This window comes from Convolutriloba macropyga, chromosome 15 (genome assembly GCF_964194025.1).
Source record: "Convolutriloba macropyga chromosome 15, txConMacr16.3, whole genome shotgun sequence".
NCBI classification, from domain to species: domain Eukaryota; kingdom Metazoa; phylum Xenacoelomorpha; order Acoela; family Convolutidae; genus Convolutriloba; species Convolutriloba macropyga.
In genome coordinates this window covers 6,630,617-6,702,705 of record NC_134482.1, presented here as the reverse complement: position 1 = coordinate 6,702,705, position 72,089 = coordinate 6,630,617, and the positions used below count along the sequence as shown (strand labels likewise).

Here is a 72,089-nt window from a genome sequence, read left to right as displayed (position 1 = left end):
CCCTCAGACTGTACTCGGACAGTGACACTCCTCCTTAGACCCTCAATTCATTTGAATAAGTCCTTGACTAGGTTCAAAAGCGATTTATGTTGAAACACCATATAGCTAGTTTTTGAGCGCGATATTTGACAACGTATAGAGTACTTTTTTCGTATACCACCTAGGTCAAAAATTCTTTGCCCCTCAGACTGTACTCGGACAGTGACACTCCTCCTTAGACCCTCAATTCATTTGAATAAGTCCTTGACTAGGTTCAAAAGCGATTTATGTTGAAACACCATATAGCTAGTTTTTGAGCGCGAAATTTGACAACGTATAGAGTACTTTTTTCGTATACCACCTAGGTCAAAAATTCTTTGCCCCTCAGACTGTACTCGGACAGTGACACTCCTCCTTAGACCCTCAATTCATTTGAATAAGTCCTTGACTAGGTTCAAAAGCGATTTATGTTGAAACACCATATAGCTAGTTTTTGAGCGCGATATTTGACAACGTATAGAGTACTTTTTTCGTATACCACCTAGGTCAAAAATTCTTTGCCCCTCAGACTGTACTCGGACAGTGACACTCCTCCTTAGACCCTCAATTCATTTGAATAAGTCCTTGACTAGGTTCAAAAGCGATTTATGTTGAAACACCATATAGCTAGTTTTTGAGCGCGAAATTTGACAATGTATAGAGTACTTTTTTCGTATACCACCTAGGTCAAAAATTCTTTGCCCCTCAGACTGTACTCGGACAGTGACACTCCTCCTTAGACCCTCAATTCATTTGAATAAGTCCTTGACTAGGTTCAAAAGCGATTTATGTTGAAACACCATATAGCTAACTTTTGAGCGCGAAATTTGACAACGTATAGAGTACTTTTTTCGTATACCACCTAGGTCAAAAATTCTTTGCCCCTCAGACTGTAATCGGACAGTGACACTCCTCCTTAGACCCTCAATTCATTTGAATAAGTCCTTGACTAGGTTCAAAAGCGATTTATGTTGAAACACCATATAGCTAGTTTTTGAGCGCGAAATTTGACAACGTATAGAGTACTTTTTTCGTATACCACCTAGGTCAAAAGTTCTTTGCCCCTCAGACTGTACTCGGACAGTGACACTCCTCCTTAGACCCTCAATTCATTTGAATAAGTCCTTGACTAGGTTCAAAAGCGATTGATGTTGAAACACCATATAGCTAGTTTTTGAGCGCGAAATTTGACAACGTATAGAGTACTTTTTTCGTATACCACCTAGGTCAAAAATTCTTTGCCCCTCAGACTGTACTCGGACAGTGACACTCCTCCTTAGACCCTCAATTCATTTGAATAAGTGCTTGACTAGGTTCAAAAGTGATTTATGTTGAAACACCATATAGCTAGTTTTTGAGCGCGAAATTTGACAACGTATAGAGTACTTTTTTCGTATACCACCTAGGTCAAAAATTCTTTGCCCCTCAGACTGTACTCGGACAGTTACACTCCTCCTTAGACCCTCAATTCATTTGAATAAGTCCTTGACTAGGTTCAAAAGCGATTTATGTTGAAACACCATATAGCTAGTTTTTGAGCGCGAAATTTGACAACGTATAGAGTACTTTTTTCGTATACCACCTAGGTCAAAAATTCTTTGCCCCTCAGACTGTACTCGGACAGTGACACTCCTCCTTAGACCCTCAATTCATTTGAATAAGTGCTTGACTAGGTTCAAAAGCGATTTATGTTGAAACACCATATAGCTAGTTTTTGAGCGCGAAATTTGACAACGTATAGAGTACTTTTTTCGTATACCACCTAGGTCAAAAAATCTTTGCCCCTCAGACTGTACTCGGACAGTGACACTCCTCCTTAGACCCTCAATTCATTTGAATAAGTCCTTGACTAGGTTCAAAAGCGATTTATGTTAAAACAACATATAGCTAGTTTTTGAGCGCGAAATTTGACAACGTATAGAGTACTTTTTTCGTATACCACCTAGGTCAAAAATTCTTTGCCCCTCAGACTGTACTCGGACAGTGACACTCCTCCTTAGACCCTCAATTCATTTGAATAAGTGCTTGACTAGGTTCAAAAGCGATTTATGTTGAAACACCATATAGCTAGTTTTTGAGCGCGAAATTTGACAACGTATAGAGTACTTTTTTCGTATACCACCTAGGTCAAAAATTCTTTGCCCCTCAGACTGTACTCGGACAGTGACACTCCTCCTTAGACCCTCAATTCATTTGAATAAGTCCTTGACTAGGTTCAAAAGCGATTTATGTTGAAACACCATATAGCTAGTTTTTGAGCGCGAAATTTGACAACGTATAGAGTACTTTTTTCGTATACCACCTAGGTCAAAAATTCTTTGCCCCTCAGACTGTACTCGGACAGTGACACTCCTCCTTAGACCCTCAATTCATTTGAATAAGTCATTGACTAGGTTCAAAAGCGATTTATGTTGAAACACCATATAGCTAGTTTTTGAGCGCGAAATTTGACAACGTATAGAGTACTTTTTTCGTATACCACCTAGGTCAAAAAATTCTTGGCCCTCAGACTGTACTCGGACAGTGACACTCCTCCTTAGACCCTCAATTCATTTGAATAAGTCCTTGACTAGGTTCAAAAGCGATTTATGTTGAAACACCATATAGCTAGTTTTTGAGCGCGAAATTTGACAACGTATAGAGTACTTTTTTCGTATACCACCTAGGTCAAAAATTCTTTGCCCCTCAGACTGTACTCGGACAGTGACACTCCTCCTTAGACCCTCAATTCATTTGAATAAGTCCTTGACTAGGTTCAAAAGCGATTTATGTTGAAACACCATATAGCTAGTTATTGAGCGCGAAATTTGACAACGTATAGAGTACTTTTTTCGTATACCACCTAGGTCAAAAGTTCTTTGCCCCTCAGACTGTACTCGGACAGTGACACTCCTCCTTAGACCCTCAATTCATTTGAATAAGTCCTTGACTAGGTTCAAAAGCGATTTATGTTGAAACACGATATAGCTAGTTTTTGAGCGCGAAATTTGACAACGTATAGAGTACTTTTTTCGTATACCACCTAGGTCAAAAATTCTTTGCCCCTCAGACTGTACTCGGACAGTGACACTCCTCCTTAGACCCTCAATTCATTTGAATAAGTCCTTGACTAGGTTCAAAAGCGATTTATGTTGAAACACCATATAGCTGGTTTTTGAGCGCGAAATTTGACAACGTATAGAGTACTTTTTTCGTATACCACCTAGGTCAAAAATTCTTTGCCCCTCAGACTGTACTCGGACAGTGACACTCCTCCTTAGACCCTCAATTCATTTGAATAAGTCCTTGACTAGGTTCAAAAGCGATTTATGTTGAAACACCATATAGCTAGTTTTTGAGCGCGAAATTTGACAACGTATAGAGTACTTTTTTCGTATACCACCTAGGTCAAAAATTCTTTGCCCCTCAGACTGTACTCGGACAGTGACACTCCTCCTTAGACCCTCAATTCATTTGAATAAGTCCTTGACTAGGTTCAAAAGCGATTTATGTTGAAACACCATATAGCTAGTTTTTGAGCGCGAAATTTGACAACGTATAGAGTACTTTTTTCGTATACCACCTAGGTCAAAAATTCTTTGCCCCTCAGACTGTACTCGGACAGTGACACTCCTCCTTAGACCCTCAATTCATTTGAATAAGTCCTTGACTAGGTTCAAAAGCGATTTATGTTGAAACACCATATAGCTAGTTTTTGAGCGCGAAATTTGACAACGTATAGAGTACTTTTTTCGTATACCACCTAGGTCAAAAATTCTTTGCCCCTCAGACTGTACTCGGACAGTGACACTCCTCCTTAGACCCTCAATTCATTTGAATAAGTCCTTGACTAGGTTCAAAAGCGATTTATGTTGAAACACCATATAGCTAGTTTTTGAGCGCGAAATTTGACAACGTATAGAGTACTTTTTTCGTATACCACCTAGGTCAAAAATTCTTTGCCCCTCAGACTGTACTCGGACAGTGACACTCCTCCTTAGACCCTCAATTCATTTGAATAAGTCCTTGACTAGGTTCAAAAGCGATTTATGTTGAAACACCATATAGCTAGTTTTTGAGCGCGAAATTTGACAACGTATAGAGTACCTTTTTCGTATACCACCTAGGTCAAAAATTCTTTGCCCCTCAGACTGTACTCGGACAGTGACACTCCTCCTTAGACCCTCAATTCATTTGAATAAGTCCTTGACTAGGTTCAAAAGCGATTTATGTTGAAACACCATATAGCTAGTTTTTGAGCGCGAAATTTGACAACGTATAGAGTACTTTTTTCGTATACCACCTAGGTCAAAAATTCTTTGCCCCTCAGACTGTACTCGGACAGTGACACTCCTCCTTAGACCCTCAATTCATTTGAATAAGTCCTTGACTAGGTTCAAAAGCGATTTATGTTGAAACACCATATAGCTAGTTTTTGAGCGCGAAATTTGACAACGTATAGAGTACTTTTTTCGTATACCACCTAGGTCAAAAATTCTTTGCCCCTCAGACTGTACTCGGACAGTGACACTCCTCCTTAGACCCTCAATTCATTTGAATAAGTGCTTGACTAGGTTCAAAAGCGATTTATGTTGAAACACCATATAGCTAGTTTTTGAGCGCGAAATTTGACAACGTATAGAGCACTTTTTTCGTATACCACCTAGGTCAAAAATTCTTTGCCCCTCAGACTGTACTCGGACAGTGACACTCCTCCTTAGACCCTCAATTCATTTGAATAAGTCCTTGACTAGGTTCAAAAGCCATTTATGTTGAAACACCATATAGCTAGTTTTTGAGCGCGAAATTTGACAACGTATAGAGTACTTTTTTCGTATACCACCTAGGTCAAAAATTCTTTGCCCCTCAGACTGTACTCGGACAGTGACACTCCTCCTTAGACCCTCAATTCATTTGAATAAGTCCTTGACTAGGTTCAAAAGCGATTTATGTTGAAACACCATATAGCTAGTTTTTGAGCGCGAAATTTGACAACGTATAGAGTACTTTTTTCGTATACCACCTAGGTCAAAAATTCTTTGCCCCTCAGACTGTACTCGGACAGTGACACTCCTCCTTAGACCCTCAATTCATTTGAATAAGTCCTTGACTAGGTTCAAAAGCGATTTATGTTGAAACGCCATATAGCTAGTTTTTGAGCGCGAAATTTGACAACCTATAGAGTACTTTTTTCGTATACCACCTAGGTCAAAAATTCTTTGCCCCTCAGACTGTACTCGGACAGTGACACTCCTCCTTAGACCCTCAATTCATTTGAATAAGTCCTTGACTAGGTTCAAAAGCGATTTAAGTTGAAACACCATATAGCTAGTTTTTCAGCGCGAAAATTTGACAACGTATAGAGTACTTTTTTCGTATACCACCTAGGTCAAAAATTCTTTGCCCCTCAGACTGTACTCGGACAGTGACACTCCTCCTTAGACCCTCAATTCATTTGAATAAGTCGTTGACTAGGTTCAAAAGCGATTTATGTTGAAACACCATATAGCTATTTTTTGAGCGCGAAATTTGACAACGTATAGAGTACTTTTTTCGTATACCACCTAGGTCAAAAATTCTTTGCCCCTCAGACTGTACTCGGACAGTGACACTCCTCCTTAGACCCTCAATTCATTTGAATAAGTCCTTGACTAGGTTCAAAAGCGATTTATGTTGAAACACCATATAGCTATTTTTTGAGCGCGAAATTTGACAACGTATAGAGTACTTTTTTCGTATACCACCTAGGTCAAAAATTCTTTGCCCCTCAGACTGTACTCGGACAGTGACACTCCTCCTTAGACCCTCAATTCATTTGAATAAGTCCTTGACTAGGTTCAAAAGCGATTTATGTTGAAACACCATATAGCTAGTTTTTGAGCGCGAAATTTGACAACGTATTGAGTACTTTTTTGTAGGCCACCTAGATCAAAAATTATCTCTCTGTTAGAACCTACCTGGGTTATGACACTCCTACATAGACCCTCAATTGATTTGAACAAGTCCTTGACTACATTGAAAATCACTTTTTATGAAACTGTTACCACTACACCAGACCGAGCACGACAGCACGAGTAGTGGTTCGCTCCTTCACATTTTTTTTAGTACAAAGCCAAAATAAGCGCGAAGAACATTCTGTCCTCAGCACACTGCAGTGTGAGCTCAACTACTGAAGAACTTTTTTTTGCTATCATCTGAGTGCAACACTTTGCACTCCAACTCAACATAAAAATAGGATTCGAAGCTAAACCATAAAAATAGAGGATTCAAAGATTCGAGGTTTTAACTCACGTTTCACAATCCTTTCGTGTTTCGTGTTGTAATCTGTCACGATGTGAATTAATTTACTTTACAATCAATCTGAAATGAAAATCTGATGAAAGTTGCGAATAGAAACGTGAAACGGACCGGTCACTAAGAAGTCAAAACGACCGTATGTTTCGGGGCCAATTTCTCAAAAACGGCTGAAAGAAAAAATACGCCCATCACAGGAATTAAAGTACGGCTTAAGCCGAGTTGAATTGAACACACAGATTCGAAATCGGTTAACTCTACGACGAGTAATTAGCAAAACTAAGTACGGTACCAAAGTCCCAAATTGACCCAAAACGACTGACGTTTCGCTAAAATACACAATAATTTCTCAATAACGGCTGAACGAAATTACATGAAATTTACAGGAATTAAAGTACGGCTCATGGTGAGTTCAAATCAACAAACAGATCCAAAATCGGTTCATTCTACGAGGAGATATTTCAAAATTAAGGTACCGTACCGATGACCAATATGGGACCCGGTCCGACTGCTGTTTCGCTAAATAAATCATGATTATTTGGGAATGATATACATAAAATATATATGGACACACTCCCTACTAACACAGCAATCTGACACACTAAAATTTACCGTTCAATTCGAACAAATCAAGGTTTAATATAGTACTCAAGGTAGTGTTTCTCTCCTCAGGAGGTCAAACTGGGGCCAAGTTTACTGGCCAATTTCTCGAAAACGGCTGAACAAAAAAAACCCCCTTAATACAGTTTGTAGCACGGCTTGAGATACGCATCATATTAAAAAATGAGCCCAATCGGTGCATTTTTCAAGGAGTTATAGCAAATATAAGGCACCGTACCAAATCGACCTAGAGGAGAGATACACCACCTTCAGAGCTAAAATTGAACACCTAAACTTCAGAAAACGCTATATAAAGTATAAATATTCGGAAACTACATTAGACAGGCAATTTAAGACAGTAATTTTCATACCCGAACTGATAAAATTCAAAGCTTCAAGAAGTGACCGGATGCTGTCAACCGCTTCTAGGGGTAAAATCAAGGGCAACTTTACTGGCCAATTTCTCTGAAACGGCGAACCAAAAATAAACGCCCTTAATACAGTTTGTAGCACTGCTTGAGATACGCATCATATTAAAAAATGAGCCCAATCGGTACATTTTTCAAGGAGTTATAGCAATAATAAGGTACCGTACCAAATGCCCAAAAAAGCGAAGTGACACCTGTTCAGAGCCAAAATTGACTATCTCAACTACATAATATAATATATAAAATATATATGGGGATACTCCCCACTAACTGAGGATTCTAAAACACTAACATTTGTTTGGTAAATCCCGCGTTTTGTTGTACAGAAATTTGGGTCACCCAGAATAGCCCGAAAATTCGACCTATTTCAAATTTGAACATTAATAACTTTTTGATTAGGCCGATTTGTGAAACCAACCAAATACTGCAAGCAAGAGGGGTTCAGTGCCAACAAAATGCGACCACTCCCGTTTGATTTCGTTCAGTACTTTAGAAGATATTAACAAAATACTGTTCTGTACCCCATTTTTTGGGCTAAAATCGAAGCCCAAGATCTCCGGAACCGACGTAAAACAACGTGAAACAGCGTTCCCGGAGCATTTGTGGGTGTAATTCTGGTCCACTTCCACGTTCTAGGTCACGGCAAACCTTCATCGTGAGGTGGGAAAAAATTTCCCACCTCACCATGAAGGTTATGGTGTTTTGTGTGTTTTGACATAAAACAACATCCACAGAAATTTGATGAAATCGTGAAAAAAGAAAAATTGTTGAATTAACCCCTTTATTTGATTTCATTAGCTTCAACAACTTAAATAGTGTCTAGAAAACACAAAACGCAAGCCGAAAAACTTGTTTAATTGCGCAAAACACCACTCAGACATGAAAATTGAGAAGAGATTGGCCAAAATCGAGGTTCGGCGCATACAGGGCTAAAGTTGACCTTCTCAACTCAAAAAAACCATATAAAAATATATATGGAAACACTCCCCACTATCTGAGGAAACTAACGAACCCATATATGTATGGTTACTCGGGTATTGTGGGGTACAGAAACTTGTGTGGACATCAAGATGACACAAAAATGCTTCTTTTCGCAAATTTGTCCTTGAATAACTTCTAGACCAGGGCGTGCAAGAGTAATTACTACTCATCAAAAGCAAAAGGGGTCTGGTACAGACAAAATGAGCCGTTATAGGTACAATATCGTCAATGCACGACGATACAGTTGTTCAATTAAGCAAAACACCACTCAGCCCAAAATTTGAGTACGGATTCGTTTTTCCGCAATCATCATTGAATAACAGTTCTAAAGAATATTTTTCAGGACTGTCACTAGCCATTTCAGAGAAGACCGTCTTAATAGCAACAGATCAAGCCAATAATCACTCGATTTGGCCAAAAATTCAATGAGAAATTCGAAAAAATACAAACCATTAAGTTCCTTTCTCAATGTGATAAAAACAAGTTCTTTCCTCCAGTTTTCTGATTAAGCCGACGTAAGGAATCTATCAACCCTGCATACAAGGAGAGTTCAGGAACAACAAAATGCGCAAATGGCCGTCCCATTTAGTACTGTACTTTTGGAGAAATCGTCAAACACATGAAGCGTACCTCCGTCTTCTAGACCCCAAATTCTCGCAAAATTATGCAAAACGACTAAAAACGGTACCAATCGGACACTTCAGAACCTAATTAAAGTCCACTGAGTAGTTATTGAACACCCAAGACATCCACTGCGAAGTGGGAAAAAATTCTAGAGGCCAGGTTATTTTGTGTGTTTTGATAAAAAAAAGACAGAAGACCTCTAACTAGAAATTTTGATTTCGCAAAGAATGAAAAATTGATGATTTCCCAAAAGCTAAGTTTTGGAAAACTTCTGGGACTAAAACAAAGCCAAAACAACACAATTTGCAAGCAACAATAACCAATTTAGATGAAGAACTATATCAGAACTGAAAAACAATTAAAAAATATATTTTTTTTAATTTTTAAGGTTTACATCTTAAAAGCTTTCTGTGCAGGCCAATTTGGACACAAATTCAAGACCGCAGACATTTGATAAACTTACAGTAGAAAATGCGACTATGTTTGGCCAATTTGGCAAAGTAGTTCAGGAAAAATTGTCAGAAACAATAAGCGTGCCCTTAAATATGTAATTTTTTTTTCATTTTTCCAAAATTAAACATTAATATCTTTTTGATTAGGGCAACTTGAGAAACCAATGAACACTGAAAGCAATGAAAATTTAGGGTGAGCAAAATGCAACAATGCCCGTACTATTTGATACAGTAGTTTCGAAGAAATCATAAAACACATGAAGCGAACCCCGATTTCTGGGCTATTAGGAGACCCCCAAATTCTCGCAAAATTATGCAAAACGACTAATAACTGTGCCACTCGGACACTTCTGAACGCAATTCCAGTCAACTTTGTAATTACTGAACACCCAAGATCTCCCCTAAGGAGTGGGAAAAAATTCCCACCTCGCCCTAAAGGCCAGGTTGTTTTGTGTGTTTTGATAAAAAAGACCTCTAACAAGAGTTTCATGATTTCGCAAAGAATGAAAAATTGATGATTTCCCAAAAACTAACTTTCGAAAAACGTAAGAACCCGAAACAAAGTTTAAATAACACAATTTGTTAGCAACAATAACCAATTAAGAAGAAAAACTACATCAGAACTGAAAAACAATTAAAATATATATATTTTTTAATTTTTAAGATTTACAGCTTACTAACGTCCTGAGCAGGCCAATTTAGATACCAAATGAAGACAGCAAACGCCGGAAAAACCTACATTTAACAAAACGACACTATGCTTGGCCAAACTGGCAGAGTAGATCAAGAAAAATCGTCAGAAACAATAAGCGAGCCCCAAAAAAATTAAGGTTTACTTCAACTTTTTCAAGTTTAAACTTTAGTAACTGGTTTTTTAGGCCGAGTTGGGAAACCAACTAAACACTGCAAACAAAGTCATTCAGTTTTCATCAAAAAAGACAATGGCCGTTCAATTTGGTACAGTAGTTTTGGAGAAATCGTCAAACACATGAAGCGTAACCGCGAATTTTGGGCTAATGGGAGACACCAACTTCTCAAACAATTGAGCAGAACGGCTAAAAACAGTGCAACGTGGACAATTCTGAACGTAATTCAAGTTCACTTAGTAGTTATGAACACCCAAGACCACTACTGTGAACTGGGAGAAAATTCCCACCTCGCCCTTGAGGCCGGCGTCTTTTGTGTGATTTGACAAAAAAAGATTTGGAACAAGAGTTATTAAAAGCACCATAGAACTGAAATGCCATATTTTTGAAACAGTTTTTTTCTTTCTATGAGATGACTTTAAGATTGGTTGAACGAACTAATATATCATTTTTACAATTAGTTTGTTGCGGTACATTGCAAAATATCAGAAATAAAAAACTCCGACTGTTGCTTTCTCTTTGTCCCAAAAAGAAGCATTACCTAGCATAAGATCAAAAACGAAGTTAATGTTTGATTTACCAGAAAGCCAAGGTTGTCTTTCTGACATGAAGATTGAACAATAAATCGAATGAAAGAAGAACAAAAGATGAATTTTCAAAAACACATCGATTTTTTTTAATGAAAACACTTCAAGGACATTAACACTAATAGCTATCAACTGAAGGCATCATGGGTTAATTTAAATCTCCTTAGGAAGATAATTAGACTTCAAATTGATTGGATTTTTTTTACTACAACAAAAACATGCTAAATTACGGACAGGATCAGTAACAAAAAGTCCCAACTGTTTGTTTCTCTAAAAATAATTTGTTGTAATGAAAGATAAGAGAAATATTGAAATAATTCTGTTTTTATTGGGTAAATTGAACTTTAAAAAGACGGATTTGATTGCCTCGAGTAATTTCTATTTATTTGCCGGAAAGTTGTATGTGAATTCAAAATCTTGCAAGAATCTTGCAAGATTCTTGCAAGATTTCACATTCAAAAGGCGTTGACGAAAAAAGTCATTTATTTTCAGTTTTGCTGATCAAGAATTCTGATATAAGTCATGATATTTGGTTTTCAGTTAGTTTTAGCTACCAAAAACACATAAATATTTTTTGCGGAATTCAAAGTCTTGCAAGATTCTTGCAAGATTCTTGCAAGATTTTGAATCCTGGCTATTTTTTTTTCATTGAATTAGGCTTCGTAACTTGTTCAGTAAACAAAAACTTGCTTCAAAGATGTTTCCTAAAACACTTGTACCCAGATTTATTTTTTGGCCTTGATTGATATCTTGCAAGATTCTTGCAAGAATCTTGCAAGTTTTGAATCATCTTGCAAGATTCTTGCAAGATTTGAATCCGCTCATCACTAGGGCACCGAGAACATGTGAGCGCTCGAAAATGGTCTGATCAGAGCTCAATTCGGTCTAGCCATTTTGACCTGGGATAATATCAGGCTGTTGGTCTTGGTAAGATCCCTGAGTTAAAAAGGTTTGGTTGCAGACCAGCAGACCAGTTTTCATTTGTGATCCTGGGCACCGCTGTCTTTTTTCAGAGAAAATTAACCGAACAGGGTACTTTCACTCACATGTCTTGTCACGAATGCTTGTTCGAGAAACACGAAAAAACCTTGGAGGCTTTTTTCATGGGCGCCCTAGTGCCAGTGATTGTCTTAAATCTTGTCCTTTACGCTCTCTTTTCTCGCAAACTTCGAAATCGCAAAGTGGACGCAACCAAAAGACGTGATAAAATTCTGTCAAAAACGGTTCTACTCCTATCAGCATTCTGGATGATTCTCTGGTTTCCGATAATAATATTCCGGATTGCCTATGGATTTATGGAAACTCCTAATTTGGGAAAGCTGTTCGCGTACTTTTCACCAGGAGATTACATTCCTCTTAAAAGATACTACTTGACAGAGTTTGTTTTGGTGCAGATCTCAATTTTGTTCAGCTCCGTTAATTCACTCGTTCTTATTGTCCTCCTCAGTCCGTTTCATGAACCCTTGCTGAAACTGCGGAGGTTTATATTCATCTCTCAATGATTATCTCCTATAATACTTCCTAATGTCATTCTATGATGTCAGAAAACCGTGAATGAAAATAAAATAATAATCTTTTTCTATTTTTGGAAGCATAAATACTGTATTCTTTTCGAGCAGGCAAGCTCATATTTATTAGTTTATGCAACTTTTAGATAAAGTTTTGTTAGATTGAGTTCGGATGTATAAGTTGATCTGATCATGCTGACTAACTGCTATCTTTTTATTTTGCTGTTGGTTTTGCTCCATCATTTTTCGCCTCTTTGGAAAGAAACAAACTTTTGAAGAACTGCGAACTGTGAATGGGTCGACCTATTCAAAATAACTAGTTGTGTAATTTTTATATAATTTATTATTAATGCTTATTCAAAGACACGAAAACTCCATTCTCGCTACTTTTCTGATGCATAAATTTACTCCACATTTTCCCTTAAAATACAGTTTATTTTATTTGTTGACATGGTTAGCTTTTCCTAACCTTCCGCCATAACCTCAGTTTGAATGAAATTCTTTTTGAATGCACAGCAATTCCCCGATCATATTCGCAAATTTTCGTTTGGTATTGACTAGACCGAACAACCCAAAGTTGCTATATTGGCCATATTGCCATAAGGCGCGACCCAATTTCTTCCAGACCCTTGGGGGCGGTTGCAGCGGACCTCTTGTCCGCGACCCAAGTCGGTCTGGTCAATACCTGTCTTGGGTTGCGGACTTCATCCTAGGTATGCACCTGCCCTTTTGAGTAGCATAGGCGATCATCTGTTACTTTGACAAATTATCCGGCTTTTAAAAGTGCTTTCAACGCTCCAAATTTGAAAGATATTATGACCTAAAAAGAACGAGAATACTTTGCCGGTGCGCTTTGTCAAATAAACAATACAATTTCAAAGGTTTTCTGTTTTGAGGCTGAAGAAATTTGCCTTAAGTCTCTCTCAAAAACTTTGAATGATTTTTTTAACAAGCAGCTCAATGCTAGCCTTTGTATAAAAAGTTTTGAAAATCTATCTTGGCTGTCGTGGCTTATAGGTTTCTCCTTGAAAAATTTTGTTGTATAAGAAGCGGTTTTTATTTGGAGATTTTAAAAAAAAATATTGGTTAAACTGTCAAAGTTAAAAAAACTTATACAACAATTTGAACTATTCGTTTCATAAATAGCCTTTCAAAAAATTCTGTAGAGTTTTTCTTCATTTTCAATTTGACAATTAATTTAAGATTTTGGAGAGAAAACTTAAGTATTCGTTGAGCTGTCTTGTCCAGTAGTGATTGTCCTTTGTGGGCTCCTTTTAGAGCCTTGAAGTATAATGAGCTTGGACTACTTATTTCTGCGCGCGAAGTAGGCTTACCTATATCTCTCAGACTAGCCGACTCTGTGAAACACTGAAGGTATACTTCAATTATAACGATGTATAAAAGCGTTAACACCGGAGTCAGAGTTATACACATCGTGCAACTACTCTAATAGACTGACTACACTCAGTGGTGTTAAGGCTATATAAAAGAAAATAGTGTCTTCTCAGTCTCTGATTGGCTGGAAGAGTGCATCTAGTATTTCTACTGCTACATCCGTCCCGGGGTTACGAGTTTTAAATCTGGATCTGTGAGTTGTAGCAGAAATACGTCGGATGAGTGGTCCTCGTTGGAGAAGGAGGTTGGAGAGTGGCGTCTGTCGTCGAAGTGAACTTGTGACTTGTGCCATCGTATGGGAGTCCCTGTCAGTAGAGTGCTGACTAGTGTCGTCAGTAAGCAATCCGCTTCAAGTGTTGAGCCAGAAAGGGTCCCCGTTACAGGGTGTGCTGGCCAGTAACGTCTGTCCTATTAGAAAACCTAACTGTTTCTCACTGTTCCATAGTGAGGATTTGATCCCCGTTGGAGGATCGCTTGTAGTCTGTAGTCTCTGTCAGGCTGTACAAGGATATTTCTGTTTATCTCCATCTGGTACAGTGTTTTACCTGTCGGATTTACCAGCTTACTTTCTGGTTGTAATCCATCTTATAGCTACTGTGTGAGCTACTTGATCCCTTATACTCTTTGTGAGGTTTAATGCCTGCTGAGTATGCTCCGACAGGAGAATAGAAGGAAAGAATTGATCCTGATCTTGAATTGTTGCAAAGAAGAAAGGTATATGGAAAATTAACGAATAAAAAAATAAAAAGAGACATAGAAAGAAAAGAAAAGCTAAATAATTTAAAGTGAGTTGTTTTGAGAACTGTGAGTCTTAGAGTCTTTGTGAGTCAGTGGGCCCGATGTTGTAGGGCTCTGGCCTACTTTCTGAACTCGAAATGAGGGGTCCGATTATCAGGATTTCTGAGAAACTCGAGAAGATCGATGAATTCAATGGGGACAAGGATCGGGCGATGCGTTTGGCGTAAGGTTGTGCGAATAAGAAGTAGTTCTTAATGGGGTCGAAATTGCCCTGTGTTCCTTCGCAAAAGGTGTGGTTATTTACCTAACTCTAATTTAAATAGTAGGGTGACGTAAGGTTAGTGTTTGCGTACTGGAGATGTGAATTCATGTGTACAAGAGGAATAGTCCGATGAAAGAGAGGTTGTAAGAAAAGATATTTTTGTATTGTGTGTAGCATTTTTGTCCTATAGACTTTTTGAGTCTGGTTGTTTACATCCAGCTGCTTGGGATACAAAAAAATCAAACTGAACATAAAAAGGATTGCACTTCTGATACATGCGATAGGGGGCGACATCTCGTGTGAAGAGTGTGTTCAGATATTCTGCAAGGGCAAAGAATTACTTTGAGAAGAGCCGAAACTTTTTGTGGAGCTTAGATTAATCGGCAAGTGGAGGCACTCTAATGGGAGTTCCTTATCTCTACATTCATCTACATACTCATTTTCCAACTGTCCTAATGAGCATGAACTTGACGTCGGCTATAACGTGTAGAGTGGTAGAGTGGCAATGTAATCTATCCTCTCGGGGACATAAATACCTTGCTCCGTATTGATGCCCAGAGGGTTGGTGAGTTGCTGGAACTTAAAATTTGGCTTTCTACTCTGTGAAGTACTCCTTGCGTAGGAGCAACGTGGCTTACCCTAACCTTCGAAGACGAGGCTGTGGTCCTCTGGGATGGCTAGCGGTTGGCCGTGCAGGCGAATGTGGGGAGCGTACCTGGTAGATCTCGTGTTTCATAGCCTTGGGGCGTCTTCATGGGGAAAAATCAGTGCAGGAATAGTTATCGGTTGATGTTGGCCGATCATAAGGAGGAGGTTGAGGTAAAGTTGTTAGGGATTGAGGTTGAGGGATTGCCGGTCCGTTTCTGTGCCGGTCCGTTTCTGTGCGGAGGCTCGCGACAAATTAAAGTGGTGTGGGCATTACTGGTGGAGAGTAGATAAGCGGTTCTCTTCGTGGACGTGGGCAACGAATTCGGCCGGAGTCGTAGTAGGCCCAGTTGGGGACCACTGTTTCGGGTGTTCAGCGGACCGATTGTTCCGCAGCAACTTCATCAGCCCAAGAAGAGCTGTGAGGGAGTTGGGTTGGTGGCGGTGGCACCAATAATGGCGGTTGTGAAGACAAGGAGAACAATTGCGGTAACTGTGGCACCGGCTGAGAGCTTTGAAGCAGAAGTTCTTGTGACGAACTTATGGGTCCCATCTTTGTTGGAGGGCTTGTGTCGCTCTCAATATACAGACGTAATTCCCTGAAGACGAAGAGGAGGTTGCGGGAGAAGGCACTGGTTCACCCTCGCCTGAGTTGCTGAGTCTACAGAGTGTGTTTGTGGGGAGGCTTGGGCGATCATGACGAGGGCCGGCGTTTGTATCTCACACACAGGCTCGGGTACTGGGGGAAGCAGCACCAACGGCGTAAGAGGTGAGTGTAAGGTGTCACCGACATCCAGCTTAATAAGATCATATGCCGAGGGGTCGACATTGGGCTGAATAGGTGAACCTCTTTCCTGTGCGTTAGGAGTGACTGTCGTGTTGTCTCTAAAACAAATAAATGTATTAAATGCGAGTACTAGGTAGATTTAAGATTAATTCTTCGGGGATTTCCTGAAAAATAGGATCATCATCAAAAGAGTCTTTAGAAAGTGATAAAGCACGTGAGCGTTTCCGTTTACTAGAGTGGAAAGTGTGTAAATGTAGTGATTGAAAGTCAGGTTACTTATGTGATTCTAATGGTAATTCATAATATTCAAAAATAGATTTGGGGAGAGCAGAGGATCTAGGCTTGAATTAGTAGTAAAATTGTTGTGCACATGAGAGGAACATTTCGTATAGAAATTTTGAAATTTTCTTTGTAATAGATTCAATTCATTTTGAGAGTTTGTTGTTACTATCAATGGAGTGTTTCGTCTTTTTTTTAGGTTATGGTGGTTTATATTGTCTTGAATCAGATAGCAATACATCAAGATTGTTTTTGAGAATACTCCAAAAAATCCAGAGGTGATAATATTAGCTAATGTGATATTAGGGCTTAAAAATGATTTTAAATTGTACGCGTTAAATGCGCTACAATATAGTCCATAGAGGCACTGCCAAAAATTTAATACAATCCATATTATGGCTATTTCTTTTAATACGTACCCAGGTTATCAAAGCTGCCTAGGAGGGGTCCTTTTAAATAGTTGCGTTGACTAAATCACGCCAATCGAACGGCGAAGTGTGAATTTTTTTCCGTTGATATTTTTTTCCGAGTTTATTGAAATAGTTGTTGTATCGGCCTTGTAGTTGTGAAAATTGTGCTTGTAATTGTGCTTCATTTGCAAGGTATGCAAAATTGACAGCTTGTGCTACTTCAAATTTTTCGGCGGCGTCATCTACTAATTGGTTAAATTTCATTCTAACTATCGAGTTTGCCCAATCTCTTTGACTATATATGCCAAGTTGTTGTGCAGTGAATTCCACGTGGGTAAAACGGCTTTGAATTTCGTCTGTTGTGAAATTTTTAACATGATTTTGCGCTTTAATTGGGTAAGGCGTTAGACGGTATTACTCATCGTCATCGAGATTGTGTAAAATTTGATGATCAGAATTTTCGGCTTTTCATGGTGCTTTAAAATTTCAAGGAAAAGTGTTGCGTGTAAACTGATCTACAAATTGCAGTTCGTTTTGATAAAATACAGGAATTCGTTCAAAGATTAGTTTTCCAGAACATACACTGGTGATGAAACGGTTTTGGCATGGAAAAGTGAGATAAGATTAGAACTTTTAAGTGTAGCGACTGTGTTTCTCTGTCCTGAGATAACATATCCAACAAATGGAAATTGTTGTGTTAATAAAATAAAACCGCTCTGTTTTAAATCGCGGTCAAGATCGCAGAGTTTTGTTATAATTTGAGAAACTTGTGTGGTCCATCTCAAGTAATATTCTGCTAATCTTGTAAGCAAGTTCAGCATCTATTTGTACATTACGAAAATAGATTTGGGGAGAGCAGAGGATCTAAGCTTGAATTAGTATTAAAATTGTTGTGCACAGGAGAGGAACATTTCTTAAAGAAATTTTCAAATTTTCTTTGTAATAGATTCAATTCAACGTTAGAGTTGTTGTATTACTATCAATGGAGTGTTTTCGTCTTTTTTTAGGTTATGGTGGTTTATATTGTCTAGAATCAGAGTGCAATGCATGAAAGATTGTTTTTGAGAGTACTCCAAAAATTCAGAGGTGATAATCTTAGCTAATGTGATATTAGGGCTCAAAAGTGATTTTAAATTGTACGCGTTAAATGCTCAACAAAATAGTCCATAGAGGCACTGCCAAAAATTTAATACAATCCATATTATGGCTATTTCTTTTAATACGTACCCAGGTTATCAAAGCTGCCTAGGAGGGGTCCTTTTAAATAGTTGCGTTGACTAAATCACGCCAATCGAACGGCGAAGTGTGAATTTTTTTCCGTTAATAATTTTTTCCGAGTTTATTGAAATAGTTGTTGTATCGGCCTTGTAGTTGTGAAAATTGTGCTTGTAATTGTGCTTCATTTGCAAGGTATGCAAAGTTGACAGCTTGTGCTACTTCAAACTTTTCGGCGGCGTCATCTACTAATTGGTTAAATTTCATTCCAGCTATCGAGTTTGCCCAATCTCTTGGACTATATATGCCAAGTTGTTGTGCAGTGAATTCCACGTGGGTAAAACGGCTTTGAATTTCCTCTGTTGTGAAATTTTTAACATGATTTTGCGCTGTAATTGGGTAAGGCGTTAGACGGTATGACTCATCGTCATCGAGATTGAGTGAAATTTGATGATCAGAATTTTCGGCTTTTCATGGTGCTTTAATATATCAAGGAAAAGTGTTGCGTGTAAACTGATCTACAAATTTGAGATCGTTTTGATAAAACACAGGAATTCGTTCAAAGATTAGTTTTCCAGAACATACACTGGTGATGAAACGGTTTTGGCTTGGAAAAGTGAGATAAGATTAGAACTTTTAAGTGTAGCGACTGTGTTTCTCTGTCCTGAGATAACATATCCAACAAATGGAAATTGTTGTGTTAATAAAATAAAACCGCTCTGTTTTAATTCGCGGTCAAGATCGCAGAGTTTTGTTATAAATTGAGAAACTTGTGTGGTCCATCTCAAGTAATATTCTGCTAACCTTGTAAGCAAGTTCAGCATCTATTTGTACATTACGAAAATAGATTTGGGGAGAGCAGAGGATCTATGCTTGAATTAGTATTAAAATTGTTGTGCACAGGAGAGGAACATTTCTTAAAGAAATTTTCAAATTTTCTTTGTAATAGATTCAATTCAACGTTAGAGTTGTTGTATTACTATCAATGGAGTGTTTTCGTCTTTTTTTTAGGTTATGGTGGTTTATATTGTCTAGAATCAGAGTGCAATACATGAAAGATTGTTTTTGAGAGTACTCCAAAAATTCAGAGGTGATAATCTTAGCTAATGTGATATTAGGGCTTAAAAGTGATTTTAAATTGTACGCGTTAAATGCTCAAAAAAATAGTCCATAGAGGCAGTGCCAAAAATTTAATACAATCCATATTATGGCTATTTCTTTTAATACGTACCCAGGTCATCAAATCTGCCTAGGAGGGGTCCTTTTAAATAGTTGCGTTGACTAAATCACGCCAATCGAACGGCGAAGTGTGAATTTTTTTCCGTTAATAATTTTTTCCGAGTTTATTGAAATAGTTGTTGTATCGGCCTTGTAGTTGTGAAAATTGTGCTTGTAATTGTGCTTCATTTGCAAGGTATGCAAAAATGACAGCTTGTGCTACTTCAAATTTTTCGGCGGCGTCATCTACTAATTGGTTAAATTTCATTCTAACTATTGAGTTTGCCCAATCTCTTTGACTATATATGCCAAGTTGTTGTGCAGTGAATTCCACGTGGGTAAAACGGCTTTGAATTTCGTCTGTTGTAAAATTTTTAACATGATTTTGCGCTGTAATTGGGTAAGGCGTTAGACGGTATGACTCATCGTCATCGAGATTGGGTGAAATTTGATGATCAAAATTTTCGGCCTTTCATGGTGCTTTAATATATCAAGGAAAAGTGTTGCGTGTAAACTGATCTACAAATTGGAGATCGTTTTGATAAAATACAGGAATTCGTTCAAAGATTAGTTTTCCAGAACATACACTGGTGATGAAACGGTTTTGGCTTGGAAAAGTGAGATAAGATTAGAACTTTTAAGTGTAGCGACTGTGTTTCTCTGTCCTGAGATAACATATCCAACAAATGGAAATTGTTGTGTTAATAAAATAAAACCGCTCTGTTTTAAATCGCGGTCAAGATCGCAGAGTTTTGTTATAAATTGAGAAACTTGTGTGGTCCATCTCAAGTAATATTCTGCTAACCTTGTAAGCAAGTTCAGCATCTATTTGTACATTACGAAAATAGATTTGGGGAGAGCAGAGGATCTATGCTTGAATTAGTATTAAAATTGTTGTGCACAGGAGAGGAACATTTCTTAAAGAAATTTTCAAATTTTCTTTGTAATAGATTCAATTCAACGTTAGAGTTGTTGTATTACTATCAATGGAGTGTTTTCGTCTTTTTTTAGGTTATGGTGGTTTATATTGTCTAGAATCAGAGTGCAATACATGAAAGATTGTTTTTGAGAGTACTCCAAAAATTCAGAGGTGATAATCTTAGCTAATGTGATATTACGGCTTAAAAGTGATTTTAAATTGTACGCGTTAAATGCTCAACAAAATAGTCCATAGAGGCACTGCCAAAAATTTAAAAAAATCCATATTATGGCTATTTCTTTTGATACGTACCAAAATTATCCAAAGATGTCGATGAGGGGTCCTTTTAAATAGTTGCGTTGATTAAATCACTCCAATCGAGACACGAAGTGTGAATTCTTTTCCGTTAACAAAGAGTTTATTGAAATAATTGTTGTATCGGCTTTGTAGTTGTGAAAATTGTGCTTGTAATTTTGCTTCATTTGCATGGTATGCAAAGTTGACAGCTTGTGCTACTTCAAATTTTTTAGCGGCGTCATCTACTAGCTGGTTAAATTTCACTCTAACTATCGAGTTTGTCCAATCTCTTTGACTATATATGCCAAGTTGTTGTGCAATGAATTCCACCTGGGTAAAACGGCTTTGAATTTCGTCTGTTGTGAAATTTTTAACAAGATTTCGCGCTGTAATTCGGTAAGGCTTTAGACTGTATGACTCATCGTCATCGAGATTGAGTGAAATTTGTTGATCAGATTTTTCGGCTTTACATGGTGCTTTAATATACCAAGGAAAAGTCTTGCGTGTAAACTGATCTACAAATTGGAGTTTGTTTTGATAAAATATAGGAAATCGTTCAAAATTAGTTTTCCAGAACATACACTGGTGATGGAACGGTTCTGCCTTGGAAAATTGAGAAAAGATTAGAACTTTTAAGTGTAGCGACTGTGTTTCGCTGTCCTGAGATAACATTTCCAACAAGTGATATTTTTGTGTTAATAAAATAAAACCGCTCTGTTTTAAATCGCGGTCAAGATCGCAGAGTTTTGTTGTAAATTGAGAAACTTGTGTGGTCCATCTCAAGTAATATTTTGCTAATCTTTAAAGCAAGTTCAGCATCTATCTGTACATTACGATGTACAGCACCAAACCAGTTTTGTTTACGAAAGAGTTGTTATTAATCAGGTTTACGATAAACTGGCGATTCTTGTGGAATTCCATATCCGTAACGAATATCTGCTTTAGTATGTGGTGTGATAGAGGGTGATTTATCTGGTATAGTGAGGGGTTAATCTTTAAATTCGGGTGATGTTTTGCCTGTGACAAAATTAAAACCTTCGTCATTTTGCACAAAAATATCTTGATATTGTGTCAGGTAATAAGGGCGGTTGATTGTGTTGATGTCAAATGTTGATTTTGTTATCGGGAAGCGTTTCAATAAAATAGCGTTTTTGAATTTTAATCATTCGTGCATGAGATCTACAAACATCAAAAATTTTGCAGTGAGTATTAGAATCCCAAATAACTGCTTTTATAGCGTGATTAGGAAGGCAATAGCTTCTCTCAAGACCAAATTTAATGCGTGTTTTTGCCATAATAAATGCTTTCTGATTTTACGTCAAAACTAAGCGTGATGTTAGTTGTTTGAAGTGACCATCCTAGAATGTGAATGATATGACATTCGTGTTGTGGTTTGTTTCGGGGACAGTTAGCCCAGGCATGGTCTCTGTCATTAGGGATCCATTCATGAACCCCTGGCTCATTTACCATGTTTCCGTGTTGGAAAGCAAATGGTTGGAAACAATCAAAATGAAAACGGCCTTGTTTGGCTTCAATATTTGCTTGCCAGCGCTGATCATTTAGTACATCAAACTGTATCATTTGTGGGTGAAAGTGATGTTTGCTCACGAGACCAACGCGTGCAAGTTCTCAAGGAGCTTCAAGTTCTGTGGGAAAAAAAGATCTTTTCATATTGTTATCACACCAATTATCTTGATCAAACCGGAAGCCTCTCTTAAGTGAGATTTTGTGGCAAAAACTTCCTTTGTCGCTAAACTTTGCATATATGCGCGTACGTGAAGTGTTCGAATTTCTGAAAAGATGGATACTTGGGCAGGGAGGATTTGAAAATCTGCTTGCGTGATTTTGCATTCGCTAGTCTTATTGAGCTTATAATACTGCAAGTTTGTGATATGATGTGGGGAGCAATTATACTGAGTGACTATTGGATCTTGTAGTCCTCAATCCGGATTGGAAATATAGCGATTGTCAACCTGAATTGGTTGTTTTATGGGAAGTGGAATTGAAAATAATAAATTAGCAAGGAAGATGATCAAACTTGTAGTGGACATGAGTAGAAGAGTCCGGAGTGGGGGTTGTGAAAAACAAAACATCCTGCAGTGGTTCTTGTGAATCTATCAAATTTATAGTGAATTTCTTGAAAAATAAAAGGCTATAGGTTTGTTTCAGCTCTCAAGATAGGTGGAGCATCTGCTTGGGGATGAAAGATTAGTTTATCTTGTTCAACTACTATCTCTACAGAGACAGTGATTATAGATTGTTTTAATAAGTCGTGCGCTCTTTTTTTGTACTAGTGTGATTTTATATGCTAGTATTTGTTTGTTTCGCCCAATTATGCCTTTGTTCTCCGTTTTTATGATCTCCAAAAAAGCGGGTGGGGGGACGACAATTTCTGGATAGAATTTTAATGGTAAAGTAGGAAAACTTCTAGTAGTGTCTGGTCGTTTTCCGAGGCAATGGTGAAAATGTTGATCAGTGTCTGGAGTAGGGGAATTTGAACTAAGAGTGATTACAGATGCGGTTCCTTGAAAACTGAGTGATAGTGAACTTCGAAAAGAAGGAGATGAATTGACTAAATTGAATGAGTGGTTCCAGTGAGCTTGTGAAAGCAAACAATCAATATTAGTTATTGGCCCTTGTGGCGAAAAAAAGAGGATTATTTTCAATTTGTGATGGAGTAGGGAAAGAAATATGAGAGCTGAAAGTGGATCAGAGTTAGAAGTGTCAGAAATTAGGCTAATATCTTGTGGTGTAACCTCTTTTCAGAAACAGTGTGAATTGGCTGTGATTTGTTTTATTTGAGTTTGCAAAATTAATTGGTTGAGTGGAAAATTGTGGAGTATTCGCGTAATTTTATAATTCAGGTTGTGGTGCTGGTGGTGGAGCAGGTATAAGTGGTGTTTTTTGTTGTAAGGTAGCGTATGCAAGGAAGTCTGAATATGGCATTAGTTATTTGTGTTTATTTGTTGCTGTTGTTTTTGTTGTTGTGTTTGCGCATGGCGTATTTGCGCTTGAATTTGATAGGGGGTTATGGGATTACTGATTGAGGGGTAAAGAGGGCGAGAGTGTCCAGTAGAACGAGGTCTATCTGCAATTTTGGACAGTGGTTATGACTGAGCATGGGTGTTCTTCGGTTTCGTGTGCTTGTGATTTTGTATTAAAGAGTTTAAACGATGACTTTTTGGGGGTGGATTTTTCAGTAGCGTCACTCTATGAGCAACTTGGTTATTCTGGGGCGGGGGAGCAATTGGGTTTGTGTTGGCTTGCTGATTAGTGCACGCAATTGTGACAATATTCGTTAGCCCAATGTGTGGGAATTATCACAATAAAGTACTTTATAGTGAAAGAAAGATGGAATAACAACTGTTGATAAATTTAAAGTGGGTGTACTAACTCGGATTGCTGCGAAGGGTGATTCTGGTGGGAGGACATGGTGTTGATAGATGAAATCTAAAAAAAGGCAGAGTAAACTGTTAGCAACTCTTCAACTGTGTATTTTTTTTGTGCGGAAGAAAAAAATCAAAAGAAAAAAAGTTATTAACACTATTCAACAAAGTTTTGTGAGTTGTTGTTTGGCAAGTTGTTGGTATTGCTCATCTAATTTAAGAAGTTCTTTTATGTTTTTTATGTCGTAAGAAGCTGGGATAGCATCTATGTTCAAGTCTAGGTTTAAGTAAAAACTATATCGTTATAGAAAAATTCAAAAACCTTTGGTGTTGATTGTGGTGGAAAGGTTGGTATATAAAAAAAAGATCGTTGTTAAAGTTCCTAATATAAAAAAGCAATTCACAACAAGTGTGAATATAGTATGTGGTCTGAATTACAAAAGATAACGTGGAAACGTATCTGTTTTGCTTTAAAACTCTTAATATGTCTGAAAGTGTCTGCGTATAGGGTTATACGAAACAACACTTCAAGTCTGTGTTGTGAATTAATGTGCATACCTGTTTGTTGTTTGAAGAATAGAGAAGCTTTTAGTACCGTGAAACAGAAAGTTGGAGATTGTATTGAGAGCTTTGGCTGCTTGCTTTAGCTTCTTTGTGGTGGAAAGATTGGTAGACAAAAGAAAATATGTTCGTTGTTAAAGTCCCTAATATAAAAAACACATTCACAAAAAAAGTGTGAATATATAGTATGTGGTCTGAATTGCAAAAGTTAACATGGAAGCGTATCTGTTTTTCTTTAAAACTCTGGATATATCTGAGAGTGTTTGCGTATAGGGTTATACGAAACAACACTTCAAGTCTGTGTTGTGAAATAATGTGCATACCTGTTTGTTGTTTGGAGAAGAGAGGAGCTTTCAGTACCGTGAAACAAAAAAGTTGGAGTTGTATTGAGAGCTTTGGCTGCTTGCTTTAGCTTCTTTGTGGCGGAAAGATTGGTAGATAAAAGAAAGCAATATGTTCGTTGTTAAGATCTCTAATATAAAAAAAACCATTCACAAAAAAAGTGTGAATATAGTTTGTGGTCTGAATTATAAAAGATAACGTGGAAACGTATCTGTTTTGCTTCAAAACTCTGAATATATCTGAAAGTGATTGCGTATAGGTTTCTACGAAACAACACTTCAAGTCTGTGTTGTGAGGTAATGTGCATACCTGTTTGTTGTTTGAAGAAGAGAGGAACTTTCAGTACTGTGAGACAGAAAGTTGGAGATTAAAATGAGAGTTTTGGTTGGTTGCTTTTGCTTCTTTGAGCTGATTTGACTTTGATGCGTTAGCTGGATAGATTTGAAGCGAAGAACTGTGCTGTGAGACAGATCTGAGTTTACAGAGAGAGAGAGAGAGAGAGAGAGAGAGAGAGAGAGAGAGAGAGAGAGAGAGGTAGTGAGAGAGAGAGAGAGAAAGGGAGAGAGAGAGAGAGCGAAAATATATTACAGTTGGAAAAGATTTTTTTTCAACAGTTGAAAAGAAATTTGAAAAAAAAACTTAGAAAATAAAAAAGTTAGAAATTGTGTGTGTGTGTGTATGTGTGTGTGTGTGTGTGTGTGTGTGTGAGAGAGAGAGAGAGAGAGAGAGAGAGAGAGAGAGAGAGAGAGTTAAAGACATGTTGAGACAAGAGAGAAGTTGCGAGAGTGAAGTTGGAAGTTCGAAGTTTTTATTAAGAGAAGAGAGAAGAGAGGAAACTAAGTTGCAAGCAGGTGGACTGTGAATTGATTTTAGACGATGCGATTTAGCCTGTTCACGACTTTCTTTCGGAAAGAAAAGAATTACCGAAGCTTATATCGTTAAATAATTTGAATTGGGAATTATTCCCAGACCAATCTGTGGGTTGGCTACTAACTTAACTTTTAGTTAAATTTCTTTCCTTTAATTTCGAGAAGATATGCTTATAATTCCCTGTTGCTTATAATTTCATTGGCTGATGGATGGGTTTTTGTTGTTCTGCTAGGTTATCAGGCGAACAGATATTCCGTATGCTTTTTTAACTCGGTGGAGGGGCTTTGTCATTTTCCCAGTGAAGGTAATTGTGTTTGAGTGGAGAGGGGTGAAAGAACTACCCGAATTATCCCCTCGTGTAGGAGAACTCAGGAGAACTGAGGTACTTTTATTGTATTTCCATTTATGGGATATTTAGTGCGTTGTACTAGTTTGTATTGGGCTAAAGAGAGTGAGAGAACCAATTTTGTGCGTTGCAATAGTAGCAAAATAATGTTTTAGAAGTCCGTTGTTCGCAAAGCTTAAAATTTCGACTTGGTAAAAGAACTATATAATCTCTTGTCGTTTGTTTTCGTGAACGATTATCTCGTATATTGTAGTTTCGGAGTTTTCTTAGGTAGTTTAGACAAACTTCAAAGTGGAGGGGAGGTACGTTAATTGATGTTATGTCTGGACTGTCTAGACTAAACGAGACGGATTTTGACTGTGTTACAGTCGGTTTTTTAAGATGATATCGTATTAAGGAGTTGTCGGAAAAGATTATTTTTTATTTTTTCTTGAACGAAGAGTTCTTTGGGATAATATGGTGCAATATTACTTCGGGGTCGGGTTATTTTTTTACCTGAAAAATCACTGTAGCCACTGTGGGGGTATCAAATATTTTTCTATGATTCTAATTTTTTGCGGTTGGTTTTCTTTGAAATACCAATTTGTGGAACTTTATTTACAACAAGAACATAAGTATTAATTTCAAGCGATTGGGCCATCCCAAAACATGCGTAAATGTTTATTGAGATTGAGGTACTTGTGAACTTCGTTTTAGACTTCTGAGTGTATTTTTTCTCGATACGAAAACTAGTGTGTGAAAGTTCCTTTTTGTAATTTTTTAATCTGTGAATGGTGATGAAGACGATCAGTATGTGTGTGCTTTGGGAAAGGGTGAAACGGTGAATTTTGCGAGGACTTGAACTTTACAAAACTATCTGAAGTAGAAGATATGTTAAACGTTATTAGTTTCTTTGGTTTTATGTCAAAAACGAGTTTGTATTGTGAAAGATGCATATGTGTGAATAAAATGCATACGGGAATGCAACTTCTTGTGACCATGTGTCATATTGTGAGTTTAAAACTGTGCGTAAAAATGTGTTCAATTGTCTATTACTGGTTTCTAATAAACCATTTGACCATGGTGCGTAAGGTGTACGTGGTTTAAATTGTATATCATTTATGCGGCGAAAATGTGTAAACTCGCCGTTAATATTTTCATTTCCATTATCAGTTACTGAAATTTCAGGTTTTCCAAATTTAACTATCCGATGGCCAATTAATACGATTAGTGCATTGGCTGCATCATTCTTTGGAGAAGGATGGAAGACAATGAAATGTGTGAATGCATCCACTATGACATATACGTAGGATTTTCCATCTGAAGACGGAGATATTAGGCTTTTTGTGTCCATAGAAAAGCAGAGATAGAAGAATGGTGAACCTACTAAAAATGGTTGTTGGGGGTACTTAAGAAGATTTGGCATGGGCTTTGCCCGTTTGACAACTTAAACAATCTTGTGTAAGAATTTCTATCCATGTTTTAAAGTTAGGAAAATAAAATTTTTCTGTTATTTTGGCATAGCTTTCTGTTATTTTTCTACGGCCAGGATGAACTGAAAGATCGTGTGAATGTGCAATATGAAATACCGTTAAAAGAAGAAAAAAAGATGAGCATATTTTTGTTGATTGTTCTTCTCGGATATCATATAGAAGGTGATTAGTTTTATTTTTTCTTAGTTCCTGGAAGCGTCTGTAAAAGTGTAACAGTCCCTTGTTTGCTCGGATTGTAAACGAGGGGAGGGAAGGGCGATTTTTGTATCTCTTCCAAAGAAGAAGTTGTCGCCATGAAAGGATCGTGTTCTGTTTCATTTTAAAGCGTATCAGTTATTTTTGTTTGTTCGTCAGATATTATTATGAATTTCGGGTGACTTAGGTATGAGATCATCCGTTGCTGGAAGTGAAAATTTGATACTGTTTTTTAGTTCTGCTCATTTGCATTTTGAGTATCAGTTGTAAATGGTTCTGTTTTATTTGTGTTCAGTTTTACATCTGTATGTTGTACAATAGGATATGTTTCTAGCTGTGGTTGACTGTGTTTCAACTGTTGAGTTTTGTAGTTATGCAAATGTTCTACAGCCTGTGCGTTTGTTTTGTACTCGTGGTTTTTGATTGGGAGATAGAGATTGTCTTCTAGTTGTATTTTAAAGTAGTTATTTTCAATTTATAAGTATATTGGAAAGTGTGGTGATTCTATTGCAGTGTCTGTAATTACTGTTACTGTGTTAATATACTTTTTGATACAGCATAGTGGCCCTGTATAGGTAGTGTTTGTTGATTATGCGTCATGGTGAATTTTAATGAACTGGGGTTTTTTCTGTTCGTAGGCGATGTTAATCTTGTGTCGTCGGTGTAAGTGAACGACTTAATAGATCTGGAAGTAAGAGGTTTTTCTCATCTGTGCAAACCATATGTAGTTTCGGAAATTTCATTAGAATAAGTTGAAACCTATTTACTCGGTGGTTTGGCTTGTTCTTTTGTGTGAATAGAAAAAATAGGTACATGGTCAGTGTATTGAAAAATAGGGTGTGGATAAGAAACTCACATCCAGAAAGTGGGTAAATTATTGCGGAATATCCGCGGAGAATGGTAGAAAGTCTAAGTTTCGTGGTGTAGAATATTCGAGAGTCTGCGGAAGCTTGTTCCATTTTTCCAAATAGGTCTTTTTAGAAAAGTGCAGCTCCAATGCCATAGTTTGAGGAATCCCATAAAATATCAAAATGGTTTGTCTGAGCTGGGAGTTGGGAGGTGTAGTGGGCCATCTGTAAGTTCCTTTTTAATTCTGTCAAATGTTTATTGTAAATCTGGAGTTCATTTAAAATCGACTGTCTCGAAGTTGAAAGTAAAAAAAGTCTTAAGATAAATTGACGATTATAAATATATTCTGAGATGAAAGTGAGAAAACCAACATAATTCTGTATTTCGTTTTTGTTTTTTTTTGTGGTTGCAGTTTTAAGAATCCGTCTGCTTTGGCTTTTAGTGGGTGTATGTGATTATTCTGTATTTGGTGCATTTGACTGATTTTAGGAAAAAAAGATTTATCTGGGGCTGCTTCGAGATTTTCATTTTTGAGAATATAGTGGAATTGATCTAATGTTTGTAACATTGTGTTTGTTGTGATATCTTGACTGAAAATATCATCAAGATATGTGATAACTTTATTTTTACAAATTAGTGGTTTAAAGATACTACTCATAAAGGATGAAAAGGCGGATGGGCCGATATAAATACCGTAAAACAAACGTTCGAAATAGTATTGTTGCCTGGCAATGACAAAATTGGCAAGGCGTTGTCAGGGTTTATCCAGTGGCATTTATTAACATGCACACTATTCATGTCAGATATATATATATAAAAAACGGGCCTTTAGTTCGTGTCAGTATTATTCGTATCCGTTGCACACGTTCATGTAACTGTAAAACAATACGAGTAGCTCGTTGCTTTTTGAATACGACTGTTGCGTTTAAAGTAAATTTAGTAAATTTAGTTCAACTTTGATCTTGCCTACGTCAAATTTAGTTGTGGCATAGCACTGTTTATGTTTTAATAAAAGTTGTTCGAAATGTTCAAATTGTGTTTGTGTCAGTTCAATGTGTTCGAAATTGAAAATTTTGAGAAAATTTTGGCTTATGTCTGTGATCATAGAGATGTCAAATTGTATGTGGAACGCTTTTTGCTGTGATTTCATCGATCATTTTGTTTTTTTTTGAAGATCAATTGACAAATCAATTGCCAGATGTGTTGGGAAAATTGTCATGGTATGATCGAGCGTTTTTTATGTATATATTGCGAGCAGTAGCACGCAATTATTACTTTTACACGATATAGAAAAGATGAATTCTTCTGTGAGAGTATTACATTCTTCCTGACAGTTAAAATGTTCACCCTGTGTATCTTGATATAGTTCTAAAAGCAATTCATTAATTTGTTGTTGTAAAAATTGTTCTTCTGAAACACTTTGTGTTTCCATGTTTTCTGTGTTAGACGTTGTAGCGCCCATTTGTTCTTGATATAAAAGATCGAAAATATCATCACGATATGAGATAACTTTGTTTTTACGAATCAGCTGTTTAAAAATACTACTCATAAAGGATGAAAAGGCGGCTGGGCCGATATAAATCCGTAAAACATACGTTTAAAATAGTGTTGTTGCCCGGCAATGACAAAATTGGCGAGGCGTTGTGAGGGTTTATCTAGTGGCATTTGGTTACATGCAGTATTCATGTCGGATACAGAGAAGACAGTGCCTTTAATTCCTGTCAGTATTATTTGTATCGGTTCAATGGGCCAGCAACATTTAGCTTCACCAATCATTGTGTTTAATTGACGAGCGTCCAAGACATTTTTGAATGATTCTCCTTTCTTGAGTATGATTACAGGGCTAAAAAATGTACTTCCCGTAGTAAGAGAATCCGTGTTTACAGGCGCTATAATATCAAAATGTGTCAAAATGTCGAGTACGTGTAGTACGGTTGCACGCGTTCATGTATTTGTAAAAGAAGACGAGTAGCGCGTTGCCTTTTGAATACGACTGTTGCCCTTAAAGGGTTTAGTTCAACTTTGATCTTGCCTATGTCAAATTTAGATGTGGCATAGGGGTGTTCATATTTTAATAAAAGTTGTGCGAGGTGTTCAAATTCTGTTTGTGTCAGTTTAGTGCATTCGAAATTGAACGTTTTGAGAAAGTTTTTGTCTATTTCTGTGAACATAGAGATGTCAAATGGTATGTTGAACGTTTTTTGCTGTGATTTGTAATCTGTAGAAATGATGTGTTCTTCTGTGAGAGTATTAACTTCTTCCTGACAGTTAAACTTTTCATCTTGTGTATCTTGATTTAGTTCTAAAAGCAATTCATTAACTTGTTGTTCTAAAAATTGTTCTTCTGAAACATTTTGTGTTTCCCTATTTTGTGTGTTAGACGTTGTAGCGTCCATATGTTCTGGATCCAAAATTGAATTATTATAGTTTCCTAAATTTCGAAGGAGAATGTGTGAGAAGAGTCGTCATGAACGATTAGCATCCCTATTATAATTGGGTGATTGTGATCAAAAATTGTTAGAATATTGATTGTTAATGTTGTAACTGGTTCTTTTTTGAGAATTTGTCGGTCTTTGGTATGGTGGATCCGTCTGCTTGGTAGTTTGAAATCATCATTCCCATAATAAGGTTTGGAATGTGAAAATCATTACTTATTAGGACTTCTGTGTCGAGAATTCCGTGTATTATCCTACTGTTGCTTCTAGAGTGTTAAGGGAAGTGTAGTGGCTTATCAGTCATATTATATGATGTGACTTGTTATTTGAGAGATTTTGGTATCTTTTCATTGCTTGGTTAATGGTTTGTTTTAGAAAAAAAAGGTTTCTCAAGTAGTTTTGTGTACCGTTTATCAGGACCAGTAGAAATACTATGTCCTGATCTTTAGCAATTCTGCGAAATTTAAGAAAAAGTGGTTTTCCTTTAGAGCTTGGATCATTTCAGTACTTGTGCCGTACTACATTGGTTCGATATGCAATATCTTGTTCCATTGTGTGTACATCGTCTAGTGTGAGGTTATTGATACCCAAAGATATATTATATATAGACATGGAAAGCGTATAAATTCTGTTCATTTTATGTCTATCTATGTGTGTGTTCTAGTGATGTATGCAGGATGAATTTTGTCAACTAACTGAGAAAATGGAAGCTGTGGTTCCAGTGCGGTTGATTTGTGACTTGAGAGCTATTCAACCTAATTGTGGATCAAGTGTTTTAACGCATGCGTCATTCATTTGTACATTCCTCATATCTGGAGCATTATTAACATATGCTTTTTGAGCCATTTGTTTCTTGTGTTTGCGATTGTTTCTTGTGTTTGCTGAAACAATATTTTTTGATTTTAAAGGTAGATGTAGATACCATTGTTGTGCTGGGCCAATTAAAGCTGTTTTTATCATGGCAATTCTTTTAAAACTCCACGCATGATGATACGTTGAATCAGTTTGTTCAGGTCCTGCTGTCATGACCATATTTGCTGTGATAGCTTTTAAAAAATCTTCTGTGGTGTATGTGGGGTCAGTGCCATCAAACGGTCTTAAGGATTGTTGCATGGGCACCAAACCTCCTAAGTAAGGGTACATTGTTTATGTAATCCTTCTAATTACAAGTGAAGGTGTTTGATTGGACGCTGCTTGCAAATAATACAAGATAGGCGCGTTTGTTATTTTTTTATTGCTTTGTGAAATATATTGTCTAAAAAAGCTTATTAATTGTTGTGTAGTTAATTGAAAATTCTGATTATTTGTTGAAGGTGGTTGAGTAGATGTGTTTAAAAAAAAAGGTTCAGTATTAAATTTTACTAAATATTGTTGTTGTAATCGTCGTAAAGGTGTATTGACATTAGGTAATAATGGAAAGGTTTAATGGGTCTGAATTTTGTGTCAATTCAGTAGAAGTCGCATCTTGTCTGTTCTTGTGATTTTCAGACAAAATTATATTGTTAGTGGTGTTCGTTAGTGTCTCGTCATTATAATTATTATTATTATTATTATTGTTTTTTTTATTGTTCTGTTCAAAATCAATTAGTGAAAGAGTATTTACAGTATGTAATGAAAAAATTATTCCATCGACCAATAGTGTAGAATTAAAAGTTTCTGTGGTTTCCTTGAAATTTAAATTCATTGGTTGGGAGTGAATTATTGTATCCAAATTTTCCATGGGTGATGATTGTATTGATGTATTTGTATTTTCTGGAAACTTTGTGCAAGTAAAAGATTGGTTCTCGGCATTATGATTCTTATTTTCAATATTATTTTTTTTAAACAATTTTTAATTTCTGAATAATTTTCGATGGTATTTCTGTAAAATTTACAAAATTTTAAGGAAACCAATTTGCATCTTAGATGTAATGGAGTGTTTCTGGTAAATTATCTATTAATTTTGGGCACGTATCTGCTAGAAGTTTTTGTAGCTGAAAAAAAGTGTCGTACTAAGCTTTTCAAAATCTATGTATTTACCATGATAGAAGGGTAAGAGAGTCTAATATCTTTTCCCTACCCCTGAAAAATCTGCATCTGTGGCAGAACTTGTATAGGTTTTTATAAGATGAGTAAAACCTTCAATTTTTAGCGATTTTGTGTACGCATTCTTTCCGTGACTGTAAAGCGGCGGTACTTAGCGTTGATGCTAAGCGTTTTAGAAAATCGAAGGATGATTTTCTAAATGAACCAGCTTTATCAGAGGGTTGTAGTTCTCTCCAGACTCCGCCAAGGAATTGAATTAGTGTATCAGATAGTCGAATAAACAATGTGTCATAAATAAGTGTAGTTAGAGAATCACAAATAAAGAGAGCAGAGTGAGTTGAGCTCCGTAAATTTCAATTACATATGAAAAAAAGGTGTCCGTAAGACTTGTGATGTTTTTTCTGGTAATGAGTGAAGAGGCTGTTGTTCTACAGCAAAATAATGGTGTTTGAGCTATTTTGTAACATTTAACAGTAGATTTTTTTTCGTGGTGTTTGTAGTGTGTAAACTTAAATAGTAAAATTTCACTCATAAGTTGTTTGTTCTGTTCTGCTAGAACAACTAGTTGTAGTTCTTCGAAATTTGAATCCGAATTTGATGAAGTTTAACCATTGTGACGACTCATTTTGATAGTACCAGTGTTATTTTGTTGTTTTAGTTAGTTATTTTGTGGAATTGTGTTTTTCCTTTTTCTAAATTTAAAGTGTAAAAAGAATATAAAATTATTTAAACTATTTCTAAGTTTTCTTCTCAGGGGAGAACAGTGTGTTTTGTTTGAGTTCTTTTTGCAGTTAGACTTCGTTAACTCACTGGTCGCACCAGTTAAGGCAGACCCGTTGTGGGCTCCTTTTGTAGCGTTAAAAAGAGCTAGGGCTACTTCTTTCTGCGAGCGAAGTAGGCTCATCTATATCTTTCAGAATAACCGACGCTATAAAACACTGAAGGTTTACTTCAATTATGACGATGTATTAAAGAGTTAACACCGGAGTCATAGTTATACACATCGCGCGACTACTCTAATAGACTGTCTACACTAAGTGGTGTTAGCGCTATATAAAAGAGAATAGTGTCTTCTCAGTCTCTGATTGGCTGGTGGAGTGCATCCTGTATTGCTACAGTCCAGATTGATCTGAATGAAATCAATTGATGCATCTTCTGTTTAGTTTGGAAATAAAAGCGATAGTTTTAGTGCCTAGAGCCTAGTGGGGAAACTCGAAGAAAATGACAGAGAATTTTTTCATTCAAGCAAAATTAATAAACATTTGACTTGAAATGGGGAAAATTGGTTTTGAAGTTGTTCTTATCTTGAATAACCGCCATTCTGTCCAACTTGAACAGAGCTGAGTAACTAAATTCAATTATGAATGACCTTTTCCCGGGATGGGAAAATACTGGAAAAATGTAAGATAAGCGGTGAAAAGTTGTTTTTTTCAACGCAAATTTTGTACACAATTTTGCGGTGAAATGCGGTGAATGCGGTGAAATAACGTAAGTTCACAACCAGATTAAGCGGTGAACTTACAAAAACTCACCACATTTCACCGCTTACTACAAGCTACCGTCCTTGCACGGATTTTAACCTCTCACCTCCTGCCTTTCAGCCACTTTTTCTTCCATTGCGCATCTTCTCGCTAAAATCTAGCTTATTGATTGAATTTAATTCAAATTCACTGTAATTTTTGTAAAACATACGCGCTGAATTTTTGTAAGATTGGTGATTTTTGTAAACGGTGAAATTACAAGTTTGGGCGGTGAAATGTGGTGATTTTTGTAAGTTCACCGCTTCCTCTAGTGGTGAAATCACATAAATTTACCGCTTAATAAAGTTTCAAAAAGATGTATGATTGTTTTTGGGTAAATTTTCTGTTCGTCTTTTATTAAATGTATCTTAACTTCGCTGAACAAAAGGCAATTCGAAGCGTTTTATAAGCGGTGATTCTATGTTTTTTCACCACTAAGTTGTGAGCTCTCACACACTTTTAACACTTTTTTAGCAGTGAGTCTATGTAATTTGATCGCTAAGTTTAGCGATGAATGTATTCAATTGCACCGCATTCTCTCCTGTTCTCACACAATTTCAACGCTTTTTTTTCTAGGCGGTGAATTAATGTAAGTTCACCACTAGGTTAAGCGGTGAATTTATGTAATTCCATCGCATGCGCCTCTTTTTTCAAAACGGTGAATTGATGTAATTTCACTTCTGTATTGAGCTGTGAAATTATATAATTTCACCGCTACCAGGCGTTAAAGGTTTTTTCACCGCATTCACCCCTGGTTTATGTAATTTCACAGCATTCGCCTCTTATTTTCAAAGCGGTGAATTGATGTAATTTCACCGCTACCAGGCGATAAAGGTTTTTTTCACCGCATTCACCCCTGATTTATGTAATTTTACCGCATTCACCGCTTATCTTACAAAATTTTCCGCATTCACCGCTTAATTTACATAATTTTGGGTTGAATGACGGTGACACCTCGACCCGGGTTTTCGAGGCAACCTTTCTCGATAAAAAATTTGTTAGCATTAAATATATAACTCCAAATCAGATGAACTGTTTTTAACTTTAACATACTTGCATGAGTCTGACGATAAAACGTCGATCAAAACGGGTTTAATTCCTGGAATATTTATCAATTTTGTCTCCAAAATTTTGGCTTTGCTTCTGGAATATTTCATGTTGCGTGAGAGAATATAAGCGAACTGATATTTCACATCACTGATAGAATTTCTACAAACGGTACACGTGTGAACTAAAGCCATAGATTCGTCCATGTATAGAATGACAAAATTGGGAGGGTCTGAAGTTTCTTCTTGTGACGACGTTTTGTTTAGACTGTTGGCGTATAGCTGGCAGAAAAGGCTTCGCAGTCCAGTGCACCCGTCCCAATAGAAATCTAACACTTGCATAAATGTCCCTGGTAAAAAAATGAAAAATTAGAGTCCCGTACTAATGTCATATTTTTCTTGCTTGACAGTGACCCAAGTTGCTGCCCCCGTTCAAAAGGACTTAGGAAAATATAGCCACCCCGACTCTTATTGCTTTATATAACATTTATCGTTTCTATCTCACACTTAATTTTTCTGAGCATAGCTGTGAAATAAACAAACATAACGGTGTCAAACAAAGTTTTCATTTGACATAACGTTATAGTCATAATTTGTCTTGATTATTGAATTTCTCGAATATATGGATTGATGGGCGAGTGGGTGGATACTAGAAGTATGTGGTTAGTACCTGGAAAAGATTTTGACTCAAATCCAGCTCGTCGGTATTTTCGCTCCAGATGTTTCTCTGCTCTTCTGTGTGGGTACCGCCCGCCTGCTATAATTTGAGGCTGTGTATATCTGTATAACTTCAAATTTTCTGTTGGGCATTCAATGGTGGTAGAGTATCGATAGCAAGAAGTCATTTTCATGACAATTAGACCATCTGTTAAACAGAAAAGAGACACATTAGCTGCCTTAGGGTCACGGCAAAGTTCATCGCTATTATAACTCGACACTTTCCTGTTACAAAATTGATTTTTCAAAATTTCTATTTTTAATGAAAACAAATTAAACCATAATAACTCGCGTGGTCGCAAATAAATAAAAATGCACCCGTGATCGAAAATGTATACTTTGTTACGGTCATAAAGTATGAGCCTCGAAAATATAAGTGCGGTTATTCCTTTTAAGACATTGGAAACGATTTTCCCGAAGCTTTGTGTAAAAAGAAGTCTGTTATTAATCTGTGTGCTGCAAAATATTTTCACATACTTGCTTTCTGCAGCATACAAAATATCATTTAATGCATTGGATAGGCTATCAGAATAGCTTTTTGATGTTTTCAAACAATACTCTGCATTATAACAGCTTGTAATTTTTTTTTCATGAGCAGTTTTGGAAAACAAAAGATAAATAGGTAACGATGGGAGTTTTCATAAGTCTCAAAATTTCTGAAAATCTTCCAAATATTTAAAAATTAATTTAATATTTGTCTCTCTGTTTACAAAAATGAAAAATTGTTGGATTTACCATGATCATGCATAACCGTTCTTAAAAATTAATGATGGGTTGCCATACATGCTTTCGAAATCAGCTCTTCCTGTCTTTATTTTCCAATTCACAAAGAATTTTAAAAATTGATCAGATTCAAAGGAGTTATATATTTTTTTCAGGAGGTATTTTTCTATTTGACCCACACACACAACGAAGCTCACATGAGCGCTCTCTGGAAGGCCCTCTGTTTTCAAGAAAAGTTGAAGCTAATATGTGGAGGTCGTGACACAAAAAGAAAACTATAAGAAAAAAGTTATCTGGTTGGCAGATGTATTTTAAACCCTATTTATTAATAAAACGACTAGTAACAAAAAAAGGTTGTTTTGAAAACAAAAGAAATTTCAAAAGTTAATCATCAGAACAAAACCGAAATACATCCCGTTTATTGAATTACCTTTAATATTATTAATGTATGTACAATCAAGTTCAATCAATTTAAAAGGCATCAATAAGTAAAATAGAAAGTTCGAAGTATCGGAAAGATGAGTTTAGGCTCCTGGTTTTAAAGAGTTTTTTCCTTTAAAACCAATTGATTTCTCTTGTTGCTGGAGCCATTTCGAGCGCCGGGAAGGGCTTCTGCTGGCTCTGCTTGCCTTTACTCTTTTTCTTGGTGTTCTCGGCTAGCCTAGTAGAAGTTAATTAGTTCGCCGTTTTTCTATGCGTGATAAGATAATAATCAATAATTTTTTATTTAAAGTAAAAAAGTCGTTTATTAAAATTAATTATTCAAGAAGTAATGAATATTGAGAGTGAGAAGATTAGATAAAAAAATAAATAAACAAATAAAAGAAAAGAAAATAAAAATAAGGCTGCGCTCACGTTGGGGATTGAATTACTGCGCGTCATTTGATCAAAGAATTAGAGGGCTGCGCTTGTCGTAAAAAATGTGATTTTCAAGAAGGAAAGCGTTAAGACGCGTTAAAATAAATTGAGGGAAATTAAGAAAAAGTGCAGTTGCAACATTTAGTAACTTGTCTTCAAAGACAAAATTAAAGTGTTTTGAAGAAAGAAGTAAAATAGAGAAGGAATAATAAGAAGCAGTTAAAAGTGCTATGCTAACCTCAAACTTAAAACCACTGAACCAAACCGAACATAGCACTGTATTATGTCGTTAGTTGTACAACCGTAACTTAATTTTGATAAAGATATCAGTGGAGTGAATGTGAAAAACATGAACGTTTTCTTGGTTTAGCATGTTGTTAACGATAAAGATTGTTTAGTAGATAACAGTTGTGTAACTTGCTGTTGTTTTGTTTTCATTTCTCACAGCTAAGCCCCAAATTTAGTAGGTGAGCGGCTGGCTTAGCTGTTCGGTTAGGACGTTGTTTGTTCGGCTTTTGCCCCGAATTAACTAAACAGGCGGCTGGCAATAAGCCATTGGATGATGGCTGTTCTGGCTTTTCTACGATATAAAGCAGGAGTACGATATAAAGCAGGACAGATGGTTCAGTGTGCTTTGATAACTGTTCCCCGCACGTTGTCTCGTTTTCTGGATGAGTTGAAGTTTTGATTCAATCTTGTTTTCTTTTGCCCGTTTCAGGTGCTCATTTGCTAATCTAATCTGAAAATCTCTTACTGAAGGTAAATTGGCCTCTTCATGCAGTTTTTTTGACACTGTACCAGCGGGGTTCCCTCTTACAAATTCTTAATGCTTGGGTCAGTTGTATGTTTTTGATAATTGAATTATATTGGTCAATACAGCAGGCATTCGCATAGAGAAATAGAGGTCGAACCCACGATTTATACAAGGTCAGCAAGCACTCTTCATTAATGTTGATCGGACTGAACCGCCATAGTTGGTAGATTCTTTTGTTTTTTCTTGCCACCAAACTTTTGCAGTGTTCGTTCCACTTTAGATGTGGGGTGAGTTTTACGCCAAGAAATTTGATTGAATTAGCGCCTTCAATTCGTGTGCCATTGATAAGAAGGTCTAAATTGGAAACTCTCTTTGTTGCATTTTTAAAAAGCATAAAATTTGTTTTGCCTTATTTTTATTCTTATTTAGAGGAATAAGAAGGTCTAAACTGGAAACTTTCTTTGACACATTTCTAAAAAGCATGAAATTTGTTTTGCTTTAATTTTATTCTTATTTTCAGTTTTTTGCACCATTTGATCAATTTTTCTAGTGATTACAGAACTTTTTCTTGAATTAATCTACAAGAGCGTGAGCTGTAGTAAAGGGCAAAATCATCACTAAAATGAGAAAATTGTGCAGGTATTTCAGGAATGCCGCTGACATAAACCAGGAAGAGCATTGGTGCAATGACGCTGGCCTGAGGTACTCCAGCTAGTATTGAGAATGTGCTACTTTTTGAGTTATTAGTTTTCACGAAGAAGCTTCTCTGAGAGAGAAAAGAGTTAACCCATTTTATCAGAGGTTTATGCACACCAATTTGCAGCAGTTTGTTTTGAAGTCCTAGTCTCCACACTGCATCAAACGCTTTTTAAATATCTAGGCAGTCAAATCTAACCATTGCGGACGATTGAAATGCTTCTGTTACGTGCTGAAAAATTTTGAACAAATTATCAGTTGTGCAACGGATCCTTCTATATGCACTTTGCCTTTCACTGAAGACATCATTGTTTTCACAGTGCGCTAGAACAATAAACTTTACTGCTGTTTCACAAACTTTTGCAATGCAATTGGTTATTCTGATTGGTCGATAGTTTTCTGCAGCTTTTTTGTTTTTGTTCATTTTTGGTAACATTTTGACCTGTGAATCTTTCCATGTAGTTGGAACATAAGAACTGTTTATTGAGCTAGTTATCAGCGGACAAATATATGCTTTGAGGCATTTAAGTAACCTTTTCAGGATGTTATTGCTGATTTTATCTGGTCCTGGACTTGATCTTCTTGTTCAAATCAAATCTGATCTGAGTTACTATATTCAAGGTAGTAATGGTTGAGCTGTGGTCACTACCAAAGTCATCGGAAACTAAAAATGTGTCAAAAAATTTGAAGACTAATTTATCAACGAAATATAGATCAAGCATATTTCGACATTCTCCTTGATATGATTGATATGTGTGACAACCGTTATTTAAAAGCTTAAATTTCCAGATTCAACGGTTTGAATTATTTTATCACCTTTCTCAGTATTATATGTGCAATTCAGCTCCTGATGTGGAGCGTTGAAATGTCCACAGATAAAAACGTTATTCGTATCAGTTTCAAAAGTTTCTGATGGGTTCAAATCGCGACCTGGTGAGTTGTAGAGAGCTATAACCCAGAGATGACCTAGAACAGGTACTTCAAAGCATGCTTTTATTATTTCGAAAACTTTTCCTCGATCGTTTCTATCAAACTTCTCTGGTTTAACTTCTATTATTGTCGTTCCTTCCCCTCTTCGCTAAAATTGTTGAGCCATGTGACTTACTTGCTCTCGTTTCTGTAACTACGAAATAACAATCGGTTAGATTTTCATTTTGCCTGCTCTTGACTTCATTCAAGCACACAATATTAAAATGTTTTTCCTTCAGGCATAGGAGGAGTTCCAATATTTTTTTTTGGATAAGCCTCGGCTGTTCCATTGCATAAGTTTTCTTTTATTCATGTTGGCTGAATTGATGGCTGTTTGTTGAAATTTTTTGCATTGGAAAATTCGTGAAAATGTTGTTAGCTTCTTTGATGCTGTCATGAACTTTTTGACCTCTTTTATCACCAAAAATTCTGCTTGCACTAATACTGACATAATTGATTGATCACTGTAAGACATTGTATTGATGGTTGAATGGATTTTGCTGAGTACTTCAGCATCTAAAACACTTATGTTCATCGCTGAGACAGTTGCGTTTGGTTGTAACATTTCGATTTGTCTCTTTGCAACTGCTGAGTACTTGATATCTTGTTTTCTCTGTGTCGCTTCAACAACTGCGTTTTGATAGGAGGAGCATCCTTTGTACACAGATGCGTGCGATCCACCACAATTTGTACACTTGGCTTTTTCTTTTGGTTCGGCGCATTGTTTTACTGTGCTCTGGCCTGAGCATCGCAGGCAACACTGCTGGTTTTTACACTCAATGGCGGAGTGTCCATATTTCTGACACTTAAAGCATTGTTTAACATCTGGCGGCTCTTTGCTTTGTTCACATCTATTGACCAGACAACCGATCTTTACACCGTGCTTTTGTGCTGCTAAGACGTGATTTGTTGAATCTGTTATTACTCTGATAAGCGTTGTAGGTTTGCTACTTGCTCGGCTTATAATCCTCGACACTTTTACTACATTCACTCCGTTATTGCTCAAGAGTTCCTCTTTTATTTCATTTTCTTGAATGCTGCGCTACACATTGACTACAACAAAACTTGGTTTGGACTTGGCTTTTGGCAGTGTATTTCATGTGTTTACGGCGTTTGGAAATAATTGTTGAAGGTTTGTACTTGACATGAGACTATCTCTGAAGGCTTTGTTCTCCGGTTGGATAAAGAAATCGAGTGTGTTCGGCAATTCTCTAATTCGTTGTATTTTCAGTAGTGGGAATTTTGTCTTCATAGCTCAGGCAAATTGCACTTGAGTTGGTCTCGGATTGATTGTTATAACTATTGGTCTAACTGGCTTTGACTTCGAATTCCTCTCGTTTTGGTTTCGAAAACGCTTACGTTTGCTTTGAACTTGAAAAAAATCTTGTTCATCCTGTGAAGTATCATCAGCGGTTGCTCTTGCTTCTGATAGGAGAGCGCTCAGTTTGCTTATTTTTGCCAGGGCCCCACTGCGGACTATTGCTTAGCAGAACGACGAGGATATGGATTTGAAACAACTTTTAAAGCGTAAAGACTAAGTGAACATCCCTTTTATTGAATTACATTGCAGTAACGAAAACAGTAAGTTTTCGATAGACTATCAAACTCAAAAACGTAAATTCGATAACCATCAAGAAATGCAGAGAAAAACGAAAGTTTACCTGACAGGCAATTTAACGGTATGTCTTTTTATTCTAAGCGAAAATATCATTGACCAGGTTGAACTGTCAAGGAAAAAACTGAAATATTATATTATAAAGCAATATAGAGAATACGTAATAATGAATCATTAGACCACAGCAGTCAACCAACAATTTGAAACAGTCACATCCGCCTAGACAACACACAAAATGGACAATTTGAAGATTCTTCTTAGCAGTGAACCAATTTTATTGAAATTTTGCATCAACAGCAACAGAGTTGCTTGCCAAAACAGATTTAGAAAAAAAAATGTGATGACGAGAAAACCAATTGAAGAAAAAAGTTTCTTCGGATTCAATTTCATTGGCAACCAAAAAAGACAACACATGCTTTAGTAATAAACAGTTCTGGAGTAATAACGACAATGTTGTACAATTTTCAGCAGCAGAGTTTGGAGAAATATCAGTGGAACTGAGAATTGACCCATTAGACTAAAAGATGTTTCTCAACAAAAAAAGAGAAGGAAGTTTGCAGGAAAGTGACTTATCAAGGAGCTAAAAATTCAAAGAGTTCGTGTTTGACTCAGAGAAATGAGTGAGTGCTGTTGCGTCGAAAGTGTTAATTTGAAACCATCTATTCGAAATTGTTAATTCAATCAACTCTTCCACCAAAAAATATCTAGAAAACCAAAGTTTATACTTTTTAGAAACTAACCATGTTGCCCGAAATAGAACATTTTGGAAGAGTGTTTCACGGCACTTTTATAAGTCTTAGAAAAAAAATGTAATAAGATCTTGTTGTGCTTTTGTACGAAGCATAATCCGGGCCGTAATAACTAAGCATTTTAAGTTCAAATCAAGCTCGAAAAAATGAAATAATAAGAACGTACCAAACTCAATAAAGAGTCAAAATTAAGAATTTACAAAACTACCCAAGCATTTGTAAAAAAACCTCGAACCAAGTTAATTATTAATTTTTTTGAAGTTTTTGCTTGTTTTTCTTGAGTTGTAAAAGTGCAAAAAGTTTATGCTGGTAACCTGCGAAAATGTGTTGAAAAAATTACATTGACATTTTTATCTATTTAGTCAAAATAGTTATTGTAATATACAATAATCTAGAACTCTTTTAGGAAAAATGTTATGGACTTATAAGGTGAAGTATTAAGTTCTGTAGGTTTATTTCGTGGAGCTTTGGAAATTGTATCCACAGATAGAAAACGATTTAAAAGAATGGGAATGAGATGAGTGCTTTCTTTAAAATCGTTTTTCAGCAGGACAGTTTCGAGCGATCGGCATTTACCTTTTATAGGGTACGACGTCTTTAAAATCTCGGTACAGTCTTATAGGGCGCAGTACTATTTTTTGTAAGTTTTCTAAAGCAACGGTAGACAAAATTTTGATAACTTAATGAGTTAAGTCTTAATAAGTTATCAAAGTTTTGTCTACTGTTGCATTAGAAAACTTACAAAACACAATATTGCGCTGCATAGGATCATATCGAGTTTTCTACGATGAACTAAATAGGGCAGCTTCGGTGAACAAAATAAATTTGTCTTCCGTCGGAAATAATTTTGAGATCATTTTTTTATACGTATTTTTCAATGGACGTTTTGCCTTATCCCGGGTCAAGGTTTTTGGGTAATTTTTTGTAAGAAATGCAGTGATTGCAGTGAATGCGGTGAAAAAAAAACAATTCATCGCTTTTCACCGCATTCCTTACAAAAGTTCTCCACCAAATTCACCGCATTTCTTACAAAAATTCACCGCATAGACTATTATGTTAAATTAATGTAAGAAATGCGGTGAATGCGGTGAAAAAAATAAATCACGCTATTCCACCCCAGGCCTAGAAGTTAACGCTAAAAACGCTAAATTATGTAAGATTGGCGCTGTATGCATTGAACATATGTAAAGTCTACACCTGATTGCCAATCCTACATAACTTTGCGTTGAATTTAGCGTAAATCTAACATTATTTTGCTTTGAATTTGGCGTAGATCTAACGTAATTTTTAAATGAAATTAGATTAGAACTTACATGAATTTTGAAGCTCTTGAATAATTGAAAAAATTGAGTAAAAGTTGCTCAACAATGAAAAAGTATTGCTGATGGAAATTGTCTGCAGTGAGCTGTCTGATGATGTCTGGTTTGACAAAAAAAAATCAGCTGAAGCACTGATTCAGATAACACAAAATCAGCCGTGAATTGATGGAAGACACGGTGATTTTTGGTTAGAAATGCGGTGAAGTACGGTGAAAAAAAATTTCACCGCGTATCTCTTACATTTTTTTTGCGGTAAATGCAGTGAATCGTGGTCAATTTTTTCCAACGCGTTTTGGTAGCGGCGATTATTTTTTCACCGCTTATTACGACGAATTTTTTTTTCACCGCTAGATGCGGTGAAAAAAAATAATTCACCGCATCAAGCGGTGAAAAGAAAATTTACCGCGATACATCGCATTCACCGCAAAAAGATGTAAGAAATACGCGGTGAAAATTCTTTTTTTTTCACGGCATTTCACCGCATTTCTTACGAAAATTTACCGCCAAACCTCGACCCGGGATAAGATAGAACTGTTACAAAAAATTTTTTGCTGCTATTGTGAAAAATCTGACAGTTGTATTATAAGAATTTAAGAACCGAGATTAGTAAGTGTTTGAGAGATGGAGACCTAATTTTGTGAATGATATGATCGCTCACAAAAGAGAATTCAAGATCACTACATTTAATTTAAATCCAGTGCTTTTGATTTTTTATGCGTTCCATGATCAGAGGCAGTGGTATTCCCAGGGTACAATTTCTTACCAGTTCGATTGGGGGACATTTTGAAGTGAGCCACTTTGCAAGGGGGAGGTGAATTGTAAAATAACGGGAATCGAGGACAGTTGACTTCTCTCACAGGCCAGTTGGAAGTTCTTCTTACTACAAACCAGCGTCCCTCTAAGTCCTGAACAGAACTGTTTCCTGTAACAATTATGATCTATCCTTGCGTGAATGTGGATACCCGCCCGGACTGATGTCAAATTTATTTTCAACGCTGAATCACCCGGGCCGAGGAGTCAACGCTAAAAAACGCAAAATTATGTAAGATTGGCGTTGAATGCGTTGAATTTATGTAAGATCTACGCTCAAGCGTAGATCTTACATAAATTCAACGCATTCAACGCCAATCTTACATAAATTTGCGTTGAATTTTGGAGTAGATCTTACATATTTAGCGTTGAATTTTAGCGTAGATCTTACATAATTAGCGTTGAATTTAGCGTAGATCTTACATAAATTTAACGCATTCAACGCCAATCTTACATATTTTGCGTTGAAATTTGGCGTAGATCTTACATATTTACCGTTGAATTTTAGCGTAGATCTTACATATTTAGCGTTGAATTTAGCGTAGATCTTACATAAATTCAACGCATTCAACGCCAATCTTACATAATTTTCCGTTGAATTTTGGCGTAGATCTTACATATTTAGCGTTGAATTTTAGCGTAGATCTTACGTATTTAGCGTTGAATTTAGCGTAGATCTTACATAAATTCAACGCATTCAACGCCAATCTTACATATTTTGCATTAAAGTTTGGCGTAGATCTTACATATTTAACGCTGAATTTTAGCGTAGATCTTACATATTTAGCGTTGAATTTAGCGTAGATCTTACATAAATTCAACGCATTCAACGCCAATCTTACATAATTTCGCGTTGAATTTTGGCGTAGATCTTACATATTTAGCGTTGAATTTTAGCGTAGATCTTACATATTCAGCGTTGAATTTAGCGTAGATCTTACATAAATTCAACGCATTCAACGCATTCAACTCCAATCTTACATATTTGCGTTCAATTTTGGCGTAGATCTTACATATTTAGCGTTGAATTGTAGCGTAGATCTTAAATATTTAGCGTTGAATTTAACGTAGATCTTACATAAATTCAACGCTTTCAACACCAATCTTACATATTTTGCGTAGAATTTTGGCTTAGATCTTACAAATTTAAGGTTGAATTTTTTGAATTCCAATTCAGACCACTTTATGATTTCAAAAGTTTTTCAAGTTTTCTTTCAAAATGTCAATTTTTTCACTGTTTCGACCCCTATGCTTCACAGGTGAGAAAAGCGAAGTCAGCAAAAAACCACTTTTTAGTGCTCTTTTATAGTGCAAAATCCAATTGACACCGTTTTACGGTTTCAAATTTTTCAAGTTCAATTTTTTTTCAAAAAGTTAATTTTTTAACTGTTTCAACCCTATACTGCACAGGTGAGAAAAGTCACTTTTTAGTGCTCTTTAATAGTGCAAAATCCAATTCAGACCATTTGAAGATTTCAAATTTTTCAGGTTTTTTTTTCGAAAAATTAATTTTTTTACTGTTTCGACCCCTATACTGTACAATTGAGAAAAATGAAGTCAGCAAAAAATAACCATTTGCTCTCTTACGGTGCAAAAACCATTTCAGACCATTTTATGAATTCAAATTTTTTTCAAAACTTAAATTTTTCCCAGTACTTCTCACATGATAAATGCGTTGAATACGTTGAAATTGTGTAAGATCTCGGCTAAATTCAACGAAAAATATGTAAAATCTAGGCTAAATTCAACGAAATATATGCAAGTTCTACGCTAAATTCAATGCAAAATATGTAAGGTCTACGCTAAAATCAACGCAAAATATGTAAGATCTACGCTAAATTCAACGCAAAATATGTAAGATCTACGCTTTATACGGATTTCGGCTCTTAAGGAAACCAAGGAACGGTGGCGCAAAGGTAGAAGAGGCGACAAGTAAAAAGGAGGTCAGTGGTTCGAGTCCCATACCCAGAGTTCTACGCGTTGATTTTTTGTAAGATCAACGCTAAATTCAACGCAAAAATATGTAAGGTCTACGCTAAATTCAACGCTAAATATGTAAGATCTACGCTAAATTCAACGCTAAATATGTAAGATCAGCGGCAACTAGCGTTGACAAGTTGGAAAATTCACCGCCTTTTATTACATAAATTTGCGCTGAATGCGTTGAATTTTTGTCTTTAAATTCAACGCATTCAACGCAAAATTATGTAAGAAAATTGTGGTGAATTTTCCGACTTGTCAACGCTAGTTGACGCTGATCTTACATAATTTTGGCCAAATTCCTCGGCCCGGGCATACTTACTTTTATTCTGTGTTTTTATTTATTATTCCAAGAACCATGATCATGTCAAATTACAATGATCAGAGCAAAAAATTAGGACAACTTAGTTTCTCTAAATTTGTTCTGAGCTACATGCCGAAATCATATTGTGCCACAACTGCTCAGAAAAAAATATAAGCCTGAAAAAAAATTTAATTTGATTTCATTGACGTTCTTTTCCGTTATCCTTCACTCCATTTCATAGTAAAATATTGTTTGATGATATAATATATTACGTACGCCTGAGTGGCAAATATATTATGCTCTCATTAAACGCGCTTGGGCGGGGGCGGGGGGTATCTCAATTTTTTAATGTAATATGAAATCATTGCAATGATTGGATAGCCTCACTTTGTGTGACGTCACACAGGTCATAGTTAGTGAAACAAACTTTATTCACGGTCAACAGGAAACAGTTCGGGCCTGAATATTCACGGTGGCTGGTTTCAAATGAGGACAAGTCAATTGAGATCCATAATTGGGAAAAAGACAACAAGTTCTAATCACAAGACAAGAGAAGAGCCAAATAAATGCTGCTGTTGACGATGATTGCGACATATTGTCTCAATCAATTCCATTAGATTGTTGAGGTATAATCAATCTCTCATGTTGTGTGTTGACAGATTCGCAAACTGTGTATTTGCATGGCAAAGAAAGATATTCATGCGAGCAATTACAAAATTCTTATTGTCATTCAAGGTTAAAGAAGACACATATTTGCTACAAAAACAAAATATTCAATTATTATATGAGATTTTCCGGCAATCTTGTTTTTATTGACATCAACAACTTATAATTTATTGAGAGCGCCCCTCTAATTGGGCTAAAGAACAGATAAAAAGCAAATGCAGTCTTAGTTTCTAAGCACTCTTTCCATCACTTAATTTCGATTAACTTACATATCACAATATTTGATAACTACCACCAAAAATATTTTCAATTGCAGTTTGAGAAATACTTCATCTTACTGAACAAAAAAGTTTCAGCTTTGACAGCTGGAAATTTATGCTATTATTCAGCAAAGCTATTTGCTGAAACCTTTTTCAAAACTTGAAAATCCTCGTTTTTTGAAAAATTTACGTTATGTTTCCCAAAAATTTGAATATTTGCGTTATTTTCAAAAATCTGCGTCGCAAGATATTTAAGTCTTTCTCACAAATTCGAAGATTAGCTTCGTTTCAGAAAAGGCGACTAATAATTAGCCGGAACAGATGGAATAACAGTTTTGTGTGTTTTTGGGAATTATGCTTGTTAAGACTCGAAGAGGAGTATTCTACCGATTTTTAACTAAAGTCATGAAGTGAAATTTGACTTTGTTTTCGAACATTGACTTTTGTTTTAGAACGTTTACTTCTACTTTCGAACAGTGTACTTTAAAAGTAGCTTAATTCGTAATGTATAGTAATTAAGAACTGATGGTAATATTCATGGTTAAAAGGTCATGTCAACAATTTCTGATTAAGTTCCTCCGATCTGTCTAACACGTACCCCTACACCCAACTAGCCCCGCTCCCTCCAGTTTTTTACGGCCCCAGTTACAAATTATATGTTGTTATATAGCACGTTACTATGTAAGAAAATAGCACGTGTGCGGGGGGTGATAAAAGATTTATGCTCACTAATCCATGGGGCCGAAACAGAGGAGATCCTAAATGTCTATAGTTTTCCACCAGAATTTTATCAAATTATTTATTTCGATTCTCTGGCAAATACTAAGGCATACATTTCGATAAAATGATCACCTTTGGTAGTCGTGTATACTGATGTCTGAAAATTAATTCTCTTGATCATTGTGTCTGTAACATTAATTTTTTTTTGAAAGTCATTCTAAATGGTTTATCCTGAGACGAACCGACCACCCATTGTGCTTCTTCAGACTATTTCCAAAAATCTGGATTAATCTTTTTTATTTGTAAACACAATTATTTAACTTATGTAAAACATTTGATCCTTAACACGCCATTTGCTGTTTTTTTTTCTGATGAGAACATCTTTTTTCAAAAAAAAATTATCAATAACGCGATAGAAAATTGTCAAGACAACCAATCAAAAAAATTTTGCAAAAGAAATGTTAGCCGATTGAAAACGAACAAACTTTATAATTATTTGTTTTGCAAAGAATTTCTATGAAAAATCGTTAGTATATCTGATTGAACTGTATCTACGTAAAATTTTTTTAATAGTTGGCAAAGCCTTCTACTCAGGATGTTATAGTGAAATGGTGAGAGAGAAACAACTCCGGATAAATATGTTAAAAAAATAAAAACTGTTTAAAACCATTTCCCATTTCTCAGCCTTTTTCTTGCTGTCTCTCATAGCATTGAATGAAACTTATTAAATAACGAAAGTGTGCAGTGCCAGAAATCAAATGACAGAGGATGAGGTCCTTTGACTTTGTCATTTTAAAGCGTTAGGTGCGTATTTTGAGCTAAGTTATGTAACAAGGCAGAAAGTCACTACAAAATTGTGACTTATTTCATGAACCGCAACGTGTTCCTCGATAAAATTTGGAAGTTCTGTTAACATGAAGTAGAGTCACGTGACCTATACTTGACACTTGACACGGCTTTTAATACTGGGAACTGCTGGAGTTTATTAAGACCCGAGGAGCAGTTCGAAATGTGAAGCCCGAATTTCATAGTGACTTCTACCGAGTCAAGTAAACTTGCTTGAATTTTGAAATGGCAAGAGTTCGTAAAACTCAATTTCGGTGTATCATAGAGGAATTTTGGGCATTTTCACTTCACAAACTTCAAAATAAAAAATGCTATTTCAAGTTTGAAAAATGACGCGTTTTAACTTTACTTCCAGTTTAGACACAAAAATTGAATATCACCATAATTAAACGCTTACTGAAAACTCAGCTTTTTCGGAAAAAGAGCAGCAAGCGGAAATCAGTCATTTTGCTGATTTGAAATTTCCTTGAGTTATAACAATATAGTAATGCCCATCTAACTATAACTACAAGTACCTAACGCTTAGAGAACACTTGTGTTGATTCAAGAACGATTTCAGAATAGTCTGTATCAATTTTGAAACCCTTCTGAATCAGAGCAACGTTCAGCAGTGTTCTCCGAATTTCGGCTGATTCAAAGGAAAATTAAAAATGCGTTTCTGAATTGCTTGCGAAACAGAAGGAAAACACTAATAAGACAAAAAATTCCAATTTTGTAAACATATTTATTAGCAGTTGGAACAAAATGCCAGCATCTCTAGCCGAAAAAAAGCAATAACATCTTTGCTGATATTTTCAGGTATAGTAAAAATAAATTGCTGTCGACTCTTCGCAGCGCTCCTGGTTTTTGTTTAACTGGATTTGTGGTTTACACCCTATTGTATTGGTTGCACGAATTGTGGATCTGCTAAAAATTTAGCCAAAAACTTTTATATGAAAAAATAGTTAACTTTCCTATAAGAACGCAACTTTCTCTATAATCAGTTATATAATATGTCGTAGCGGTATAGTGAAAATGTGTTTTTCAAAAATATTTGGTTTAGCATCAACTGTATGGACCATGTGAACTGTGAATCTGTGGTGGTGGTATAGTGAAATATTGACTGTTTCTGGGATGTTTGGTTTAAGACCAACCTAGGGGGTTTGTGAAATGTGCATCTGCAATGGATTTCGTTAGAGTTTTAACAAAAGTGTTTATTTAACAAAAAAGTTTTCATTCCAGTAAAAAGTTGCAATTTTCTCTCTAAGTCATCGAAAAGTAGGGTACAAGTAAAATGCGGTTTTATAGAATGTTGCTTTCTTTATGCGGTTTTACGTTAAATTCCGGCAACTTTTTTGAGATACATTCTGCATGTTTTGTTTAGTTTCGTCTTGTTTGGTTGTACATTCAGTCTTGTTTTTGTTTCAGAAAGATGCACAAGCATGTTTTCTTCTATGCTATAACAGTTTTCCAATAGTTTATTTCAGTAGCTCCGCCAGTGCCGGTGCCCAGCCGGAATGAAAAAGGAGAAGGTTAAAACCAGACAAAGCATGCTGGAAAATCATATATGTTATTATATATTTCTTCAATTTCTACAGGTATTCTAGAGCCTGATTCAGAGTCTGAATCAGAGTCTGAATGAGAGAAAAATCAGAGTCTGAATCAAAGAATATCACGGCAAATTGTTACCTTCATCAGACCCTTAATCAATATGGATAGCGTTCTGACTTCAGTTATGATTCAGTACTGAGTTTAACTTAGGTACGGTTAGTAAAAGATCAGTTGCTGACTCCAGTTGGTAATTTCAAGTTGCATTGCAAGTTCCATTGTCTAAGTAACGGCTTTATTTTAGGACAAAGTTGCCAAGTACTTCTGAAGGCTTTTTAAATTCTATGCAATCCTCTTTTCGATGTTCTTGAGTTATCAATAGGAATTTTGTGCGACTAAAATTATCAACGCATTTACATTTAATAAACCTTACATAAAATAAACATTAACTCGACGTTAGATTATTGTCTTATTGCATTTCTCATTTATCATTACAAGAGATTGAACATTAAAATCAGTTCAAATCAATACGAGATTAGAATACATTTTTTGTTGAGTCAGAGAAATTAATTTGACTTTGACATCCGTAATCAATTTTTATCAAGGTCAATGAATTGCAACAGTTTGAAAATATTTTTGTCTTCTGGTTGATTTCTTCTAAAGAGACGTCATTTGGTGAAGTGCAGCTCTGCTGATAGGAGAAACTTTAGTTGTTGAGGCGAGTAAAGAAGAGTTTGAGGGCTGAACCGATCGGGCTTCGGAGCAGTAGACTGCTTACCTTTTATTGATCGTTTGAAACACAGTTGTCATAAGTGAAGCTTTTAACACTATCAGATGTACGTGGATGTTCTGAAACAAAAATGTTGATTATTTGATGTTTCGCTAAATAATGAAAATCAGCTTTAAAAGACACAATAAAGTGTATGCAAAAATATCCTGGCATTGAAAATCGGACTTTGTGTTACATATTAAAAATACATTCCAAGCCACTCTTTAATTTGCTACGGATTTGACCATATGAGAGCTAAGCATTTACACAACTTAGTGTAATGAATTTTTGTCGAAGGTTTTAATTAGTTGGCTTTTTCTCTAAATTATCATCCCATTAGCATCTAGCGATTCTCTTTGGAATGTTTTTCCAACAGCTCTGTACAATTTAACATCACGCAAGTTTCTTAACTGGAGTTTTATTCTATTTCCCTCAAATAATTGTTTACACTTTCTAATTGATTGATACCCGGGTAAACGAAAAATCAGTGAAAAGTTGATTTTTTCCGCAGCAAATTTCGTTAAAAATTCTGCGGTGAAATGCGGTGAAATTATGTTCCTCATTATACTCCGCATTACCTCCTTAACTTCCATCTTTTTTACCCCCTAAAAATGCCCCCTAATCGTTCATCTTTTTAAAAAATTTTCTAAGCGGTAAATTTATGTAATTTCACCATTAGGTTAAAAGCTGAATTTATGTAGTTTCAACGCTACCAGGAGATAGTTTTTTCTCAACGCATTCACAGCCTATTTCACATATTTTGAACACTTTTCTTAAGCGGTTAATTTATGTAAATTCACCGCTAAATTCAGCGGTGAGATTATGTAACTTCGACGCTACCAGGTGATAAATTTTCTTTTCAACGCATTCACCGCCTGATTGATGTAGTTTCACCGCATTCAGAGCTTATCTTACAATTTTTTTCGCATTCACCGCTTAACTGGCATATTTTTTGTTGAATGACGGTGATCCTCGATCCGGGTAAAAAGCATTTTGATCACAAAAAGTGTAGCGCCAAAAGGATCATTGTTTTGCCAACAGACACGTACGATTTTGAATATGAAAAAATACTGATATCGTTGCCAAATTTCAGTTACAAAATGCAGATTTTTTTGATAGTACTAAATCCTCATGTTCTACATGTTCTAACAAAGCCTTTGAGATGGTGGATGGAAAATATATACAACCACAAAGCTGTGACTCAAATGCAAAAAAAACGAAATATTTATGTCTCATTTTGCTATTATCATTTTTCCTTTATCTCAATGAAATTAGAATAACGTGAAAGATATTGAATTCAATCCAGCAATATACAATTGGATCTTCTTCAGTTGAACAACTTATTTACGAGTGTAACAACAAATAGTATCCTTTATGATAGCTGCAACCCAGCTTAGTGAGCAGAAAATGTGTACCCCAATACTATAAAAATACGGTAACTTAGGCTAAATTTTGGAAGGGGTTCTAGATGATAAAAGAAAAGACCGAAATATAATGGGAACTAATGAGAGCAAAGAGAGATAGTTGGAACACTTTGAATGCAAACAAATTTGAAGCTTAGTGACAACAAACGCAAAAATGATAGGTTAATAGATCAGGATAAAGAAAGAAATTTAAAAGTAGCACCATGAATAATCATTTGAGCTTGACGTGACCCGTCTTTAAGTCCTCGCAGTTCACATCTCCACTCTAGTCTGCGTCCTTTTTCTCCACCAAATCAGACCTAATTTTGTTTACTATAGGTGAGTTCAACTGCTATGCAGATAATGTAAAAGGCGTTGACTTGTGGGTTCATTCATGTGCCCTAATAAAACATTAAATTTGAGCTCGATATCTGGCCTCGCTCTTATTTGTCAACTAAAGATCCTATCAGGCTTCTCTGAAGTCTCTAATATCCGTCTTCATAGACCTATTTTGGTTCCACATAGCCACCTTCAGTCACAACAAAGTGGTCTCACTTTTGCAAAAAGTTCCCGGGTCAGTTCCGTTGTGCTTTGAACTCTGTCCTCACTGCTGAAGCCAACCGTCTCAACTGTCGAGAAGTTATCTGTCTGCAGGTGATCTTGAGTCCTGTCGGCTCCCGATACCAATCGATTTATTGTCCTGTGTTTCCTGCTCATCATGAGCTCTATATGTTTCTTTTGATGTTTGTTAATGAGTAGCTCTGGCTCTTGCCGTGTTCTTGATGACCATCTGGCTGCGAAATTTGCAAGTGTTTTGCACCTTCTTCTAGTAATTTACTTGTCTCACTGTGATCTTATCAAACTCCTTGAGGTCATATCGCAAACTGCAATTATTTTACTTCTGTAAGGCAGATTCACTAGGCATCTGTTCTCCCAGTATGGTAACCGCAAAAATTCCGTTTTTCCGTTCAAGTTTTGTAACGTCTTTTCTCAGAGACTGGTATACCGAATCAGAAACCAAATTTTCTATTGCAAGTTTAGTCTTTGAACTTCTCATCATTTCTGTTGGGCATATTTCTTCTGCTGGTCTCACAACTAATTTTTTGATCCTGGCTGAATGAAAAAATGCTGCTCCCCCATAAACATGGGAACTACATACAAGCTTCAATATGCGAGCATACTGCTTCTTGATTTGCTTCTCAGTTAACGAATTCTGTTGTCGCATCTTAGTATTCTCATATTTTATGGAATACCTACAACGAAACAGTGCGTTCTGGACTGCTCCTAGGGAATATTTTTTCATTTTTCTGGCCTCATCTTATTGGTCGTCCCCACAATGTAAGCGAACAATAAGTTCAGATCCCCCAGTATATCACTCTTCTCGATGCAAAGAAGCAAGTAGCCCGTGCCATTTCTTTGCATTGTCTGGTGTCATGCCTCTAGAATTGATCTGGTGTTCATGGAAGCTGCAGCGGAAGTAACCCGAATTCCTCTCTTGTGTGAGTTTAACGCAGGTTTCATGCAGCTGTTTAGTGTCTCGAAAGTGAAGCTGAATCCCCACTCCGCATATCTTGAGGTTGATAGAAGGTTCAACGAAGAGTCAGCTAACACAATATTCCATTCATTTTGCAAGTCTCCTCTGCTTGAGGGAATGCTGAGCATTTTTTCATAGCAATAGCTTCCATGGCTTTTATCAAATTCCAGCGCCGTCAAATCCTACACTCATTCCTCATTGGCATGAGTGTGGTTGCATCTAGAATTAGTGTCAGAGTGCAACATATAAAGTTGGCATTCTCCATAATTTCCGCAACTCCATTCTCATATGCATCCCTCTTCGCTTTGTGAGGTTTCTTTACTGCTCGTTCCATTGAGCAGTGGCTTTGGCTCATCCGTTTTTTCTCCGTAGTTTCTGGTCTGTATCACCACCACAAACTCTTTGCTCCAGGTGAGAAGTCCGGTACTTGTCAGGTGAAGGACAAAATCTTGGCTAGGTGTTAAAGCAATGTAATTGAGAGAACGAATTAGTTTTGAGAAAAAAAATAACTTAGCAGAAAAGGCTTATGACTCACAAAAAATTGTTAAAATTTTTCATTTGTTTTTATGACTTAAAAACTGGTAGGCCTTTAAGTTGTTTTTGAACTTTCACAGAGGGAATGAAAACGTTTTTTTAAATTAGGTTACAGGACAGATTTGGTTAACAGATCAAGACTGTTAATTAGATTTGCGAGATTAAAAAGTCTAAAAAACTGCCCGTATATTTGTCCATTATCAATAAGATAGAAACTTAAACATAGCACCCTCATAAAAGTCTTTCCAAAAATGACAGGTTTTTCTGAATTTCCAGGAATGAGAGCTTTTTGCGGAGGGGTCCCGGTCATATACACACTCAAATACGGGATAAAGATATTCATCATCAGGTTACTTACAGCTATCAGCTATTAATATTCGTCGCAATTAGTGAGCAAAGGCATGGTACTGATCTTCTCAACTAAATTTGTCTTGGTTGGCTTCAATATTGCATTACAAAAACTGGATTTCATTGGGGCTGTTTTTGTAAGATGTTCACTCATTTATCAACGATTTTGATTTTTTGAAACTGGATAAACAGGTAATCCCCAGTGGGCATCAAATTTCATTCGAGGCCGGAAGTCGGTTCTGAAATTCAATCAAATGCACTGAGTAGTGTAGATTTTAGAAAAGGCCCTAATTCAATGTTTTGTGGTCATTTTTAAGAGTTTTTAAGCATGAAATATTGCGTTTCAAGCTCTTTTTGTGATTTTTTGAGTTTTTATTTCAACAGTTTCGAATCAAAGTTTCGAATTTGAACAGTTTTTCGAAGTTGATAAAGTCCTTGTGCAAGTTTTAAATATTTATAAGACCACTTGGTATATGTTCTGGTACTGCAAAGGTAAACACGGAAAATGATACTAATTTTTCTGCAATATTTTTGAAGTTTTTTTCAGTCTTCTGTCATCGTTTGAGATTTTCCAATCTCCTCAAGTATATGATAACAGTTTACTGCATAGTGTATAGAGGCAATTGATTTGTTTTCAACATTTCGAGATCACAAAATTTAGCATTTCAAAAAAAATAAATTTGCGCTTTCTTATACTGTTTTGCTTCAGAGGCCAGGTGACTTCCTCTTGTGTTTGATTTTTTGTAATTGCATAGTTTCTAGGGGCAATGGAAATTTTCTGGAAATTATTTTCCTAGTTTATCGATCTTAATGAGCCCAAGAAAATTTTAAGGGCTTGCAGCTGGGTTACTGGATGGCCTTTGGTGACAATGAAATGGTTCTGAAGAAATTGAAATGACAAGTATTAGTATTGGCAACATTTCAATATAAACTGCAAACGTTTTCAAACTTCTTAAGTTTTTTTTGTCATTTTCTCCATTTATTGAATTTTAAGGGCCAGTCTATCTTATTTTAAGTCTTGAAGATAGTCAACTGGGCAAATTCAGAAACGGAAAAATGGTTTTGAAATTTTTAGAATTGCCAAATTATGAAATTTTCTTTAAAATTTTATGTCCTTTTTAAGTATTTATCGAATGTTCGATCTTTATTGGCCGACGAAGTTTTGTCAATTCTTTAGCATGAGTTAATGGGTTTATCTAAGTGTGTTAAATTTGGCCTTCAGGGTTAGAGTTTTAGCAATGATTAGGCTTTTGTTTAGTAGTTTTTGTTTCGTTGAGATTGTATTTCTTTTTGGCGTCTAGTGTTTGGAGTCTCATTTAAAAGTTTTTTTTCGCTTGAATAAGCTAAAGTAAACTGAGACCAGTTAATAAGACGATTTTAAAAAATTTGTGGATAAGTTTGCATATTTTCGAGTTTTGACCACCCAACACCCCATCCCCCCTCCCCGCATTATTTGCCAAACGTATAGTATTTCACCATAGAGTAATTTACTTTGTATATTAGCAAGTTTCATCATCAGTGGGCTTCAAAACTAATGGGGAAAATGACAATTTAACAAATGACTGGGAATTGAAGCCCTTTAAGAAAAGCTGAATTAAAAGTGACATACAAAGAAAGATTGTTCAACAACTTACGATTGATAACGAACATCGCTCACGCCATTTGTCGTCAACACACGTTTTCTCATTTTTCTCCATCATACAAACTTTTGCTTCGTTGAAGTACTTTTCGCAGCATTCAGAGAACTTCTTTGTCATCTTGCCGCTACTTTGACAGGAACAAAACGTTTTAACACCACCTGAAAACCAAAATTAGTATCAACTCCAGATAAATATAGACTTTTTGAATACTTGTTTTTATTGTAACGGACATAGTTTAGAACTTTAAGGCCACATACGCTGAAAATTTTCGCAATTGCAGTAACATAAAAAAAATTTCGATGTAATTGAAAGTAATTTATACTTTACAGTCAACTTTACGGAAATAAAAAGTATTTTTCATCGTTTTTAGGATAATAATATTTATTGTATGAAACTTGTGTAAATACCAGGAAATCATACAATTCATAAATGACCTTGTATCGTTAACAAAAAATCTCATCGTTTGGGTGACTATGATGAAATTTTTACTGATTGAAAGTGGTAGCCGCTACAATTGGAGTTGTTCACAACTACTTTTTTTTGTATGAAACTTGTATGGTTACCTTGAAATCATCCAAATCATATGTGACCTTGTATGATTGCCGGGGATCATATATGACCTTGTAGAAAATCAAAGGAATGTAGGAAAGTTGCATGATAGGCTTAGGCCACTGCATGTAATTATTTTTTGCGTTCAAAATATTTTGTACCCCAGTTCAATACAGGCGTTCAGCTGCACTGAAATTTTTCGTAGGCCCAGAGGTTTATGTTTTAGTTCACTCACTATCTTCAGTACATTAGAAAATTAACCTCGGTTTAAAAACCATGGAGAAATTAGTCATAACCTATAAAAAACACCTATCCTATAAATTAGTCATACCCTATAAAACATTCACCCTTTTTGGGTTAATAACTTCTTTTGCAAGAATGCCATGCAAAACTGTGAAAAGCGTTTTTCATTGTTTTTTCTTCACAATGTAAATGATTTCCAAGTTCCGTATTTGAGCATAAAATGATCCAAAGGATATTCACCAGAAAAAAGTAGAAAAACAAACAAAACCCACAAACGTCGTGTGAATTGCTCTCAAATGACCGGCGAGTCTTTCCACATAATGAAAAGACGTTTATATAAAATATGACGATGTTTTTAGATCCTAAATTTTTATTTCTCACCTGTTTGTTGGATTGTCTCATTACTGCAATTATCTCCAGCTGAAACACAATTTTATATCATACAGATTTGCATGCCCCAGTGATTCTGGAATTTTTATCGTGTAAGATCTGAAAAGACATCTTATAAGATAAACATTCCTCTTATCAGAATTTTTATCGTGTAAGATCTGATAAGATGGAATTTTTTATCGTGTAAGATCTGATGACATGTTTTAATTATTTCAATATAACCGTATAACGTAGTCAAGATCCTATGAAATTAAAACAATAATCAGTCAGCTAACCAATTATGAAACAAAAAAATGCTTGTTGACTCTGTTTTGGCGGCAGTTTTATTGTGAGTCTTAACTGGGTACTATGGCTAAACTAAGCAGTCGAAGATAGTTTTGGTCTTTGAAAAAAAATTTTCAGCCTTGTTTGATAATCACCGTTTCGGAGAAAGCCCCTGCCACTCAAATAATCTCATTTACAATATCTTATAAGTCTTAAAAGACAGTATAAGACATTTTTCTCTTTGTTGCTCTGACACTTAAGTGTTGCATGCTGGAGTTTTTTGGCTACTGCTTGGGAGCAACTCTGAACTGTCTTCAATATGAAGAATATACCATACTTCAGGAAATTATATAAGAAGAAATTTTTATCGTGTAAGAACTGATAAGACGGAATTTTTATCGTGCAAGATCTTATAAGAGGAATTTTTATCGTGTAAGATCTTAGAAGAGGAATTTTTATCGTGTAAGATCTTATAAGAGGAATTTTTATCGTGTAAGATCTTATAAGAGAAATTTTCATCGTGTAAGATCTTATAAGAGGAATTTTTATCGTGTAAGATCTGATAAGAGGAATTTTTATCGCGTAAAATCTTATAAGAGCAATTTTTCTCGTATAAGATCTTATAAGTGGAGTTTTTTATCGTGTAAGATCTTATAAGAGGAATTTTTATCGTGTAAGATCTTATAAGAGAAATTTTCATCGTGTAAGATCTTATAAGAGGAATTTTTATCGTGTAAGATCTGATAAGAGGAATTTTTATTGTGTAAGATCTTATAAGTGGAATTTTTATCGTGCAAGATCTTATAAGAGGAATTTTTATCGTGCAAGATCTGATAAGACGGAATTTTTATCGTGCAAGATCTTATAAGAGGAATTTTTATCGTGTAAGATCTTATAAGTGGATTTTTTATCGTGTAAGATTTTGTAAGAGGAAGTTCTCTCGTGTAAGATCTTATAAATGGAATTTTTATCGTGTAAGATCTGATGACATGTTTTAATTATTTCAATATAACCGCATAACGTAGTCAAGGTCCTATGAAAGTAAAAAAATAATCAGTCAGCTAACCAATTATGAAACAAAAAAATGCTTGTTGACTCTGTTTTGGTGGCAGTTTTATTGTGAGTCTTAACTGGGTACTATGGCTAAACTAAGCAGTCCAAGATAGTTTTGGTCTTTGAAAAAAAATTTTCGGCCTTGTTTGATAATCACCGCTTCGGAGAAAGCCCTTGCCACTCAAATAATCTCATTTACAATATCTTTTAAGTCTTAAAAGACAGTATAAGACATTTTTCTCTTTGTTGCTCTGACACTTAAGTGTTGCATGCTGGAGTTTTTTGGCTACTGCTTGCGAGCAACTCTGAAATGTCTTCAATATGAAGAATATATCATACTTCAGGAACTTATATAAGAAGAAATTTTTATCGTGTAAGAACTGATAAGACGGAATTTTTATCGTGCAAGATCTTATAAGAGGAATTTTTATCGTGTAAGATCTTAGAAGAGGAATTTTTATCGTTTAAGATCTTATAAGAGGAATTTTTATCGTGTAAGATCTGATAAGAGGAATTTTTATTGTGTAAGATCTTATAAGAGCAATTTTTCTCGTATAAGATCTTATAAGTGGAGTTTTTATCGTGTAAGATCTTATAAGAGGAATTTTTATTGTGTAAGATCTTATAAGTGGATTTTTTATCGTGTAAGATCTGATGCCATGTTTTAATTATTTCAATATAACCGTATAACGTAGTCAAGGTCATACTTCAGGAACTTATATAAGAAGAAATTTTTATCGTGTAAGAACTGATAAGACGAAATTTTTATAGTGCAAGATCTTATAAGAGGAATTTTTATCGTGTAAGATCTTAGAAGAGGAATTTTTTTCGGGTAAGATCTTATAAGAGAAATTTTCATCGTGTAAGATCTTAAAAGAGGAATTTTTGTCGTATAAGATCTGATAAGAGGAATTTTTATCGTGCAAGATCTTATAAGAGGAATTTTTGTCGTGTAAGATCTTAGAAGAGGAATTTTTATCGTTTAAGATCTTACAAGAGGAATTTTTATCGTGTAAGATCTGATAAGAGGAATTTTTATCGTGTAAGACCTTATAAGAGCAATTTTTCTCGTATAAGATCTTATAAGTGGAGTTTTTATCGTGTAAGATCTTATAAGAGGAATTTTTATTGTGTAAGATCTTATAAGTGGAATTTTTATCGTGTAAGATCTTATAAGAGGAATTTTTATCGTGCAAGATCTTAGAAGAGGAATTTTTATCGTGTAAGATCTTATAAGAGCAATTTTTCTCGTATAAGATCTTATAAGTGGAGTTTTTATCGTGTAAGATCTGATGACATGTTTTAATTATTTCAATATAACCGTATAACGTAGTCAAGGTCCTATGAAATTAAAAAAATAATCAGTCAGCTAACCAATTATGAAACAAAAAAAATGCTTGTTGACTGTTTTGGCGGCAGTTTCATTGTGAGTCTTAACTGGGTACTATGGCTAAAGTAAGCAGTCGAAGATAATTTTGGTCTTTGAAAAAAAAATTTCAGCCTTGTTTGATAATCACCGCTTCGGAGAAAGCCCCTGCCACTCAAATAATCACATTTACAATATCTCATAAGTCTTAAAAGTCAGTATAAGAGATTTTTGTCTTTGTTGCTCTGACACTTAAGTGTTGCATGTTGGAGTTTTTCGGCTACTGCTTGGGAGCAACTCTGAACTGTCTTCAATATGAAGAAAATACCATACTTCAGGAACTTATATAAGAAGAAATTTTTATCGTGTAAGAACTGATAAGACGCAATTTTTGTCGTGCAAGATCTTATAAAAGGAACTTTTATCGTGTAAGATCTTAGAAGAGGAATTTTTATCGTTTAAGATATTTTAAGAGGAATTTTTATCGTGTAAGATCTGATAAGAGGAATTTTTATCGTGTAAGATCTTATAAGAGCAATTTTTCTCGTATAAGATCTTATAAGTGGAGTTTTTATCGTGTAAGATCTTATAAGAGGAATTTTTATTGTGTAAGATCTTATAAGTGGAATTTTTATCGTGTAAGATCTTATAAGAGGAATTTTTATCGTGTAAGATCTTAGAAGAGGAATTTTTATCGTGTAAGATCTTATAAGAGCAATTTTTCTCGTATAAGATCTTATAAGTGGAGTTTTTATCGTGTAAGATCTTACAAGAGGAATTTTTATTGTGTAAGATCTTATAAGTGGAATTTTTTTTATCGTGTAAGATCTGATGACACGTTTTAATTATTTCAATATAACCGTATAACGTAGTCAATGTCCTATGAAATTAAAATAATAATCAGTCAGCTAACCAATTATGAAACAAAAAAATGCTTGTTGACTCTGTTTTGGCGGCAGTTTTATTGTGAGTCTTAACTGGGTACTATGGCTAAACTAAGCAGTTGAAGATAGTTTTGGACTTTGAAAAAAAATTTTCAGCCTTGTTTGATAATCACCGCTTCGGAGAAAGCCCCTGCCACTCAAATAATCTCATTTACAATATCTTATAAGTCTTAAAAGACAGTAAAAGACATTTTTCTCTTTGTTGCTCTGACACTTAAGTGTTGCATGCTGGAGTTTTTCGGCTACTGCTTGGGAGCAACTCTGAACTGTCTTCAATATGAAGAATATACCATACTTCAGGAACTTACATAAGAAGAAATTTTTATCGTGTAAGAACTGATAAGACGGAATTTTTATCGTGCAAGATCTTATAAGAGGAATTTTTACCGTGTAAGATCTTAGAAGAGGAATTTTTATCGTTTAAGATCTCATAAGAGGAATTTTTATCGTGTAAGATCTGATAAGAGGTATTTTTATCGTGTAAATTCTTATAAGAGCAATTTTTCTCGTATAAGAACTTATAAGTGGAGTTTTTATCGTGTAAGATCTTATAAGAGATATTTTTATTGTGTAAGACCTTATAAGTGGAATTTTTATCGTGTAAGATCTGATGACATGTTTTAGTTATTTCAATATAACCGTATAACGTAGTCAAGGTCCTATGAAATTTAAAAAATATTCAGTCAGCTAACCAATTATGAAACAAAAAAATGCTTGTTGACTCTGTTTTGGCGGCAGTTTTATTGTGAGTCTTAACTGGGTACTATGGCTAAACTAAGCAGTCGAAGATAGTTTTGGTCTTTGAAAAAAATTTTTCAGCCTTGTTTGATAATCACCGCTTCGGAGAAAACCCCTGCCACTCAAATAATCTCATTTACAATATCTTATAAGTCTTAAAAGACAGTATAAGACATTTTTCTCTTTGTTGCTCTGACACTTAAGTGTTGCATGCTGGAGTTTTTCAGCTACTGCTTGGGAGCAACTCTGAACTGTCTTCAATATGAAGAATATACCATACTTCAGGAATTTATATAAGAAGAAATTTTTATCGTGTAAGATCTTATAAGAGGAATTTTTATCGTGTAAGATCTGATGACATGTTGTAATTATTTCAACATAACCGTATAACGTGGTCAAGGTCCTATGAAAGTAAAAAAATAATCGGTCAGCTAACCAATTATGAAACAAAAAAATGCTTGTTGACTCTGTTTTGGTGGCACTTTTATTGTGAGTCTTAACTGGGTACTATGGCTAAACTAAGCAGTCGAAGATAGTTTTGGTCTTTAAAAAAAAATTTTCAGCCTTGTTTGATAATCACCGCTTCGGAGAAAGCCCCTGCCACTCAAATAATCTCATTTACAATATCTTATAAGTCTTAAAAGACAGTATAGGACATTTTTCTCTTTGTTGCTCTGACACTTAAGTGTTGCATGCTGGAGTTTTTCGGCTACTGCTTGGGAGCAACTCTGAACTGTCTTCAATATGAAGAATATACCATACTTCAGGAATTTATATAAGAAGAAATTTTTATCGTGTAAGATCTTATAAGAGGAATTTTTATCGTGTAAGATCTGATGACATGTTGTAATTATTTCAACATAACCGTATAACGTGGTCAAGGTCCTATGAAAGTAAAAAAATAATCGGTCAGCTAACCAATTATGAAACAAAAAAATGCTTGTTGACTCTGTTTTGGTGGCAGTTTTATTGTGAGTCTTAACTGGGTACTATGGCTAAACTAAGCAGTCGAAGATAGTTTTGGTCTTTAAAAAAAAATTTTCAGCCTTGTTTGATAATCACCGCTTCGGAGAAAGCCCCTGCCACTCAAATAATCTCATTTACAATATCTTATAAGTCTTAAAAGACAGTATAAGACATTTTTCTCTTTGTTGCTCTGACACTTAAGTGTTGCATGCTGGAGTTTTTCGGCTACTGCTTGGGAGCAACTCTGATATGTCTTCAATATGAAGAATAAACCATACATCAGGAACTTATATAAGAAGAAATTTTTATCGTGTAAGAACTGATAAGACGGAATTTTTATCGTGCAAGATCTTATAAGAGGAATTTTTATCGTGTAAGATCTTAGAAGAGGAATTTTTATCGTTTAAGATCTTATAAGAGGAATTTTTATCGTGTAAGATCTGATAAGAGAAATTTTTATCGTGTAAGATCTTATAAGAGCAATTTTTCTCGTATAAGATCTTATAAGTGGAGTTTTTATCGTGTAAGATCTTATAAGAGGAATTTTTATTGTGTAAGATCTTATAAGTGGAATTTTTATCGGGTAAGATCTGATGACATGTTTTAATTTTTTCAATATAACCGTATAACGTAGTCAAGGTCCTATGAAATTAAAAAAATAATCAGTCAGCTAACCAATTATGAAACAAAAAATGCTTGTTGACTCTGTTTTGGCGGCAGTTTTATTGTGAGTCTTAACTGGGTACTATGGCTAAACTAAGCAGTCGAAGATAATTTTGGTCTTTGAAAATAAAATTTCAGCCTTGTTTGATAATCACCGCTTCGGAGAAAGCCCCTGCCACTCAAATAATCTCATTTAAAATATCTTATAAGTCTTAAAAGACAGTATAAGACATTTTTCTCTTTGTTGCTCTGACACTTAAGTGTTGCATGCTGGAGTTTTTCGGCTACTGCTTGGGAGCAACACTGAACTGTCTTCAATATGAAGAATATACCATACTTCAGGAACTTATATAAGAAGAAATTTTTATCGTGTAAGAACTGATAAGACGGAATTTTTATCGTGCAAGATCTTATAAGAGGAATTTTTATCGTGTAAGATCTTAGAAGAGGAATTTTTTATTGTGTATGATCTTATAAGAGGAATTTTTATCATGTAAGATCTTATAAGAGAAATTTTATTCGTGTAACATCTTATAAGAGGAATTTTTGTCGTGTAAGATCTGATAAGAGGAATTTTTATCGTGCAAGATGTTATAAGAGGAATTTTTATCGTGTAAGATCTTAGAAGAGGATTTTTTATCGTTTAAGATCTTATAAGAGGAATTTTTATCGTGTAAGATCTGATAAGAGAAAATTTTATCGTGTAAGATCTTATAAAAGCAATTTTTCTCGTATAAGATCTTATAAGTGGAGTTTTTATCGTGTAAGATCTTATAAGAGGAATTTTTTTTGTGTAAGATCTTATAAGTGGAATTTTTTATCGTGTAAGATCTTATTAGAGGAATTTTTATCGTGTAGGATCTTAGAAGAGGAATTTTCATCGTGTAATATCTTATAAGAGCAATTTTTCTCGTATAAGATCTTATAAGTGGAGTTTTTATCGTGTAAGATCTTATAAGAGGAATTTTTATTGTGTAAGATCTTATAAGTGGAATTTTTATCGTGTAAGATCTGATGACATGTTTTAATTATTTCAATTTAACCGTATAACGTAGTCAAGGTCCTATGAAATAAAAAAAATCATTCAGCTAACCAATTATGAAACAAAAAAATGCTTGTTGACTCTGCTTTGGCGGCAGTTTTATTGTGAGTCTTAACTGGGTACTATGGCTAAACTAAGCAGTCGAAGATAGTTTTGGTCTTTGAAAAAAAATTTTCAGCTTTGTTTGATAATCACCGCTTCGGAGAAAGCCCCTGCCACTCAAATAATCTCATTTACAATATCTTATAAGTCTTAAAAGACAGTATGAGACATTTTTCTCTTTGTTGCTCTGACACTTAAGTGTTGCATGCTGGAGTTTTTCGGCTACTGCTTGGGAGCAACTCTGAAGTGTCTTCAATATGAAGAATATACCATACTTCAGGAACTTATATAAGAAGAAATTTTTATCAGGTAAGAACTGATAAGAAGGAATTTTTATCGTGCAAGATCTTATAAGAGGAATTTTTATCGTGTAAGATCTTAGAAGAGGAATTTTTATCGTTTAAGATCTTATAAGAAGAATTTTTATCGTGTAAGATCTGATAAGTGGAATTTTTATCGTGTAAGATCTTATAAAAGCAATTTTTCTCGTATAAGATCTTATAAGTGGAGTTTTTATCGTGTAAGATCTTATAAGAGGAATTTTTATTGTGTAAGATCTTATAAGTGGAATTTTTATCGTGTAAGATCTGATGACATGTTTTAATTATTTCAATATTACCGTATAACGTAGTCAAGGTCCTATGAAATTTAAAAAATAATCAGTCAGCTAACCAATTATGAAACAAAAAAATGCTTGTTGACTCTGTTTTGGCGGCAGTTTTATTGTGAGTCTTAACTGGGTACTATGGCTAAACTAAGCAGTCGAAGATAGTTTTGGTCTTTGAAAAAAAATTTTCAGCCTTGTTTGATAATCACCGTTTCGGAGAAAGCCCCTGCCACTCAAATAATCTCATTTACAATATCTTATAAGTCTTAAAAGACAGTATAAGACTTTTTCTCTTTGTTGCTGTGACACTTAAGTGTTGCATGCTGAAGTTTTTCGGCTAATGCTTGGGAGCAACTCTGAAATGTCTTCAATATGAAGAATATACCATACTTCAGGATATTATATAAGAGGAAATTTTTATCGTGTAAGAACTGATAAGACGGAATTTTTTTCGTGCAAGATCTTATAAGAGGAAATTTTATCCTGTAAGATCTTAGAAGAGGAATTTTTATCGTTTAAGATCTTATAAGAGGAATTTTTATCGTGTAAGATCTGATAAGAGGAATTTTTATCGTGTAAGATCTGATAAGAGCAATTTTTCTCGTATAAGATCTTATAAGTGGAGTTTTTATCGTGTAAGATCTTATAAGAGGAATTTTTATTGTGTAAGATCTTATAAGTGGAATTTTTATCGTGTAAGATCTGATGACATGTTTTAATTATTTCAATTTAACCGTATAACGTAGTCAAGGTCCTATGAAATAAAAAAAATCATTCAGCTAACCAATTATGAAACAAAAAAATGCTTGTTGACTCTGCTTTGGCGGCAGTTTTATTGTGAGTCTTAACTGGGTACTATGGCTAAACTAAGCAGTCGAAGATAGTTTTGGTCTTTGAAAAAAAATTTTCAGCTTTGTTTGATAATCACCGCTTCGGAGAAAGCCCCTGCCACTCAAATAATCTCATTTACAATATCTTATAAGTCTTAAAAGACAGTATGAGACATTTTTCTCTTTGTTGCTCTGACACTTAAGTGTTGCATGCTGGAGTTTTCCGGCTACTGCTTGGGAGCAACTCTGAAGTGTCTTCAATATGAAGAATATACCATACTTCAGGAACTTATATAAGAAGAAATTTTTATCAGGTAAGAACTGATAAGAAGGAATTTTTATCGTGCAAGATCTTATAAGAGGAATTTTTATCGTGTAAGATCTTAGAAGAGGAATTTTTATCGTTTAAGATCTTATAAGAAGAATTTTTATCGTGTAAGATCTGATAAGTGGAATTTTTATCGTGTAAGATCTTATAAAAGCAATTTTTCTCGTATAAGATCTTATAAGTGGAGTTTTTATCGTGTAAGATCTTATAAGAGGAATTTTTATTGTGTAAGATCTTATAAGTGGAATTTTTATCGTGTAAGATCTGATGACATGTTTTAATTATTTCAATATTACCGTATAACGTAGTCAAGGTCCTATGAAATTCAAAAAAATAATCAGTCAGCTAACCAATTATGAAACAAAAAAATGCTTGTTGACTCTGTTTTGGCGGCAGTTTTATTGTGAGTCTTAACTGGGTACTATGGCTAAACTAAGCAGTCGAAGATAGTTTTGGTCTTTGAAAAAAAAATTTTCAGCCTTGTTTGATAATCACCGTTTCGGAGAAAGCCCCTGCCACTCAAATAATCTCATTTACAATATCTTATAAGTCTTAAAAGACAGTATAAGACTTTTTCTCTTTGTTGCTGTGACACTTAAGTGTTGCATGCTGAAGTTTTTCGGCTAATGCTTGGGAGCAACTCTGAAATGTCTTCAATATGAAGAATATACCATACTTCAGGATATTATATAAGAGGAAATTTTTATCGTGTAAGAACTGATAAGACGGAATTTTTTTCGTGCAAGATCTTATAAGAGGAATTTTTATCGTGTAAGATCTTAGAAGAGGAATTTTTATCGTTTAAGATCTTATAAGAAGAATTTTTATCGTGTAAGATCTGATAAGTGGAATTTTTATCGTGTAAGATCTTATAAAAGCAATTTTTCTCGTATAAGATCTTATAAGTGGAGTTTTTATCGTGTAAGATCTTATAAGAGGAATTTTTATTGTGTAAGATCTTATAAGTGGAATTTTTATCGTGTAAGATCTGATGACATGTTTTAATTATTTCAATATTACCGTATAACGTAGTCAAGGTCCTATGAAATTTAAAAAATAATCAGTCAGCTAACCAATTATGAAACAAAAAAATGCTTGTTGACTCTGTTTTGGCGGCAGTTTTATTGTGAGTCTTAACTGGGTACTATGGCTAAACTAAGCAGTCGAAGATAGTTTTGGTCTTTGAAAAAAAATTTTCAGCCTTGTTTGATAATCACCGTTTCGGAGAAAGCCCCTGCCACTCAAATAATCTCATTTACAATATCTTATAAGTCTTAAAAGACAGTATAAGACTTTTTCTCTTTGTTGCTGTGACACTTAAGTGTTGCATGCTGAAGTTTTTCGGCTAATGCTTGGGAGCAACTCTGAAATGTCTTCAATATGAAGAATATACCATACTTCAGGATATTATATAAGAGGAAATTTTTATCGTGTAAGAACTGATAAGACGGAATTTTTTTCGTGCAAGATCTTATAAGAGGAATTTTTATCCTGTAAGATCTTAGAAGAGGAATTTTTATCGTTTAAGATCTTATAAGAGGAATTTTTATCGTGTAAGATCTGATAAGAGGAATTTTTATCGTGTAAGATCTTATAAGAGCAATTTTTCTCGTATAAGATCTTATAAGTGGAGTTTTTATCGTGTAAGATCTTATAAGAGGAATTTTTATTGTGTAAGATCTTATATGCGGAATTTTTATCGTGCAAGATCTTATAAGAGGAATTTTTATCGTGCAAGATCTGATAAGACGGAATTTTTATCGTGCAAGATCTTATAAGAGCAATTTTTATCGTGTAAGATCTTATAAGAGGAATTTTTATCCTGTAGGATCTTATAAGCGAAATTTTCATCGTGTAAGATCTTATAAGAGGAATTTTTATCGTGTAAGATCTTATAAATGGAATTTTTATCGTGTAAGATTTTGTAAGGGGAATTTCTCTCGTGTAAGATCTTATAAGTGGAATTTTTATCGTGTAAGATCTTATAAGAGGAATTTTTATCGTGTAAGATCTTATAAGAGGAATTTCTATCGTGTAGGATCTTATGAGTGGAATTTTTATCGTGTAAGATCTTATAAGAGGAATTTTTCTCGTATAAGATCTTATAAGTGGAGTTTTTATCGTGTAAGATCTTATAAGAGGAATTTTTATCGTGTAAGATCTTATAAGTGGAATTTTTATCGTGCAAGATCTTATAAGAGGAATTTTTATCGTGTAAGATCTGATAAGACGGAATTTTTATCGTGCAAGATCTTATAAGAGGAAATTTTTTCGTGTAAGATCTTATAAGAGGAATTTTTATGGTGTAAGATCTTATAAGAGGAATTTTTATCCTGTAAGATCTTATAAGAGGAATTTTCATCGTGTAAGATCTTATAAGAGGAACTTTTATCGTGTAAGATCTTATAAGTGGAATTTTTGTCGTGTAAGATCTTATAAGAGGAATTTCTATCGTGTAGGATCTTATGAGTGGAATTATTATCGTGTAAGATCTTATAAGAGGAATTTTTCTCGTATAAGATCTTATAAGTGGAGTTTTTATCGTGTAAGATCTTATAAGAGGAATTTTTATCGTGTAAGATCTTATAAGTGGAATTTTTATCGTGCAAGATCTTATAAGAGGAATTTTTATCGTGTAAGATCTGATAAGACGGAATTTTTATCGTGCAAGATCTTATAAGAGGAAATTTTTTCGTGTAAGGTCTTATAAGAGGAATTTTTAAGGTGTAAGATCTTATAAGAGGAATTTTTATCCTGTAAGATCTTATAAGAGGAATTTTCATCGTGTAAGATCTTATAAGAGGAACTTTTATCGTGTAAGATCTTATAAGTGGAATTTTTATCGTGTAAGATCTTAAAAGTGAAATTTTTCTCGTACAAGATCTTATAAGAGGAATTTTTATCGTGTAAGATCTTATAAGTGGAATTTTTATCGTGTAAGATTTTGTAAGAGGAATTTCTCTCGTGTAAGATCTTATCAGTGGAATTTTTATCGTGTAGGATCTTATGAGTGGAATTTTTATTGTGTAGGATCCTATAAGTGGAATTTTTATCGTGCAAGATCTTATAAGAGGAATTTTTATCGTGTAAGTTCTGATAAGACGGAATTTTTATCGTGTAAGATTTTGTAAGAGGAATTTTTATCGTGTAAGATCTTATAAGAGGAATTTTTATCGTGTAAGATCTTATAAGAGGAATTTCTATCGTGTAGGATCTTATGAGTGGAATTTTTATCGTGTAAGATCTTATAAGAGGAATTTTTCTCGTATAAGATCTTATAAGTGGAGTTTTTATCGTGTAAGATCTTATAAGAGGAATTTTTATCGTGTAGGATCTTATAAGTGGAATTTTTATCGTGCAAGACCTTATAAGAGGAATTTTTATCGTGTAAGTTCTGATAAGACGGAATTTTTATCGTGCAAGATCTTATAAGAGGAATTTTTTTCGTGTAAGATCTTATAAGAGGAACTTTTATCGTGTAAGATCCTATAAGTGGAATTTTTATCGTGTAAGATCTTAAAAGTGAAATTTTTCTCGTACAAGATCTTATAAGTGGAATTTTTATCGTGCAAGATCTTATAAGAAGAATTTTTATCGTGTAAGATCTAATAAGACGGAATTTTTATCGTGCAAGATCTTAAAAGAGGAATTTTTATCGTATAAGATCTTATAAGAGGAATTTTTATCGTGTAAGATCTTATAAGAGGAATTTTTATCGTGTAAGATCTCATAAGAGGAATTTTTATCGTGTAGGATCTTATAAGAGGAATTTTTATCGTGTAAGATCTTATAAGAGGATATTTCATCGTGTAAGATCTTATAAGAGGAATTTTTATCGGGTAAGGTCTGATAAGAGGAATTTTTATCGTGTAAGATCTTATAAGAGCAATTTTTCTTGTATAAGATCTTCTAAGTGGAGTTTTTATCGTGTAAGATCTTATAAGAGGAATTTTTATCGTGTAAGATCTTATAAGTGGAATTTTTATCGTGCAAGATCTTATAAGAGGAATTTTTATCGTGCAAGATCTGATAAGACGGAATTTTTATCGTGCAAGACCTTATAAGAGGAATTTTTATCGTGTAAGATCTTATAAGAGGAATTTTTATCCTGTAAGATCTTATATGAGAAATTTTCATCATGTGAGATCTTATAACAGGAATTTTTATCGTGTAAGATTTTGTAAGAGGAATTTTTCACGTGTAAGATCTTATCAGTGGAATTTCTATCATGCAAGATCTTATAAGAGGAATTTTCATCGTGTAAGATCTTATAAGAGGAATTTCTATCGTGTAAGATCTTCTAAGTGGAGTTTTTATCGTGTAAGATCTTATAAGAGGAATTTTTATCGTGTAAGATCTTATAAGTGGAATTTTTATCGTGTAAGATTTTGTAAGAGGAGTTTTTCACGTGTAAGATCTTATCAGTGGAATTTCTGTCATGTAGGATCTTATAAGAGGAATTTTCATCGTGTAAGATCTTATAAGAGGAATTTCTATCGTGTAAGATCTTATAAGTGGAATTTTTATCGTGTAAGATCTTATAAGAGGAATTTTTCTCGTATAAGATCTTATGAGTGGAGTTTTTATCGTGTAAGATCTCATAAGAGGAATTTTCATCGTGTAAGATCTTATAAGTGGACTTTTTATCGTGCAAGATCTTATAAGAGGAACTTTTATCGTGTAAGATCTGATAAGACGGAATTTTTCTCGTGCA

At 35.1% G+C, this 72,089-nt stretch overlaps 1 protein-coding gene across 3 annotated transcripts; it reads right to left on the bottom strand.

The window, feature by feature from the left end:
• Positions 1-11,881: 11,881 nt before the first annotated feature.
• LOC142354335 (uncharacterized) lies at positions 11,882-47,695 on the bottom strand. 3 transcript variants are annotated; one of them, XM_075406609.1, is made up of 5 exons: positions 47,503-47,695; positions 44,713-44,854; positions 36,220-36,414; positions 35,686-35,899; positions 11,882-12,301 (listed from the first exon to the last, which is right to left on the bottom strand). In XM_075406609.1, exons 1-5 carry the CDS (start codon positions 47,635-47,637, stop codon positions 12,283-12,285), a joined length of 705 nt encoding a protein of 234 aa, XP_075262724.1. In that variant the 5' UTR covers positions 47,638-47,695; the 3' UTR covers positions 11,882-12,282. The 3 variants fall into 3 exon arrangements, with proteins under 3 accessions (XP_075262724.1, XP_075262722.1, XP_075262723.1); XM_075406607.1 differs by lacking the exon at positions 11,882-12,301 and having other exon boundaries at positions 35,494-35,899; XM_075406608.1 differs by lacking the exon at positions 11,882-12,301 and having other exon boundaries at positions 35,494-35,899; positions 47,431-47,549.
• Positions 47,696-72,089: the final 24,394 nt, after the last annotated feature.

Coding starts and splice junctions, on each gene's coding strand:
- LOC142354335 (XM_075406607.1), bottom strand. CDS start 47,637: ATGTCGCAATCATCGTCAACAGCAGCATTTATTTGGCTCTTCTCTTGT. Junction 44,855..47,502: donor CAGCCACCGTGAATATTCAG/GCCCGAACTGTT, acceptor AGTTCTGTTCAG/GACTTAGAGGGACGCTGGTT. Junction 35,900..36,219: donor TGAGTCAAAATCTTTTCCAG/GTACTAACCACA, acceptor TTTTTTTACCAG/GGACATTTATGCAAGTGTTA.